General features: G+C 44.9%; 1 protein-coding gene and 1 long non-coding RNA gene across 12 annotated transcripts in view; both read left to right on the top strand.

The window, feature by feature from the left end:
- Gm36219 overlaps nt 1–2,794 on the top strand; it is a 6,805-nt gene extending 4,011 nt beyond the window's left edge. The window contains exons 5-6 of the long non-coding RNA XR_383598.2: nt 16–245; nt 2,664–2,794. This is a non-coding gene — a long non-coding RNA (predicted gene, 36219). The remainder of the gene's footprint in view (nt 1–15; nt 246–2,663) is intronic.
- Nucleotides 2,795–48,457: 45,663 nt separating this feature from the next.
- Cby2 (chibby family member 2) lies at nt 48,458–58,801 on the top strand. 11 transcript variants are annotated; one of them, XM_030247978.1, is made up of 5 exons: nt 48,458–48,650; nt 48,959–49,222; nt 50,406–50,495; nt 50,650–50,799; nt 57,400–58,753. In XM_030247978.1, exon 5 carries the CDS (start codon nt 57,478–57,480, stop codon nt 58,582–58,584), a length of 1,107 nt encoding a protein of 368 aa, XP_030103838.1. In that variant the 5' UTR covers nt 48,458–48,650; nt 48,959–49,222; nt 50,406–50,495; nt 50,650–50,799; nt 57,400–57,477; the 3' UTR covers nt 58,585–58,753. The 11 variants fall into 11 exon arrangements, with proteins under 11 accessions (XP_030103838.1, XP_030103837.1, XP_011243469.1 ...); XM_030247977.1 differs by lacking the exon at nt 50,406–50,495 and having other exon boundaries at nt 48,959–49,039; XM_011245167.1 differs by lacking the exon at nt 50,406–50,495.
- The last annotated feature ends 12,560 nt before the right edge of the window (nt 58,802–71,361 follow it).

Raw genomic sequence — 71,361 nt, 5'->3', positions numbered from 1 at the left:
CTGTATAAACTGCAGGTTTCTGTGACGCCTAAGCAGTCACTAGGACTGTGTGTTCCTGGCTAATAGTGCCTCCTGGTGGCCTGGGCTAGACTCCTGGGAAGAGCTGAGAACAACAACAACACAAAAGAAACTGCTGGGAAAGTAAGGGGCACAGACCCACCGGGAAACCAGTAAACAGAGAACAGTCGGTGGCCGTTTCTGCCCCTCTCCGAGGCAATGAGGAGACCCAGGCGAGGCTCATAAAGGTATTGCTGGGCAGGAGAGTGGAGAACTGATCTGGCTGCTTTGGGTATGCTTTGGGTATCAAGCAGACTCAAGGGCAGTGCCAAGGGCTGGCCTGTGAGAATGGGTATAGCTGCCCCTCCCTGCCCGCACCATCATCTCCAATGCCCTTACATGAATCTAAGTAAAAAAGTGTGCTGTATTGTGTACACACAGCTTCAAGGAAAGTTTCCAAGTCTGTCATTTCAAGCAGTGCCCTTAGCTTCAGAGTCCATGTCAGGGTTCCCTTCCTGTCAGCCTGGTGTCTGGAATCTAGGCCATTGTTACTGTACAGTCTTCCACAAGATGGCGCCCACTGGTTTTATGTAGATGGGGTCATTCCTTTGGGGAGATTAAAAAAAAAAGATTTATTTATGTATATGAGTGCTCTATCTGCATGCCAGAAGAGGGCATCAGATCCCAGATTAGATGCTTGTGAGCCACCATGCGGTTGCTAGGAACTGAACTCAGGACCTCTGTGAGAGCATCCAGTGCTTTAATTGCTGAGCCATCATCTCTCCAGCCCCTGTGGGGATTTTCTTAAACACCTACTACATGCCTATATCATATTAGGAGGTGTTGGGAACATAGATGGAGTGAGACAGAAACATTACAGGTTTTAAGTTATTTAGTGACTAGCCTCCAAATACCACTGAATCGGTCATGGATCTGGGTGGGAATTTATCTGTCTCTTTCCTTTGGTAGTAATTATCAGCCCTACCTCTGGACCATCTTGCCCCAGGGAAGAAATGCAACCACAATGCTCACTCTTGGCAAAGGCAAGCCTAGGATCGTAGTGGATGGAGAGAGGCAGAGAGGCAGGCGGAGGTCCTTGTGAGAGTAATTACTGCCTGCCTCTCTGGGTTCAGTAAGGCATACATGCCATTAGGTCCCTGAACAAAGCATCTTTTCAGACATTTCCTACCCCACAAGGCTGCTTCTAGAGATGCCTTGCTCAGCTATCATGGAAGACTATGCTCTCTATTAGAGGCTGATAGGAAAATGGTGATAAGACAAATGTTTTCATAAATCTTGCCATAAGCACCCAATAAAGACATAGTTTACTTTCTTGTGGCCGTCTGCTTGATTTGGCCTTTCTACCTGGGTGCCCAGAAGAAACATCCATCCATGTAGCCTGGACTGTGGGTGGCCCCTCCCCCAAGCTACCCTTCCTCTAGTCTCTGTCATTTGATAAAGAGCTGCGCCATTGCTCCGACCAAGCACCTAGAGATGCTCTCCTGTGTCCCAGGTGAATGCGCTTCTGACTCCTAGGTCCTCTACCCAAACACATATCCAGAGGCTGATCATTCCTTCTGCTTCCTCTTCTCTGGGAGATTTTACAAGGCTCTTAGTTGGTCTTCTAATTCCCTCCCTCCATAGCTCACAAAGAGAGTAATTACTTAAAATATATCAGGTCATGGCTTTCCTCCTCCTTCTTTTTAGAAAGATAAAACTCAAGGCCTCCCTTCCCGTCCTCCCACTACAATCCCACCCGTGTACTATGACTTCCAGAAGGCTTGGCCTCAGTTTCCCAGGCATCTAAGCTGGGACACTGTGTTGACCCCCAAGTGGGGCAGCCTGGGAACTGACCTCACTTCTCTTTCTGTTGTCTGTCCCCTGTCTGCCTCTTTGATTCCCAAAGCAGACTTTCTGTCTTCTCCAGCCGTCAGCTACCAGGTCTCTCATTCGAAGGTTGCTTTTGGCAACAGGAGAACCTACAGCCTAATGGAGGGTCTAGGGACAGCATCTATTGCTTTCCTGTACCTGCCTGACACTTAACACACAGCCAGATGAGCCTAGACTGACAAGACTTTTTCGTAAAGCCTTGCTAGTGACTTCCTTTTACCACTTCTTGCTCCAGGTGACTGCAAATGGACTCAGTGGAATCTGTTTTAACATCTTTCAGAGACAATGGTTTTGAAGGAGCACTTAGCAAATGCTAGGTGTGATTTTTCTTCTTATTCAGAAGGCCCCAGCTTCTTCCTTTAAGGAAGAGGGTACAGGACATGGCTTTAGCCGTTGGTAGTATCCTCATTTCCACCGGCCTTTGTGTCTTGTACTGTGCCTATTTTATTTATTACCTATGTATGTATTTAGCGTGTCATATTCATGTGGAGTCCAGAGGACACCCTTTGGTATTTTTCATATTTTGAGACAAGGACCCTCACTGGCCCTAGACTCGCCAAGACTGGTCGGTCAGCAGGCTTCAGGGATCCATCTCTGCCTCCCAAGCACTAGGATTACCAAGCATGTGCTACCCTGCCTGGCGCCTTTTATGTGGACTCTGGGGATCTTGCTCTAGTCCTCATTCTTGCAAAGCAAGCACTTATTGCCTTAGCTACACTCCAGCCCCCATTACTTCTTGATTCTCATCCTCTGAATTTCTCCATTCTCCTTCCTAGGACAGTTGGCGTTGATGACAGAACCTCAGGACTTCTAAAGGCTGATATGGGTGAAGAGACATCTTGAGCTGCCATCTCTTCCATTATATATTTTGAATGTCTGCTTCTCTTACACTTGGAGATTCTTCAAAAGATTATAAGAACCTCTTTGACCTGGGAAGGCTTCTTTGTATATCTTGGGGGTTCTAGACCCCCACTGGCCATAAGGAATTGTCCTGTAGGGTGGCAGAGGCCAGGGGTGTTTTCCTGACCCAGGACTAGAGGAACAGATGAAGAATCAAGTCAATGTGTTGCTCTCCTGCTTCCACCATGCAGACTACATCTCAACATGTGAAGGAAAAAAAAATTCAGGGAGATATACTGTAGAGCAAAGGGGTGGGCATGGGGGAGGGGAAAGAGGGACCAACAGCTGTAGGTTATATCTGTCTCTTTGGTGGCTGTCTTAGTTAGGGTTTTACTGCTGTGAAGAGACACCATGACCAAGGCAAGTCTTATAAAAAACATTTAATTGGGGCTGGCTTACATTATCTTCAGTCCATTATCATCAAGGTGGGAGCATGGCAGCATCCAGGCTGTCATGGTGCAGGCAGAGCTGAGAGTTCTACGTCTTCATCCAAAGGCTGCTAGTGGAAGACTGACTTCCAGGCAACTGGGGTGAGAGTCTTAAGCCCACACCCACAGTGACACACCTACTCCAACCAGGTCATACCTGTTCCAACAAGGCCACACCTCCAAATGGTGCCACTCCCTGGTCCAAGAATATACAAACCATCACAGTGGCAGAACATATCTAAATTACTGCATCTGGTGGCTGAGATGGATTTTGTTGTTGTTGGATTCTTGTGTTATATTTGGGTTGAAAATTTTTGGCAGGGCAACTGGCTTGTTGTTGTAACACTCATAAGTTATGTCTACGTTTGCAAGGGACCAATCATAATAATGGCCCTTAGGGCCTATGGAGATAGGGCCTAGGCCCAAGCCTCCACCGTGGGGTCATTGATGATATCCCATGAATAGGACAGATTAATGTTAACTTGAGAACATTTTCTCTGGACACTGACTCGTGGGGTGTCCTTGTTCTGTAGCAAGCTTGGCCACTTTCCCAGAGTCTTCTGTTGTCTCCTGGATGGACATCAGATTGGCTGAGGATAATCCTGAAGCACCCCACTGCTGGGTGGCAGTTGATATAAAGTCCTTCTCGTAGCTCCTCTTGGATCCTTTTCAAAGCTCTTCCTGGGAGCCATTGGAAGAAACTCCTTTTCGTGGCACCTGTTTATTACAGGGCTTCTGGCTTTCCACACATGCAGGGATTTGGAGTAGTGAGTTTCATATCTTTGGCCTCAGTAGTACAACCAGTTTGAAAATCATTAAGTTCTTTCCGTGCTGGAGATTGAAGCTAGGACCTTGTCCTTGTTAGGCAAACATTCTGTCACTGAGCTATATCATACGCAACCCTGAGCAATTTTAAAGGACGGTCATCCATGGTTAAACAGAGCAAACATAATGTCTTCCAATGCAAGGCAAAGCTTTGCTCTAATGCAGAGTCAGTGTAAGCTTGCAGTTGTCTCCTGATGCCCCTGGATAGGAGATTTTGAGGGCATGAAAGCTAGCCCTGCAACTATGAGGGCAGGTCTGCTGCAGGGCACTAGCCCTGTCTGAGGGTGGTGCTCTGGAGTACAGATAAATGGAAGGGTCTGTGGAACCTAGACTGGCCATGCTCACCTAGCTCTCCTGTGCAGACAATGAATCTTGGTGTAAGAGCCTCTGGATGTATTATCTCGAGATGCAAGCAGCTTTCATAACCTGTTCAAGGCAATGATGAACTCATCAAAAGGAGAACGTTTCCTGGCTTTGGGAGAGGCGGGCTGTGATTGGGTGCTTGTGCCTCAGTGATTTATAGATCTCTCTCTCTCTCTCTCTCTCTCTCTCTAATGCAGTTGGGATTGGGAGTGAAGGTCAGAGTGGGTATTTTAGTAGATATATTTGAGTGGATTCTAGGTATAAATTATGCAACACTTGAACTTCATCGCAGATACAAATTGAACACCTCCTTGGCGGTGTTGAGGGAGTTGTGACTGATTTGTGGTTGGCTTGTGTATGAGAATTGGTCGCCCTTCCGTTATGAAAGTATTTTTTCACTTTAGGACAACCGTAATTAATTAAGAGTTCATGGTGATGGGGGTCACGAAGGGGAACGCTTGGTGAAATGACCTTTTAAGTGCGTGCCTTCCCACAAGGCCTCCGCGGTAGATTCCTCTCAGAGTTTGAACAGAAATCATCAGAGCCCCTCTGAGTACTTCATGCAACACTTTTACTAGGCCATTAAAGCCATAGCTTGCTTGAGTGGCAGCTGGGATAGTTATCTTTCCGGTGACAAAGAAGAGATGTGTTTCGTTTCAGTTTGAGACTCCTTGTTATCGATTATGGGGGGAGACCTGATTTAACTTCTCTATTTGAAGGTGGTAACACCTCGGCAGCTCAGCTTTTTACCAGCCGTGCTAATTGGATGGAGCGGAGAGGCAGCCAGGAACAACGTTCTTCAGAGCTCACTAATCTGTTAGACCAGTGGTAGGTAGCATGGGCGCCCTGAAGCTTTGACCTGAGCTTTCTCTGAAAGCCCAGAAGCCCCAGGAGCCAAGGCAATTGTTTCCACACCAGGCTTTTACTGCTAAACATAAATCCTGAGAACACTGGTCTCCTGGGCAAACAAAGACTTCATTTTAAAGCCCCCACCCCCAACCCCTTCTCATTGGCAAGATGTCAACTTAAGCCTGTGGAAGATGGGGAAACTTCCACCGAGGACTCTGTGTGGCTGTTTCTGGGCCAAGTCTGCTGGGATAGGGGGCTGTCTCGTTATTGAGAATGTTTGTTTAGGGTCTCAGAGGCAATGTCTGTCCAGTTACATTGTTCCCTTGCATTGTTCTGTCTACACTGGGTACACTAGGACTCAGGAATCCAGCAACATGGTAGACATTTGGGGTTTGCTGTTAAGGACTGGTGTGCTCTAAAACTTATCAATCAGAATCCTGTCTTCGGTGCTCACTATGTTGTTTTTTAAGGGATGCTGTGGGATCTCTCCTTCTCCTCTTCATGGGGGTGGAGGGTATATTCTCTACTTCCCCCTCCCTGCCTGTAACTCACAGCTCACTCTGCCTGTCTCCCTTCTCATCCCTTGATGTCTTTATTCTTCCTTTTCACTCACTAAACTCAGGCAAGATGGGAATGGATGTGAGACACAACAGTAGCTGTCTTCCACTGTCCTAAACACTTTCGGTGCATTTCGTCATTCCCATTTCATGGGCAGAATCGGTCAGCAGCCTCACATTCAACAGGAATTCGGGGACATTTTGAGTGTAATGACTTGGAGAAGCATTTGGTAGAAGCACGGCCAAGGAAAACACTGACATTCTGCAGAGCGTCAAGCTGGGAAGGCCGCCAGACCATGCCACAGGCCGTCTCCAGTACAGGCTGGCTGGGAGGAGGAGGAAGGAGAGCAGTGCTTGTTTCTGAGAGCTTCGTCAGCCGTGGTTCCAAATGAAATGCTTTGCCTCCGTGATCTCGCTTGTTCAGGGAGCTATGGATTTGAACAGACAGGTCTGATGTCACTGTCTCAATGATGCCCTCAAGGGCTGTGCCCTTGCTGGGTGGGTCCCCTGAAAGGTTGGGACTGTCTTTTTGCTGCTCTTATATTGAATGTCTTAATCAGGTCAGGTAGAGAGGATTTGTATCTAAGTCACCTTAGGCTTGACCTCCTGGTCCTCATGTCCCCAGGAACTCACATAGGCAGAGTCCCTTCTGTACTTGGGAACAGTGGCTCCAAAGGCTGTGTGCCAGTGGTGGGGACGAGTGGTAGGGCAGGCACTGTCTGAGCATTTTTCTATGTTCCACTGCTTATTCTGTACGGTACACATGTATGTGCACATGCATGTGTGTGTGCTACATATGCCTGTTGGCAGGTGTGCTGGGGGAGGGTTTGCATGCATGTGGGCCCGAGGTCAATGTCAGGAGTCGTCTCCTGTCATACTTCCAGCTTATTCTCGGAGGCCTCACACCACCTGTCATTTATGTGGCTTCTGGGGACCAGAACTGAAGTCTTCATGCTGGAGAGACAGCTCCTCAACACTGAGCCATCATCCTGGTGCCATCATCCTGGTGCCATCATCCTGGTGCCATCATCCTGGTATCATCATCCTGGTGTCATCATCCTGGTGTCATCATCCTGGTGCCATCATCCTGGTGCCATCATCCTGGTGTCATCATCCTGGTGTCATCATCCTGGTGTCATCATCCTGGTGCCATCATCCTGGTGTCATCATCCTGGTGTCACTCTCCGCCTTGGCCTTTCTGAAGCACTGACTACACTGCAGACTCTCCTCTGTGTGTATTTCCAGTGTTTGCCTTTCTATCTCGGCCAGTGGGGAAAGTTTGTAACTGCTCATGAATGAGGCCTCAGCTCATTCCTGACCACAGGACTTCCCACCAATTTCTGGTTGACAGCAGCTCAGAACTAACCATTAACACACACCTGGGGGAGTTGTGTGAAACTCTATACACAAGTGCACACTCGTGTGCACACACAGACACACACATACACACACACACCGCACATGCACACACACATGCATGCACACGCACGCATGCACACACACTTTATCACTTCATAAAATAATGATCTGATAATATAAAGTTTTATTAGATTGTTATTGGAAGAGGTTTTTTTTTCAAGCTCTATCAGACACACATTTTTATCAGGGTTTTGTGCATTATTAAAAAGAGAATTGAGTACAATAAATTGGCTTCTCCAGTTTCTTCATCTAGGGTCCAGATAACTTAAACTGTCCATGTCCTCAGAGCTAAAATGATGCTTCCCTTCACAGTGTCAGCTTCTCCACCATCAGGAGAATCTGTCTATCTAGAGAGAGGAAGGGAGGGAAAAAGTCTGCATACAAGAGTGTGGGCATTCGTGGGCATGTAGAGGTTGGAGTTTGTACTGGCTGGTTTTGTGTGTCAACTTGACACAGGCTGGAGTTATTACAAAGAAAGGAGCTTCAGTTGGGGAAATGCCTCCATGAGATCCAGCTGTGGGGCACTTTCTTGGTTGGTGATCAAGGGGGAGGGCCCCTTGTGGGTGATGCCATCCCTGGGCTGGTAGTCTTGGGTTCTATAAGAAAGCAACCTGAGCAAGCCAGGGGAAGCAAACCAGTAAGTAACATCCCTCCATGGACTCTTCATCAGCTCCTGCTTCCTGACCTGCTTGAGTTCCAGTCCTGACCTCCATTGGTTATGAACAGCAGTGTGGAAGTGTAAGCTGAATAAACCCTTTCCTCCCCAACTTGCTTCTTGGTCATGATGTTTGTGCAGGAACAGAAACCCTGACTAAGAGTTCAACCTCAAGTGTGTCATTTCTCAGAAGCCATCCACGTTTTAATATGAGAAACTTTTAACATGAAGTTTCCCACTGAGATTTGGAGCTCACTGATTCAGTGAGACTGGCTGGCCAGTGAACGCCAGGAGTCCCTCTTCTGCTCCCTCATGGATGGGGTTACAAGCATGAACCACCACACCTAGCTTTTTACGTTGGTTCCAAGGATGGAATGTGGGCTCTCATACTTAATGGACAAACTTTTTTTTTTTTACTTAGCCAGCAAAATATTTCTTACTTAGGTAGACTCAAAAAATACTTTTTTAAAACAATAATTTCAAATTTGAGTGTTAGTAGCTTGGATGAAGCTCCTGAACATAACAATATTCTTCCAAGAGACTCTTCTAACGAGGAAGGGAATGGTACTGTGTGGGAAAACATGACATTTTAGCTATGACAGTTTAGGTTATCTAGACTCTAGGTGGAGAACCTGGAGATATGCATTGGATAATTGATTTCATTCAATTCTTTTTTTTATCAATGCACAAAATTATGATAAAAATTTATGTCTGATAGAGCTTCCGATAAAAAAAAAACCCTTCCGATAATGATTAAATAAAGCTTCAGGTTATCAGAGCACTGTGTTATGATTTTGTTAGAACTGCCTTTTCTTTCTTTCTGAAATAATGAATAAAATGGCGAGTATTTTGAAATAGAATCCAAGAATCCAAGGAAGTATGCTATGTACATCAGGTGGGAGGAAATCCACTTGCAAGTATATAATGGTTGAGAATATATAATTCATGCCCAGAGAAAATATTTGGAGAAAAGAAAAAGAAAACCAAAATCAAAACTGAAACAAAACAGAAAAGCAAGAAGGAAGGAAAGTGTTTGGTGGTAAGTCTCCAGGGGCAGCTGAGGAGACTCTGTGACAAACACACAGACCCCTCAGACATTTGTCCACACAGGGCTCATTTTCTTTATTTTTTTTCTTATATTTTTTTAACATATTATTCCCCATATATAACATCCCAACCTCAGTTTTCCTTCCCTCCTCACCTCCTCCCTCTCCATCCACTCTTTCTCAGTTTTTCTTCAGAAAAGGGCATGCCTTCCAGGGATACCAACCAAGCATGGTATATCAAGTTGCAATGAGACTAGGCTGACATTCCCTCATATTAGGGCTGGTCAAGGCAACCCAGTAGGAGGAAAAGCAGGCAAAAGATCAGAAATAGCCTCCTGCTCCCACTGTTAGGAATCCCACAAGAACACCAAGCTACAGAACTATAACATATGTGCAGAGGGCCCAGGCCAGACCTGTGCTGTGAGTAGCTACATACAGTCTCTGCACAGGGCTCACTTCTTGCTCTACTAAAATCCCATCACTGGCCAGTGGGAGGGTGCACCACTCCACTCAGGCCATGTTGAGACTGTGTCTTCAGTTCCTAGCATGGTGTTCAAATAAAAGATGGAAGAAGAGAGCCCAGAAGTTAGAAACCATGAAAGGATGGAAAGTCATTCTTGGCCTTTTAGATGCACTAAGAAATACTTGGAATGACTAATGCTGATTAAATTTCATCCCTATGGAAAACACCAAAAAAGAGATGGGTTTTTCACATGCCATTTCAGAGATGTTGACAAAGTGGCTTGGAAGCCAAGAACCATAGAGGACAGAACAGGAAATTCACGAGGAACAGAACCAAGACCTCTGCTAACAGCTTCCCCAACCCCAGCTGAGCCTTACCATCCCTCCTTACAAGGTCAGTATAAGCTCTCTGGACCAGTGGCAGCTGGGGATTCCAGTTGTTTTTCCTAAAGGAGTTTTTACTGGGGCTAGCCTGCCCCTGGATATTTCAGGGTGGATCTGTCTGCTCTCTGTGCCTGATGAGGTCCTTGTACTTTAGCTTCTTAGGTCATTGCCATTTAGAGACACACATGCTCCCTATAGAGAGGGCTGTGCATCACTGGGGGGTTTCTGGGCGTTGAGCTGGGTACAATAGGTTGCGTTTCTTGAAGAGATGTTTAGAGTCACGAGACTAAATGACCACTGAAGGAGCAGGATAGTTCACCAAATCCACTTCTCAAATTTCTTCATCTCTACTTAAGTATGGTAGAGCCACCTGACAGATCTGGCTACTGGGAAATAAGCCACACCATGCTGGGATTGGTTGCCTTCCTTCTCTATCTCCAGTTAGACGTGAAGCCCAGGGAGACCTTGGAAGCCAGGAGTCGACTGGGAAGCCACAAACGCCATTACAAGATGGGGCTGGCTACCACTGGCCACCGCCCATGATTATGGGTAAACAACCAATGTGCGCATGTGCATAAGAGTTTTTTTGCCGAGTCACTGCCTGGCCCGACACATATTAATGAGGTACTGGTAGCATAACCAATCCGGGTGTGAGACACGCCTCTCCTAGGCCTATATAAGCAGCACCAGTTCTGGGCTTGGGGTCTCTTCACCTCTGCAATCAAGCTCTCCCAATAAAAGTGTGCAGAAGGATCCTGTTGTGGCGTCTCACTTGCTGGCGAGTGGGGCGTCCCAGAGTCGACAAGGGAAAACAACTCATAGTACAGTTTCTAAGTGATCTGGTAGAACCTCGTGCCTCACACTGGGTGTGTATGTGGGGAATTGGCTTACATACTCTTACGCTTCTTAGATTTCAAGGTGTAACTGTTACAGAAGTAGGTGTCATCCTATTCAGCTGTGTTAGGAGTGACTGGAGACTGCTCGATTAGGAACGTGTGACAGAAATATCGAATGGTCAATATTGAAACTAAAGCGACATTGAGAGGAAAATTCTAATCATTTCCTGAAAAATAAAGTGCTGAGCACCCTATCAAAATCTGGGTAACTGGAATTGGGATTAGGGGCAGGTGACAGCATTGTGGAATTCCCTGGCCTAGAAGACCCAGTCTTTAGGCAAACACACCGAAGGAGGTGAAAGTTGACAACAGAGGAAAAGACAGACAGGAGGCAAAGGCAGCTAGAGGAGGGTGGTGAAACAATGAGGAGTCTAAGAGCTATCAAGTGGAAGTGTCAAGACATCGTCCACCGGTGTGGAAGTCCCAGCAACTGCAGAACACAGCCCAGGAGAGAGATGCAAGGTAATAATAGTCTAAGCCTTCCATCCTTCAAAAGCAAGCATGTTTTTTGTTTGTAAATTAAAGGAATGAATCATGTTTTTGGCTTTAAGGAAACCCTTATCTTTGGAAGACAATAGAGATTTTAGAGGTCCCATTCCCAGTCATAGTCCAAATAGCATTAACATTTTATTTTTATGTTACAATTTTTATGTGTGTTGTGTGTGTAAGTGTGTGTGTGTGTGTGTGTGTGTGAGAGAGAGAGAGAGAGAGAGAGAGAGAGAGAGAAAGCGAGCAATGTACTTAGTGGTACTTAGTGTACATGTGGAGGAGAGGACATCCCGTGGAGGTTGGTTCTCTTCTTACACCAAGTGGATCCAGGGAATGAGCTTGGGTCCCCACAGGCTTGCAGGAAGTGCCTTCACCTGCTGAGCCAGCCCCTTTGTACCTTTATTATTAAAGAAGATAGATAAAATAAAGAATTTTTCCCCATTAGATTAAGGAATTTTAAAAGTCATTAATAAAAAAATCTAAAATAAGAAATCTGAGACACTTTTGGAGGTGTGAAAGGCTCATAACATTGTTTCTCTGAAAAAAGATAAATAAAAATAAAAACAAATTATTAACAAGCAAGCTGAATAATGTTCAGGAGGGAAAAACGGGGGGGGGAGGGAGTCGAGAGTGAGGGAAGTGGGGAGGGTGAGAAAGAGAGATAGAGGAAGGAAGGGAGAGTACGAAGCCGTGTGCTAGATTAATCACTGAAAAGCTTAACAACTCACTCAAAACAAAACAAAATTTGAGTTACTAAATTGACTGAAGCCATTGGAAGCTTGAATAGACCAAATAATTACTAGGGAAGAAATTGTAAAAGGGAAAAAGTCCAGTAAGTTTTACTGTTGAAATATATCTATCTCCTCCTCCTCCCCCTCCTCCTTCTCCTCCCCCTCCTCCCCCTCCTTCCCCTCCTCTCCCTCCTCTTCCTCTCCTCTTCCTCCCTCTTTTTTTCCTTCTTCTCTTCTTCCTCCTCCTCCTCTTCCTCCTCCTCCTGGCTATTTATAACTGGAACAGGGTCTTAGGCTGGTCTCACGTTAGCTATGTAGCTAGAGATGACCTTGAGCTTTGAATCCTTCTGCTCCTGCTTCCAGAGTGTTGGGATGATCGACACCCCCCCCCCCCGTTGTGTACACATACTCATCATATACAGGCACATACACACATACACACAATTAAGATTAAAATTTAAATATTTTTTTGAAGGACAAGGACAGTATTGACACAATTTATCTCATCAACAAAGAGAAAGCAGTCAGATGAGACAGCGGTGTCCTTCCTCGGACAGAGTCAGCAGCCGTTCTCATGTGCAATGAGTGTGGTTAGTTGAGAAGGTTTGGTAGATACTGTGGGTGAGTCCTGTCTAAGTCCATTACTGAGCCGAAAGAAGTAAAGTACCTGCTTTCTTGAAGATAAGGCTTCAGTGTGACAGTGCTTCCTGAAGCCTGTGGTTGGTTTCTAGTAAAGCTTTGCCCAATCTGATAAGAAGGAATCCTTATAGCTGGGCCATTTCTCTTTCTCTTCTTTCTCTCTTGGATGTGACGGCGGCGTCTGTCTCTGTAGGATTCATTCTGTAACTGCGAGGCAGCAAGCTGGAGGAACAGGGCCAACTCAGTCACAGATATTTCACTTCTGATTTTGTTGAGCTAGCAAATCAACAGCAGTAATTGTCTCTAAATATCTGTTTAGATTCTAGTGGAGTCTCAGTTACTTACATCCAAGCTATGTCAAAATGACGAGGATCAATAATAGAAACAAGCAGCAAATTTTATCCTGAGTAATAAAAAACAATAGATATTTTAATTAAAATCAAGCAAAAGGTGCATAGGCCTACCCCCTCTTACCATTATTATTCCATAGCTTTCTAGAAGGCTGAGGGGCATAGAGCATGATAAACAAAGTAAACAAACCAACCAACCAACCAACCATAGAGATACAAAATAAAGTAGAGCAAGACAGAATTAGCAAAAGCCCATCCGAAGGCATAAAACAAGACTCTGGGATTAACTGCACAGAATGTGGACCAGTATTTTTGTAAGGTAATGAAGTGAGATCAGTTGTAGGGCCAGCTGGGGATTTGGAGATGGGCTATGCTGTCTAAATCAATTCTGTGCTCCTTGGTAGAACATAGGAGCTGGATTCTGAACTTCCCAGTTCTTTGTCCCAGTTTATCAGAGGAGATTAACCTAGGACGATAATGAGGATTTGTCCATCTATCAGCCCGTCCTGCGCAAACCAGCCCCTGTGCAGATTTCAACACCATTGCTGATCAGCTCAGAGCAGAACTTTTTATCAAAATAAGCAACCAACCCATAGAACTGTGTCAATTTTTGCTTACAGTGTGATTTTTCTCAGGTATCTAAGAGTTTTTGGTTAAAAAAGAAAGAAATAAAAGAAAAGAAAAACACTAGAACTATTACCAAATTTGCTGAAGTCTTTGCATATCAGTTAAACACAAACCAATAGCTTGTATTCATTTCAGCAATACTTAGACAGGGCTGAAAATGTTCATTAACCATAGCAGTAAATGCTATTACACATCTGTGAAAATGTTGTGATGGCTATTCTTGGTTGTCAACTTGACTACATCTGGAATTAACTAAAACTCAAAAACTTTGGAGGGCCCACCTGTGAGGGATGTTTGCTTAAATAGAAATGGGAAGATCCGCTTCTAATCTGGATCTTTAAGGTAGGAAGATACACCGCTAATCCAGACCATTAGAGCTGGGAAAACACACCTCTAACTTGGGCCATGCCTTCTGAAGAAAGTCTGTATCAGGACATAGAAGAAGGAAGCATTTGATCTTTGTCTGCTTGCTCTTGCCTTGCTAGCAAGTCCATTCCTTTTCCAGTATTAGAGCCAATTTCTCTGGGACCCCAGCATATACTGAAGACCTGATGAGACATCCAGCCTTGTGGACTGAGTGACTACTGGAGTCTTCAACTGTTTGATTAGCCAGGCACCATTGGATTAGCTGGACCACAGTGTGTAAATCATTCTAATAAATCCCATATATATGCATTCATTCTATACGTTCTGTTACTCTACAGAACCCTAATACAAACCTTTCAATAGAATAAAACCCATACAATGAAAAACATAGAATAAATGAAGAGTGAAATCAAGGTCCTTGAAGGGAAAGCATGACTTCTGCAAATGATCAGTTCCCCCAAGCTAACATTAACTTAAGGAAATTTCAGATAGAAACCTACCAGTGCCGGGTTGGTTATTTCCGTGGTTTTGAATTGGGTAATGTGATCTTAAAAGTTATTTGAGGGAATCATTGTATCTCAGGTTACTGAAAAATATGAGCAACACAGGGAGGGGAACTAGACTTTAGAACACAACTCTAAAGCTACCGTAATCAAACCAGTGAGACCTGAGGATTATAAGGAGAAATAAAGAGGCAGAAGGGATTTTTTTCTTTTTCCAATTTTTTATTAGGTATTTTCTTCATTTACATTTCAAATACTATCCTGAAAGTCCCCTATACCCTCCCCCAACCCCCTCCCCTACCCACCTACTCTCACTTCTCGGCCCTGGTGTTCCCCTGTACTGGGGCATATAAAGTTTGCAAGACCAAGGGGCCTCTCTTCCCAATGATTTCAGCCAACTAGGCCATCTGGCAGAAGGGATTCTACACACTAAGTGGATCCTGGTTTCCTTAAAGAGGCACCTGGGGAATATTTAGTTGATTTTTAATTCCTAACATAGACTAGAATAAAGTTTTGATGAACTAAAATGTTAATAAAGATGAATAAAGTCATAAAAGGAATTTGAGAAACTGCAAATATAGTCTAGGATTTTGGGAGAATTTTCTTAAGACTGAAAAAAATCTAAAACCCATAAAAGGAAAGAGACATGCTTGATATGTAATATAGAGACTGTCTGAAGGGCATTTGACAACGTACGAAAACCCACATCTACAATACTCATCTCATGAGTTTGACCTTGGCACCTAGGCACAAGGAAGAAGAAGAATTAAAGAATAAGAACAGGCAAAAAAAAAAAATGGTAAGAAAATTCTCTTTCACCAGTAAGGAATGGGTGCTACCAGATGAGATGAAATTTAGAGATACAACTTCAAATTACCTTACCATCTATTTTATTGTCAACGTGTATGCATATACGTGATTGTATGTGTCTCTCTCTGTCTGTGTTTGCATGTGCACATGTGGATGCATGTTTGTAGAGATCAAAAAGCAACTTTGATGAGTGAGTTCTCTTCTTCCACTGCGGGTTCTGAGCAGTGAACTCAGGAGCCTGATGGTGATGGGGGCCAGGTCTGTGCATGTGAGAAACAGTAATTTCCAGTTTGAGTCTTTTTTCTTGCATTTACTTCTAAAGGGAGAACAGAGGCTGGAAGATCATGGTCATTGCCTGGTGGTCAGGACATCTAACTTCAGAGAAGTTACCCATCTTATTGCCCCAGCTGACATCTTTGGGTTGATCATCTGCTCTTGTCTTTGACATAGAACACCCACGGTGACAGCTGGGACCTGTGATGAGCTCTTGCTGTCATTAGCCATAGACTGTAGGAGGCCCCATCAGAATCTCTGAGGCCTGTCCTCAGTAGGATGTGAGATTTTCTTCTTGTCTCTGCAGAAAACCACTCTTGATTGGTCATTCTGTTTGTGAGAAGGAAATCATTTGCAAGAAAGACTGCTGAACAGCTTAGCAATTCTAAAAAGCCTGAAAGCTTCTACCAGAAACTCGCGTTGAGTCAGTGAGTGTGGGCAGTGAATGTTAGATAAGCCACAGTAGAATGTTCCAGTAAATCTTTTGGCCCTTTAACATTTAGCACACCCTCCCGTAAAGGCCAATAGAGTCAATCAGAAAGAAATTACTCTCAGCCTCAGACAACTCAGAATTGGGATATATATGATAAGCACAAATGTGTATGTGTGTGTGTGTGTGTACACGGGTGCATATCTTTGCCTTTCTTCTGCACAATGTTTTAGGAGTGTGGTAGGTTTCCATAGAATCAGTATACATACTCACTGATGCTGATTTCAGTCAATCTCTAGTTCACCTATTTATTAAAGTAATTTCATTAGCTGGTTGAATCTTGTGCAGGTTTGATGTAGGTAGCCATAGCTACTGGGAGTGCACATGTACAACAGCCATGAAACCCAGAAAAAGGCAATCTGTGGCACCCCTCTCCTTCTCCCACCTTTTCCATACCAGAATATATTGGAAAAAATAAAAACTAGGAAACAGTAATATCACCAATTGATAACATGCTGTGGTGGCAATGAATTTTGAGGACGTTAATTTTGTTTTTAACAATCAATACGATTCTCAGCAGTGTGGCAAGAATGAGCACAGGGGGCCGGCTAAGGACTAGCCTGTGGCACACAGATAATAGTCCAGTTTTACAGATGTTAGTTAACACAGCCATGGCAGTAGTTTGTGTGTGTGTGTGTGTGTGTGTGTGTGTGTGTGCGTGTGATACTCAGGAACAGTGGTATGAAGCACCCTTCTGCTGAGGCATTGGACACATTGGAACTCCAATTGTCCAATGGCCTCAGCAGAAGGGTGCTCATATTTCTTCGGATCAGTCTGGTTTTGTGTTATCTGCTAACAGGATGTGCCATGCTGGCCTTTCCCATTTGTATGCATACACGTCAAGAGTAAACACCATCAAATCTTAAGAAGAGCATGTGGGGTAAAGTGTTTCCCTTGAAGGCATAAGGACTTGGGTTTGACTCGCAGCATCCACACAAAACAAAATGTAGGCCCATTGGCCCATGTTTCTAACCCAGGCTGCTTTGGCAAGCTCCAGGTCAGGGAGAGATCCTCCTAAGGTGAGTAACCCCCCGAGGAACTGAACTTGAGGGTTTCCTCTGGTCTCTACACACACATATGTGTGCACCTATACACAGATGCACGCACACACACAGAGAAGAGCATGTGCTCCATTTGGTCCCAGACGTGCCATTTACAAACAGCAAAACTGGTTTTGCCCCATAGTCCTTGAGATGGATTTTTCATCCAGAAGTTCTGCTCTCAGTAGGACCCCATAGGCTCTAAGATGATAGAAAGAGATAGTTGTTGTTGTTGTTGTTATTTGTGGAAGTCTTATTATGTAATCCTGCATAGCCTGGATTCCACAGAGATCAACCTGCCTCTGATCTGTCCTCCAAGTGCTGGGATTAAAGGTATGGGCTATTACATCCGTGTCTTTTGTTGTTTGTTTGTTTGTTTGTTTGTTTGTTTGTTTGTTTTTTAATGAGAAACAGTAACACCACAACCAAATAGGCTTTGACACAACAAAACCAAATTCTGAAGTGGGGCTGGGAGAACTTGTGGTAGAGATTTGGGCCAGTTTCCTTCCTCGTGGGCCACACCATCCCGATTCCCTGACAGCAGCAAGCATAGGAGTCCTTCGGCAGGGTAGCCTGGCATGGCAGCCCTGTCAGGGCAGGTGTGACTGACAGGACTGTCTCAGTGGTTATGTGCTTCCACATAATCAAAGGGGAACGCTGACACTGGAATTCAGAGGCAGAAGGACCCGGGAAGTAATCGAGTCCCACCTACCGTAGGATGTGCTGATTGACAGCAGCAGCTGATTTGGAAGAACAATCATTGGCAGCTGACATGGATGTGGAAAGGAGGAGGAGACCATTTGGGACAAGGGCAGTTTTCAAGAGCATCCTGTGATCCCAGCACTCAGGAGATAGAGGCAGAAGGAACAGAGGGGCAAGGTTATCCTGAGATACTCAACGTGTTTGAGAACAGTCCAGGATATATGAGACCCTTGTTTCAAAAACCAAAACAAAAATAAAAGAACAACAATAAAAAACGTTTAAAGACTTAATCATTTCTTATTTGTACTGTTCCTCTCATCCGTTTATCAAGCAGGCCTAACCCTGCTCAGCTTCCCCGATCAGGCACAGTCACTGTAGTACAGCTATGGGATTATCTCTAACAAAGCATAATTTGATTTTTCTTATAGGCAGGTAAGAGTCAGGTTGACATGACTCCTATAGCGGAGTTCACAGGCTTGTAGTCTTAGATCTCTTTCAAAGTATTTGGGATAATGGTGGGGGTGTACCCCTAATTTAAATGATGGCTTGAATTGAGCCTAGTCTTAGAGGAAGGCAGGTGGTGGTTCCTGAGCATAGACCAGGGGACAGAAGCAACCAAGAGCAGCATCTTATTAGGCTCACGCTGGGCATGAGGGACCGTCAATCAACTAGATGCCTCTCGGTTAGCAAGGCTCGTACTCACTTCATGAGGTACTGCCTCTCTCTAGCAGCCCTCCCGCCATTACTCAGTCATACAGCCCTGATCTCGACAGTTCTTCATTAGTCCCCTGAGAAGACTTTTCTCTGGCTCTAACCATATAGCAGGGAACAGGAGTCTGGCTGTTGATTGGGGAGGGAAGACGCATATAATCACTCAGCTTGTATTAGCCCAGAGTGGAGTGACAAGCCTGCAGTTCATGTTCTCACAAAGATGATGAGCTGTCTCAAACCAGCAATTTGGAAAAAAAAAAAATCTACAAGACTCCAAGAGAATTTGTCACTGTCTATTCCCCTCCTCTTTCCTAAGTGTTAATGCAAATTTGCAGTTGAGTTTAAGATATTTTGAAATCGTCTTTTCTGGCATTCATTGATACCCCAGTAGAAGCAAAATGCTAAGTACCATATACATTGCTTATGTAGCCAGATAAGTCTTGAAACAGTGTTCGTGTTATGTATTTTTAAAATTTTTTCTCCCTCCCTCTCTTCCTCCCTCCCTCCCTCCCTCCCTCCCTCCCTCCCTCCCTCCCTCCCTCCCTCCCTCCCTCCCTCCTTCCTTCCTTCCTTTGACTTTGGCTTTGCAGTCTCCCCTGACCGGACTTAGAAACCATCTCACCTCGTTTGGTTCTTGAAGTTTTCAGTAAACCACTGCTGCTGTGTTGACATGGCTAACATTGCCCGTGGTTGTGCTTAGACTTTTTAACAGCTGCAGGCAAATGTGCTTTCTCCGGAAGAGAGTGAATGGCATCTGATTTTAGGATTTGTTCGAATGTTCTTTGATGTCTGGAAAAATTTGAGGAAAGACAATCTAAACCAAGGGGCTGGGCAAAGGCACAGAGGTGTGCGCTCTGAGGAAGTTCTGGGAGATGCTATCAAAAGCCTCTGCACCCCAGATAGGACACCCCCTGAAAACAGGAAAACTATCCCACCCGAAGTAGCTTGGTCAAGCAGAAAGCTTATTGGGGTGACTAACAGAAGTGTGGGTGATGGGTTACAGCACAGCTGCAGCACTGAGCAGCCCACCCCTGCCTGGTGATGATGCTTGGAGCTCACTGCGGAGCTTCGGAGGCTCAGCCAGTCGAAGGGTCTCTTGTCCCAGCAGTTGTTACTGCTAATGTAACCATTGGAAGGGGCCTTGGGAATCTTTTACGTTTCAGCAGCTTCTGCAGACTTCCATTGGTTATCTTTCCAGCCTTAACGAAATGTTTTAATGCTAAGGAAACAGTGACAAAGCAGCATACTTCAAAAATTCAGACACAAACATCTCTTGGATTGCAAAGGACAATGTTTCAGGTCCGGGAGCCTTAGAACCTCCCAGAAGTGGGATTTGTCTGTGAGCATCTGACATCACGTAAAGGAAAGGAGAGGACCCGCTGTAGGACGCAGAGTAAAGGGTAGTGGACTAGTGTGTGAGGGTTTCCATCGCTGAGAAGAGACACCATGACCAAGGCACTTCTTACAAAGGACAACATTTAATCGGGGCTGGCTTACAGCTTCTGAGGTTCAGTCCATCATCATGGCAGGAAGCATGACAGCATCCAGGAAGGCATGGTACTAGAGGAGCTGAGAGTTCTACATCTTCATCCAAAGGAAGCCAGGAACAGACTGTCTTCCAGGCGGCTAGGAGGAGAGTCTCAAAGGCCACGCCACACTGACACACTCCAACAAGGCCACACCTCCTAATAATGCCACTCCCTGGGCCAAACATATTCAACTGGATTTTGTGCCTCTCCTTTAGGTAATTAAGTTCTGAGTAATTCTGAGTATACACAGTTTTCAAAGGGTGATGGGCACATCGTTCACTTTTGCCAGCACAAAGGACAGAATCCCAAGCAAGCACTGCTAACTAGGGAAGGGAGAGTCTCTGTCTTTTTGCAGAACATCTCCGGTATCTGAGGCTTTCGCTGCCTGGTCTGTGTTGCTGTAGTACATTGTCCCCTGGGAATGACACAGCTATGACTGTCTTGAGATTAGAGCAGCTGACTTTCAAGAGGTCAGGTGTTTCTTTACTGGCAGTGGTAATGGTTTGTTCTTCTCAGCCTTCTTCAATCCTTTCTTTTTATGTGTGAGTACTCGTTTGTATGAAGATTTGGTCTTTTCTTGAAACTAAGGCTAGGCATGCCTCCTTAGCAGCAGGAAAAAGCCCGTGTGTGGAATCTATCATCTGCTCCAATCACCTCTGAGAAGCTGGACCGGGCAAGAGGGCAAGGGATTGTACCAGGAAAAGCCTGCAACAGCTCCTTGCTGCTGTTGTCAATAAAGGTAATTATAGTTAAAGAGCCCTGTCCCCCAAGGAGCGCAGACACGTCAGAGACACTGTCCCCCTGACACCCATAATGAGAGTGTGACACAGAAGAACACTCATTGTTTTAAAGATGGAGACCTTCGCCTTGGGAGGCAGAGGCAGCTTGATGCCCAGAGAGCGGGCTTTGCTGTGGATGCTCTCTGATCTTTGATGAGGCATGCTAATCAGCTTTCTCACCAAGGAGATCCACCTTCCTCAATAGGGATTTCCACGCAGAGAGATCTCAGAGACTGGCTATTCCAAAATGAAAAATCATTGATGGAAAAATCATTTATTTAAAGGTGATTTTGTTCTCTACAAACATTGTTCTTTCTCTCTCTGTGTCTCTGTCTCTCTCTCCCTCCCACCCTCTTTCCCTCTCCCTCCCCCCTCTTTCCATCTTTCCTTCTCTCCATCTCTCCCTCCCTTCCTCCCTCCTTCTTTCCCCCTCCCTCCCTCCCTCCCTCCCTCCCTCCCTCCCTTCCTCCCTCCCTCTCTCTCCCTCTCTCTATTTCTCTCTCCCTTCTTCCCCCCTCTATTTATCTCTATCTCATGATTTGCTGTAAAAATCATATCCAAGGAAAGATAGATCATCAAAGGCTAATATTGTGCAATGGCCACGAGACAGGGGACAAACTAAGACAAAGATGGTGGAAACCGTGAGTTGTGAACTCAGTCACAGTAAAGGAGAGCCTTGGGTTCTGTGATTCCTGTTTTATGATGGTGAGCATCTAACAAAATAAAATATAGGAGGCCAAGGGAGTATAGGTGTGTGAGTTCAAGTGAAATAGTGAGACAGCAGCAGACTGATGGCTGATCATGGAGAGTGACTGCTCATTCCTTACATGCCTTCCCTCCTCATCCCTCACTAGTTAGTGGAAGGAGAAACGAGGTTAAAGTCATCAGGGCAGCTTTGCAAGGGGCAGTGAGAGGGGAAAGCTCTGCCAGGCCACTAGATGTCTGGAGGCTGGAGACCACAGAGGGGACATTTTTGTCTCAGCTGACTAGGTGAAAGAGGAGAGTCCTCTGGCTTTGGGCATCCCAGTCTTCTCCTTGACCTACAGATTTATTAGCAGATAGCTCACCTCCTCCTGGGGTGCAACACGCCCCTGGGATCTGATGCAGAAATGCTCTCAGTTGCTGACAATTGTTGTCCTTTTGCTAGTTGGGGGTCTCTCTGAGTAGACATGTTTTCAGGGACTTAGCCTTTCCAGATGTAGAAAATGGCTGGCGGATGCTACCAACTGTCTTACACTTATGTGTTGTCCAGAACAAAGAGCAGACATTCTAGAAGAACCCAGAGATCATAGCCCCTTAAATACTCTGTATGAGCAATGCCCATCTCAGATAAATTTTCCCCCAGTATATTTTCATCTGTAGGAAGTATGTGTATTAGAAATTTTAGCAGCTGCAAGAAAAGGAAAACTCAGCTGATGCTACCTTAATAACAATATCACTCAGGGCATTTGTTGCCTTTTTAGCCATGGATTAAACACAACTTGATTTCAGTAGCTCCTGATATCATATCTGGCCCTTAAAGACCTATGAAAGGAAAGCTAAGCTTTAAAAGCTTTGTCGTTAATTGCTGCCGAGTCAAGTGATTTTTTTTTCCTTCTTAAACACCTTCATGCTGACACATAATTTAGAAAATCAATCTGTGAGATGAGTCAAAATATGGGTCTGAAATACCCCCTGGGAATTCCAGAAGGCCCTAAGAGACACCCTGGCACAGACGAGAGTAGAGGAGCAAAGGGTACTGCTGCAGGCTGCAGGGCAGTTCAAGGGAGCCTGGGGTTTGGTGAGCTGGGGTGTTAGCACAGCTAGGTGCTTCCTGGGGGTGAGGTGGGAGAAAGGCTCTGTCTAGTAGGATTAAGGTGTCCTTCCTTAGCCTACAGCAGTTGGGTTTCCTCCAAGGCTATTTCTATCAAACTGTGTGCAAAGCCAGGACGTTTAATAACTGGAGATAATACTTAATTACCCCTAAGAAGTAACCCGCACTGTGTCAGTAAATATGGCCTTGCAGGTCGGATTCTGACAGCCGTCCACAGGCCTGTGTATTATGGAGTGGGTCCTAAGTGGAGCTCCTGGGTGAAGATGGTGGGATATTTAAGAGGCAGGGCCTAGTGGCGCAGCTTAGGTACTGGAGGTGTGTCCTAAAAGAGGCTTGGTGATGCTGCCTCTCTTCCTGTGTCATCTGCACTGCTTCCTGGTAGCTATGTTTTGACACATGACACACTGCTGTTAGGATGAAACAACCTTTTTGTCCGGCCCAAAAGCAGTGAAGTCAAGATCCCAGACAGACCGAACGTCTAAACCCAGGAGTTGGGACCCCGCTTTCCTGTTTTAAGGTGATTATCTCTGTGGTACTGACATCAAATCTGGTCCTTAACAATATTATCAAAAGCACAGACTGGCCTTGGGTCACCTCATTTCTTTTGGACCTTTTTACCCCTTCTTGGTCCATTTTACTACCTGCTGTCCTCACTTTTACCCAAGTTATATCTTGCTACCAAACCTTTTATATAAATTTCAGACTCTGCCTTTTCTCCCGGAGGGCAATGGCTCTTGGGAAGCCCAAGACCCACTCTTTTATGAATAAATTAAAGCTTCACAAATACTTCACATCCCACTTTAGTTTCTGTGTGTCTGTGATACCGATATTTCAATAATGAAAATAAGGTTTGCATGATGTGAGGACCCGACTCTTCCAAAGCACGGTTGAGAAGGTGTTTATTGTAAGTAAGAGGGAGAGCACAGCCAGGGGCATCTGGAAGAGCCCAGAGCAGGAGAGAAAATAGTGCATTGAACATGGCCAGCAGACTGAATCAAGCCACAAGAAGCAGTGGTGTATGAGAGGCCTCAGGGAGTGGGAGTTGGGGTGTGTGTGTGTGTGGGTGGGGAGAGAGAGAGAGAGAGAGAGAGAGAGAGAGAGAGAGAGAGAGAGAGAGAGAGAGAGAACACGTGCGAGTGAGCACGCACACCCAGAGTGGAGGACCAAGAGAAGAGCCAAGAGAACCCATAGTCAAAGTAATGACAGATTTTTATAGAAATGAGAAGCTGAGGAAAGGGAAGCAAAGCCCCAGGCTGGAGAGGTTTAGGGTGCAGGGCACGCCAGCCAGGATGGCTCTAACACGCACTTGCTGAGAGAGACACCACACATGCTGGTATGTTAACAGGTACCAAGTTAGCCGTTTGTTTCTTTGGGACCTGGGAAGGTTGGAAAATACTTCTGTAGGCCATGAAACTCTGACTCAAGAAAGTAGACTTGGTTTGACCATTTGCTAATATTGGGGATGGGGAGGGAAGCATAAGGACATTGAAGAAGTTAAGTGGGCTGTGGTGGCCTGTCTCACTAACCCATGAGTTGAGAGCAGGGTTGGTTAAACTCAGAATCTGTAGTGGAGTAAGTCATTCTAGCCCAGGAGGGAAAGATTTCAGAGCATCCAAGATTAAGCAAAGGATAGAAGCATGCATTTTACCTCAGCTCTCAGGACAGGGAGGAAGTGGTTCTCTGTGAGTCTGAGGTCTAGCTTTGTCACTTAGTAAGGTCCCAGACCAACTAGGACTACATAGTAAGGCCTTATCTCAAGAAAAAAAAAAAGATGAAAAAGGAGAAGGAAGCAGCAGATGAGGAGAAAGAGGATGATGGTGGTGAAGAAGATGATGATGATGGTGAGAAGGAACAGGAGGAGGAGGAAGGGGAGGAAGGGGAGGTGCTTGCTAGCATTCATTCCCTGTGAGGACCATTTTTCCCCCACTGTTTTTTTGGCCTTTCTTTGGTTGAGCAGGCTGACTGATGACTTCCTGGTATAAAGCGACACGCTGTCATGGGGACCGACCTGATGGAGGCACAAATTGCTGCATGCGGTCTCCCTTGCAGAGCGGTCCCTACTCCTCTTGCCTCTCTGGAGAAAAATGCGAAGCTGCCTTTCTCTAGCCTTGTCATTTTCCGTCTAGGCGAGTCTCTTATTTATTCTCAGAACAAGCTTTTTGGAGCAACCGACCTTGTATTTAACATCAGCCAGAGACGTATTGACAATTAGAAAGTCTCAACAAATCTCGTAGATAAATACCCAACTCGTGTAAACCCTACCAGGGCACTCAAGCAACCCAGCATTCTTCCAGGTATTAAATTAGCACTAGCTTTTAGGAATCGAATGGAGACATATACAGGAAATTACCAAGCCATAACTCTAATTTCCCTACCTGGTAAATTGCTAAAACAATCAATAGCACCGACAGTCTGGAAGCCACCTTGGGAAGCTCGAGTGATGTATGTGCTGTGGTCCTGTGACGGAGGGGATGGGCAAATGGAGACCCTTCTCAAGGGGGGCGTTGGGGGCTGCCATGGTAACCACAGCAGTGTATCCGTGCCCCCCCCCCCTTTCCCATCCCTGTCTCTAGCCAGCATGTTTGGAATGTATTGGTCTGGTTGGAACCAGAGAAGGGCAGTATTCACAGAGGGATTGTATGAGGTCTCTCTCTGGTGGGCCATGTGGTCACAAGTCCATATGTGTTCAGGCACATGGATTTTTCAGTGATAACGGTGGCCAGTTGACAGAGTCTCTGCTGGGCAGACAAGCATAACACTTCATTCAAGAGTGAATCACGTTCACTAATTACCTTATTCTTAGTTCCTCTCTGGTCACTCATCTTTTCATTGTCCCAAGTTTACAGTGCGACTTTAGTATTACTAAACATGAAAGGCTCAGGTTTGCATAATTAATTACACTGAACTTGCTTTATGCTACCTAATCTGTAACAGCTGGTGTGGCACCCGTCGTGGTCAGTTATTCTAGGATAGTGGTGGACAGATGGTCATACCCCATGGCCTATGTGTTCATGTAGATCAAACAATTTGGAGAGATCTTTCCTTCTCCTGCCCTTTTAAAAGTTCTCAGAATCACACGGAGGTTGCCCTTTATGGGCAGGTGGGTTGCACACGGTCACGTTCATATTCTGTGTCGAATGCCTGTGGTTAAAGGTAACAGCTGAGTGACAGTTGGAGATTCCTTTGGGCGCGCTGTCCAGAAGGATCTGTGGAATAGTGTTGCCATCACTGTATCCCAAGCCAGAAAACCTGCCTACAAACTTCTGAATTTCCAAGTCTATTTGACCTTGGACAGATCCCGTCTTTTTGATCCCGGTTTCTAAGTCTGCTAAGTAGAGGTAACCCTTCCTTTCATTGTGTGGGGCTGGAGATGTAGCTCAGTTGGTAGAGTTCTCCCTAGCATGCTCAGGGCCCTGGATTTGGTTCTCAGCATTGAAAAGAAAAGTTTTTTTTTTTTTTTTTTTTTTTTTTTTTGTCATGTGAAAGATGTTGGCATGTTATCGGAGTTCAATAGATACCAAGTGTTTTGGTTTAAATTTCATCTTTTGAACACTTGTTCCCTATCTCGGTAATGCTCTTATTTTAGGGGACTCTGGGACCTGTAAGAAGTAGGACCAGCTGGTAGAAGTGGCACAGTGTGAGCCTCTGAAGATTCTCTTCAGAGCCCCGATTTCTGCCTCACTCCCTGCTCTGCTACGATGTGAGACCACCCCACACTCCTGCTACTATCAATTGAGCTGCTCCTTCATGCCTTGGAGATGGACTGAAATCCCCTCAAGTTATAAGCCCAAAGGAAGTTTTCCTCCCTTAGTCGTTTCTGTCAGGTATTGTGTGAGGCTAAGTAACAAATGCATGTCGTCTGCTTTCCAGGGTGACCTATTGCAGGCTGAGACCAGGGAGGCCAAGTCTTGCGAAGTGTATGATGCTCAGGGACTCACTCAGGGATTCACGGGAGGGAGAGGTGTGTGTCCTGTCTCAAGTGGACTGCCGAGTCGCTCTGCTGAGAGAAGCCTCATCTTCAGCTCCTCATTTCTCTCTGTAGAGGTGGCGCTGGGTGGAGTGTGCCATTTCCATGGGCATACTTTGGCTGGAACTCAAGTCTCATAGCCTCAGCCTAGTTCACAGGGACGGGAGAATGTAGTCCCTGGCCAGTCAGTTACTACCCAGCTATGCCCTCAAGCTATGGAGGGACAATAATGCACACTCATACTGATGGCCTGTGCTGGCTAGTCTTATGCCAACTTGACACAAGCTATGGTTATTTGAAAGTAGGGAACTGCAATGGAGAAAATGCCCCCGTAAGATCCAGCTGAAAGGCATTTTCTTAATTAGTGATTAAAGAGGGGAGGGTCCAGCCCTTTGTGAGTGGGGCAACCTTGGGGCTGGTGGTCTCAGATTCTATAAGAAAGCAGGCTGAGCAAGCCATGAAGAGTAAGGTAGTAAGCAACACTCTTCCCTGGCCTCTGCATCAGCTCTGGCCTCTAGGTTCCTACCCTCTTTGTGTTCCTGTCCTGACTTCCCTCAATAATGGACTGTTACCTGGAAGTGTAAGCCAAATAAACCCTTTCCTCCCCAGGTTGGTTTGGTCATGTTTTTCATCACAACAACTGTCATACTAATTAGGACAATACCTATGACATAGAGGAAAGTGCAGAAGATTCCTGGCAGAAGAAAAAGGCTATGGACAGGTAATAGGAATTAAGGAAAAAGAATGGTTAACAAACCCAATTTTCTTGTTATTATAAAAAGAGGAGAAATGTCCTTCTTCAGCACCTGACCTCTTAGCCCCTGGTGTGTGAGTGCTTTTAAAGTCCACTCTCTGACAGAAACTTAAGTGCCTCTTGACAACCATTTGATTTCTCATTTGTTGTAGGCGACATTCCATCACAAGAGGGACACAAATATTGGCTACAGTGGGGTATATCAATAGAAAGGAGTTTTTGCTCTGATAGGATTTGTAAGGTAGGCATATTTTCATTTCCATTCATCATGCTAAGAAATTGATAAGAGACATTTAAAAGCTCTGGCTCAAGGCCACATGGAAGATTAATAGCCTACTGGTAAACAGGACCCAGGAGTTCAGCCACAACCAATCCATTTACTGTATAGATCAGCGCACACTTCCCAATTCCAGTGTCCGCAGTCAAATGCAGCCTTTCTGTTACCATGGCCACTTATCTGTTGCCTTCTCTGTTGCTATGATAAAGCAGTGACCAAAAACAACTTGAGAAGGAAAGGTCTTATTTCAGCTTATAGTTCACAGTCCAACATTAAGGGAAGCTGAGGGCAGGAACTCCAGGCAGGAATCTGGAGGCAGAGAGACGGAAGCAGAGACCACAGAGGGATGCTGGGTCCTGGCTTGCTCAGCCTCTTTTCTTCTACTCCTCAGATCCACTTGCCTAGAGATGGCACTGCCCAGAGTGGGTTGGGTTCTCCTACATGCCTACGTGTACCAGCAGCATGAAAACATCCCACAGACCTGCTCACGGAAGAGTCGGATGGAGGCAATTCTCAGTTAAGGCTCTCCCTTCCAAGGTGACTCTAGTTTGTGTCAAGTTAACAAAAAATCTAGCCAGCACAACACTGTACAAGAAAATAAGTAAATGCCTTCTATATCACCACCTACTCCCTCTCAAATATTGTGGTGTGTGTGTGTGTGTGTGTGTGTGTGTGTGTGTGTGTGTGAGAGAGAGAGAGAGAGAGAGAGAGAGAGAGAGAGAACACGTGTGCACATGCATGTGGAGGCCAGCATACAACCTTGGGTGTCACTCTTCTGTTCACCTTATTTTGAAACCAGGTCTCTCCTTGGCCTGGAATTCCTCCCAGAAATCTACCCAGTATCTATTTCCCCAACAGCGGTGTTCTAAGTGCATACCATCACGCCCTGCTTTTTCATGTGGGATCTGGGAATCAGATTAAGATCCTTCTGCCTACAGTGCAAGTACTTTACCGCCTGAGCCATCTTTTCAGTCTCTCCCCTTTAACGTTTTGTTAATCCTGGGTGTATTAACTATGAAAGTGCTTTTGCAGAAAGCAGCGTGACTTTTAGATGTGCGGTGTAATTGGACATTGTGAGATCTTTCTATTTTATTGCTTAAAAAAATTTTCACAGTTGCTAGACCCAGAGCTTGCTGTCATAGGTAAATGTCAGGTGTGGACTGGATATTTCTTGTGCTGCTTCTTGGAGTCTCAGTGTGTGTAAAAATATGCATCCCTAAACCCAATGCTTCTCTTCGTGTCCTCTCTGTGGTAAGTTGAGTTAAAATGAAATTTTCCTTAATGATGTAGGGGAAAGTAGTTTCACAGAATCAATTTCAATTTTAAGAGTACCTTGAGGATTCCTGGGAGTTTGTGAGTTTTACAGTATTGGATTAATAGGCATGCCTGATGCTACGATTCTAGAGCACATACTGTCAGGGGTATTTGTCCCCCTTCTTGGTTTCACTTCAAGGATCATAATGGGAGGAATGATCTTTAAATGAAACCTCCAAATGACATGATTGCCGCCGAGCAGTCCTCTTGCTAATACAGTCTGGCTTAGCCACCGGAGCTGTGGCAGGGCACCGGGTTGAGAGTCTGGCTGTGTGTGAAGGGTTTCCAAGGAATTAGGCCTTTCTTGGGGAGTGATTACTTGCATTTTTGCAAGGACAATAATGATCAATGTTTAAATCTTGTTCTGATGCTCAGCTGTCCTCAGGATGAATCCTCAAGAGCACGGTTCTTTCTTTGATAAATGCCTTCTCAGTGAGGATACTGTAATTGTTCCAAATGCAATCACTTTTTACAGGGTTCTTAAGTGATTGGGTCTCATTGGGCTTGATTCAGTGCTGTGAATGGTTCCGTGACCTCCTTTGAATCTTCAAGGTCATTTGGAGGTCTTATAAAATTGGGTGATCCTATATTGGTTGCTCATGGAAAGCATTTAAGGTAAGTTAAAAAAATAAAATAAAAACAAAACAAAAACAAAACAAAACAAAACAAAAAACCCACAACTTTTTTTTTGTTGTTGTTTTTGTTTTTAGTTTTTTATTGATTCTTTCTAAGTTTCAAATCATGCAGCCCAGGTCCAGTCATCCTCCTGACCCCTTATATCTTCCCCGCACCCTTGAAATCTCTCCCCAAAGTAAGACACACAAGCAAACAACAATAGCAACAACACCAGCAACAACAAAACACAAAGCATGGAAAACATTTCATTGTGGAAGCTGTAGTGTGTCAGTGTGTCCCACAGTGGATCCCTCTGTCCACACATCTTCACGTACAGCTCATTGCAATGAGTCTGGTTAGATCTCTAGCTTCTGTGACAACATCACTATTAGATCCTCATCAGGGCTCCTCCCAGTTATTCTGTTGTTGCCCTGTGTCATGGAGATCCTGCAGCTTTGGAAGAGTAGGACCGGCCCTTTCACAGGTCCCAACCATTTGCAGATTATGTACATTTGGGGATAGGCCAATTCAGAGCCTTGGATCTTATATGCACCAGCAGGATGAGTTCTCAGTCACTGCTCTGGCTAGGTCATCTAATGCCACTATCTGCAAGAGGCAGGGTCAGCTTTCCTGCATCTCATGCCCTCGGGGCTGGCGTGCCCTCCCCCATTGCCTCCAGAGCTAGCTCCAAGGTGCTGCCCAGTCAAGGTTTGGGGCCCACTCTCCCAAGTGCTGCAGCCTGTGAGGGGCTGGGCCAGCTCTCCTGCTCTCACACTCTCAGGGCTGGCTTACCTGTGCCTTTCCCATCAGTGAGAGCTCCACTGTGCTGCCCAGACAGGTGCAGGGCCCTCTCTCCCAAGTGCTATAGTCAGTGAAGGGACAGGACCCTTCACCTGCTCTCATGACTTCAGAACCAATTCTTCCAAATGCCACAGGTGGTGGTGGGGGGTTGGGAGAGGGCATCTCCCTACACCCAAGCCATTTCAATGCAGACAGGGCTAACTCTCCTGAGCTCTCACATTTGGGGCTGGCTCATCTGTAACCCCTTGACCAGGGAGGGCCAGTCCTACTGTGCTGCTTAGGTGAGGTACAGGGACAGCTCTCTGGAGTGCTGCAACCAGCAAGTGGAAGGAACAGCTCTCCTGACTGCTTCTGGGCCAATTAGGCATCTCCTGAACATCCATATGGCCCCCGGTGTCTGCTCCCACCAGGGACATCCCCATGTTCTTTAGTGGTGATATGAACCAGGAACGTCAACACTAACCCCTGCCACTGCATAGCCATGGACTCAGACATGGCCCACAGTGGCAGTTCAGGGTGGGACCTCATCAATGCCCCAGGTGGCCAGGTTGGCCACTCATAACAGGCCAGTCTCCAGTTCCATCTCTCTTCATGATGCTTAAGCGACTACACTTCTCTTTCCCTCCCACCTGTCCACCACATACTCACTTTTGTGTTGGCTCCCGCTGCAGCTGTTAGGGCCCTACGTGACATCTTCCATCCAAGCTGTGAGGCATTATGGCAAGTGGGTGTCTATGGCCCACCTGTACCATGTGCACTTGCGGGCAGGCCTGTGAGTGACATGGTGTCCATAGATCTCTGTCTGTCTTTCTCTTCCTGTGGTGCAACTGCCTGGATTAGATTTTTATGAGTTCTAGGCATAAGACTGCTTTGACCACCAAGCCAGGTATCAAGCTAGGATCCTCCTGGGGTGTGGATGCTGCCATGCTTTCTGCCATGATGATAATGAATGAACCTCTGAAACTGTAAGCCAGCCCCAATTAAATGGCTTCCACTTGCTTGCTCTCTGGCTTCTTGAGTTTGATCAGAGGGAATAGTAGATAGGCAATCAGAGGGCAAGAAGAGAATGCAGACAGACACACTGTCACCTCCTTCCCTGCTGTGGCCTCTCTGCAGACTGGCTATGCCTCAAAGATGACAGTCTTTCCTACTATCTTCCTCTAGGTTCTGAGAACCATTTCTGTCCTCCATTTTTTTTTTTTTTTTTTGTCTGTTAGTAACGGAGCTTGGCTGCTCCATCCCTTTCCCTTCACTCTTCCTACTCTTCTGCCAGGATTAACTAATTGTAGATTCCTCTTAATTGGACTAGCTATTTGTTTTCTTCTTGGACTCTCAAAAGATCTAGGAACTACGAGAGAATTTGACCCTCCAAGTCAGCCCTAGGGCTTTATTTCCTGCATCTATAAAGCCACGTCACAGGCTCCAGATGGCTGACTGCAGCAACCTCTTGGGATCAGCAGGAGGCACAGTGAGAACGGATGTAGGTTATATGAGGAGGGGATGCACCGTGCGACTTCCCAAAGCCGCGGCTCTAGGAATCCAAAGCCAGAGTGTAGCCACCTAGAACATATAGCAGTGTGGTGCTTAGCCCTTAGAATCAGGGAGGAGGCAGCTACTGAGGCCAGAAGAGTTTGGTAGTCATGGACCTCCAGAGGAGAAGCGACCAAATGTGTTAATGCAGTGTTATTACTATGAATCCGAAAGTCCTACTTTTCAGGAAATCATCACTCAGATTCAAGGAACTAGAGTCAATTTAATTTGAGGTGAGTTTTTGGGCAATATGCTTCAAGGGATTGAGCACTGGCTGTTCCATCCAAGGGGTCATCAGGTGTGTATGTATGTGCATACATAGTTGATATTGAGAGTCTTCCTTGATCGCACTACACCTATATTGAAAGAGGGTCTCTCTGCCTAACCTGGAGATAGCTAGTTGTGGTTATTCTAGGTAACCAGCTTACCCTGGGATTCTCTGTGTCCTAAGTGCTGGGGTTATGGGGTCCAACAAGCCTACTCAGCTTTCATGTGGGTTTTGGAATTTGAACTCTGGACCTTGCATAGCAAGCATTTTATCCACTGAACCAGCTTCCAAGTTCTTGGTCAATGTAAAAACCTCCCACAAAACTCAATACCAATTGCTTCAGAGAAGAAAATCAGCACGGTTTTAATTTTTAAATAGCCTCCAGGCAAGTCTTCAATTTTAACAACTTTGGCTTTGAATGTTTCATGTTTAAGCTTAGGATGTTGAGTTGATCGTCCCTTGTTCTGTGGCTCTGGGTATGTGGGAACTGCGGCGTTGGTTCAGAAGCTGGGATCTACTCCTATTCTGACTTATGGAAGCCTCGTGTATTGCTTCCTTCAGCAGTGATAGGGCTTCATCAAAGCAATTTGTGAGCAGAGTCTCTCAGATAATGTGCAAAGCACTCCACTGAGTGTGGGAAGAGAACAGCATGGGAAATTCCTATTGATTTTTTTTTCATTTTTATAAACATGCATGGGTATTCTGTCCATACGCATGTCTGTGTACCATGTGTGCACCTTATGCCATCCAAAGCCAGAAGAGAGCATCAGATCCCCTGGAACTGAAGTTAAGCATGGTTGTGAGCCATCATGTGGGTGCTGGGAACTGAACTAAGGTCCTCTGAAAAAGCAGCCAGTGCTCTTAAGTAGTGAGGTCTCTTTCCAGTCCTAATTCCCATAGATTTAAAAAATTAGAATGAAACTGAACTCTGTGAACCCAAAAATTAAGGACAGACACTGGCATCTTTGAGTGGCCTGAGGAGCGTTCCTGCTTGGAGGGGCGTGTCCTCCTGAGAAGCAGATTCTGCAAGGGTTGAGCAGGATTTCTTTCCCTTTGCATGTGTTGTGTCGATGGTGGCAGTGCATCTCTCCTAGATACAGTAGATTTAGGAACTAAACTACTTATTCCAAAATGGACATGTGGTTTAAGACCTCTGAGAAGCGATGGGTGGGTAGAATGTACTAACAAGGAGAGTTCAATGGCCAGGGGAGAAGGCCACAGTGGCAGTGTCTCTTCTAGAACATTCTCTTTTACAATGAGGTTACAAGGAATTGTACAAAAACAGATGTATCCTCAAATTTCCCTCACTAATGGTGTTGTCTTAAGATACTGGTTAATAAGAATTTGAAGACATCACAATTTTTAAAGATACTATAAAGAGGTAGACTGTACTTTTCAACCATCTAAATTATGTCTAACGCGGTACTTTAAAATGTTAATAAATGCAATGGGAAGTGGTGTGTAAAGTCTCTTTTGAGTTTGTTACTTAGTAAGGTGGAAGAGTAACGTTTGTCACTGCTCTTGCCAAGACAATAAATACATATAAAACGACGAATGGGAAAAATCTAGTGGCAAGGCTTCTAATCCATTTACACACTAGCGAGTCCTAAATTGAAACTTCTATTCCATATACCTTTCTGTAATTCCAGACTCTTACAGGGGACTTTTCTCTGGGCCCTTATTCTTGCTCCTATCTACAGTCTTTCGATGTCCTAACTGAATTCTACCTCTCCATTCCTGGCCCACCTTCCTCTCCCTCCCTGCCCTTACGCCACTCCAAGAATGTGACCTTTCTCAAGTGCTTACATTAGAGCTGTGTAGCACCCTATCTCCCGTCTAGCCTACCCGATAGCTAAACCTCCTGTAAGTCCCATTGGTTCTGCATCAAAATGTATCCAGAGTCTGATTATCAGGTCTTTTACCTTTATTATGTGCATCCATCTCTGATCTAGACTATTGAAATCGGTCCTTTGCTCTTGCCTTACCATTTTGCTGCCTATTCTCCACTGGGGCCAGAGAAATCTTTTCATGTCTATGTGAAGTCATGCATGTCTAATGCACACCTTCTAAGGACTTCCCATTGCCACTCAGAATAAAAGCCACATCCCTCAAAGTCCCCTGTCAACTCCTTAGACTGCCTTTTACCCTCTGCCCTCTGACTCTTCCACATCCCTAACTCTTCCTCTGCCTCCAGGTACTCTAGCTTCTGTGGTCAAGTCAATTCTTTAAGGCTTCTACTTCAGAACCTTATCCCTGCTGCCCTTTCTGCTGTCATTCTTTCCTCAAAGGTCCAGACAGTCTTACCCACATCCTCACAGAGGCCTCTTCACTGCCTATAACAGCTGGCCCATGTCTACCTCAACAAGCAGCCGAATTTGTCTATGAGTATCCATTCCTGGCATATAAAGTTGGTCGTCCATCTACACTGGTTCCATATTCATGGGTTCAAGAGAGGCACACAGAGCAAAATATTTGGAAAAATTGAGTCAGTGATGAACATGTACAGAACTTATTTTGTCATCCCTTAAACAATATAATCTAATCACTATTTTCCTTGTTTGGGGGATATTATAAATAATCCAAAGATGATTAAACCATAAAGGATGTGGGTAGGTTAACTCAACCGCTGTGTCATTTTGTGTCCATTTTTTATTTCATAAGCTGCTATTTTTATATGGAAGACTTGATTAAGCATGCAGGTATTTGTATCCCGGAAGTGATCCCCAGCAGATTTGGCAGGATAATTTGTATCTGAATTCTAAAACTTGTTTATTATTGGCCTTTGCTTATAGGAGTGTAGCTTTATACAAATTTAATTTTGTTCATTACTTCCTCAGAGAGCAGTTGGCTCACTCATAGTACTCAATAAGTCGTTCCTGAATGATTAAATGAAGTGAATCCTTATCCTTAGCTGCAAAGGTTGCTGATGGATGCCAAGAAAACTTGGAAGAAATGAGTGATAGAAATAAACCAGGAACCACTTTGAGGCTAGCACATGCAAAGTGCTGTTCTTTTGTGAATGATCTATAGAAAGCATGCCAGGAGAAATATGTTCTTGACCGTAAATAACGTCTCTACTGGAGATGATCTGCTGAAGGAACAGCAGTTGAAGATAACTTTGATTGGGTGGCTGCTCTGGGGGCAATGAAAAGAGGATGCTGGAGGTCTATCGTCTTAGCTAGGGTTTTACTGCTGTGAACAGACACCATGACCATGGCAACTCTTATAAGGACTACATTTAATTGGAGCTGGCTTATACAGGTTCAGAGGTTCAGTCCATTATCATCAAGGTGGGAGCATGGCAGAGTCCAGGTAGATTTGAGGTTGGAGGAGCTGAAAGTTCTATATTTTCAACCAAAGGCAGACAGAGAAGACTGGCTTCCAGGCAGCTAGGACAAAGGCCTTAAAGCCTATGCCCACAGTGACACACTTCCTCAACAAGGCCACACCTCCTAATAGTGCCACTCCCTGGGCCAAACATATCACACCTATGGGGGTAGTGTCAGGAAGTTTATTTGCCATGCCTTTGTTTATTCAAAGTCACAGAGATTTATCTCTGGCCAAGCTGTTGCCACAGAGCAGTTGAGGCAGAAACGTGCAACACACCATAGTGTGGCGTGAATGGAATGGACCTGCTTTTAAAAAGTGACAGGGTTGTATGAAATTTGAGCATCTCTTTTGTATCATTACAGGGAATGATCTGGAAGTCTCTGGTGCCACTGAAGATTTTGCAGCCTTCTCTTTTTGCCACAGACCAAGCATACCATTTTCTGGCCTTTGTGGTGACAAGTGGCTGTGTACCAGGTGTTATCTCGAGCCATTTGTAAAGAAAGAAAATGAAGTTCCCACACTCCTTCCTCCCTTTCTTGGTAGAGATGTCAGTTTAACAATGAATCGTGAGCTAAGAGTTTTTGTTTTGTTTTGTGTTTTGTTTTTGTTTTTAATATGTTTTTGAATGAAACATATCCAATGAAGAGGGCAATCTGAAAATTGTGGTGAAATATATCTCCATCAATCTAAGCATGCATTGCACTAGGTATATATGGAACAGCTATGTCTGATATGGAAGAACATGTCATGACATTCTGTCGAAAGAAATTTTTTTTTAAAGAACAGTTTTAGATGGGTCTTAATTTGGGTCAAAAATCTTCTATTAAACATTTTTTAAATTGAGTTTTATATATATATATGTAAGTGTACTGTTTGTTTGTTTGTTTTGTTTTGTTTTGTTTTGTTTTGTTTTGTTTTGTTTTGTTTTGTATCAACTTGACACAAGCTGGGGTTATCCCAGAGAAAGGAGCCTCCATTGAGGAAATGCCTCAATGAGATCCAGCTGTGGGGCATTTTCTCAATTAGTGATCAAGGGTGAGAGGGCCCCTTGTGGGTGGTGCCATCCCTGAGCTGGTAGTCCTGGGTTCTATAAGAAATCAAGTTGAGAGAGGCAGGGGAAGCAAGCCACTGAGAAACATCCCTCATGGCTTCTGCATCAGCTCCTGCCTCCTGCTTCCTGCCCTGTGTGAGTTCCAGTCCTGACCTCTTTTGGTGATGAACCAGCAGTGTGGAAGTGTAAGCTAAATAAACCCTTTCCTCCCCAACTGCTTCTTGATCATGATGTTTTGTGCCGGAATAGAAACCCTGACTAAGACAGTAAGCTTCCTCCTTTAAAAGCATAGACCAGTAATTTTTAGTTATTCCTAGAGTAGCAATCCACTATTATTATTTAATTTCAACAGTTTTACCTTTCTAACTGGGGAGAATAACCAACCTACAGAATGAGAAGTACAAATTCTGCGGGGTAAACTTTGCCAGAATTTTTTTCATCCCTTGAGCATGACATTGAATATTGAATTTTACGATTTAGACGGTGCAATCAATAATACACTTTTCCACTTAGATCTACAGATCTTTATGAGATAGCCTCTTCAGGGATGGCACACACTTAACTCAAAACTCCAACTAAACTGAACTTAGAATCTTATGCTTGTCTCATTAAGAAGAACGAGAAGCACATTTAATTATACTGTGATCTCAACTGATAAATTTCTATGGATAATTTACCTTTTTAAATGAAAACATAGGATTCTTTGGCATTATTGATGACTAAGATAAAATGGTATTATTTAAAGTTGTATTTTACATTTATGCATTTATTTGTCTGGGGTGGTTTATGCCATGGCACAGCAAATGTATATGTGTGTGTGGAGGTCAAAGGACAGCTTACAGGAGTCCTGTTTTTCTCTCCTTCCACCATGTGGTTAAACTTAGATACCCAGGCTTGGCTATGCAGCAGGCAACTTTACCCTCTGATCCATCTTAATCACCCCAAATCATATTACTTTAAAGCAGTTATTTCAATGATGTACCCAGTGGTGACATGTCCCTGTGGTTTTAATACTTCAGAGGCTGAGACAGGATGACAGGAACTTCAAGGCTGGCCTGAGTTACATACGGACATAATACCATAGCAAAACCCCATTTCCAAAATATTTTTTGAAAACTAAAGGAAAACATTTCCAAAAAACCCATCCCTCCTCTTAAAGTCTAGTTATGTTGGTCTTGTTTATTTAATGGGCCACCAAGACCTTAGCATAACTGATGCCATGTTAGAGGCACCATTCTGACCTTAAAACACAATCCATAGGCCCTGACACCTGCCAAAGCAGAAACAAAGAAGCAATCCAACTGGTCTATATTTCCAGGATTCAGGAAAGTCCCTGTGGTGGTTCTCATGGGCTCATATATTTGAATGCATAGTCACTAGTGAGTGGTACTATTTGAATGGATTAGAAGGATTAAGAGGTGTACCCTTGTTGGAAAAAGTGTATTACTGTGGGTGGGCATTAAGGTTTCAAAGCCCAGTGTGTGGGTCAGGATATAGCTCTCAGGTACTACTCCATCACCACATCTGCCATGCCTGCAGCCATGACGATAATGGACTAAACTTCTGAAAATGTAAAGAAGACCCCAGTTAAATGCTTCCTTTTATGAGTTGTCTTGGTCATGGTGTCCTTTTAGAACAATAGAACAGACTAGAACAGTCCCTAAATGCATTAACTTTGGGGTTTTGGCTTTTGTAATTTTGGTTTTTTGTTTGTTTGTTTTTGTTACCCGAAGTAACTCAACAAGAATATGGTTTTTGTGCAAAAAACCCTCCAAAACAAACAACCAAACAACAAACAAACACCCCTGAGGATTTCGAGGCTGCATGATTTGGAGTCCTCTGTGCAGGTGCTGACCATCAATAAAGACTTTCTTTTTTTGCTATAAGAGTGTTGGTATGTGTTCTCTGATAGACTAAACTTGTAACATTCTGGAGGCACCAGCAGATTCCCAAAGACGGAGACACCAGGGTTCATGGACCAACCCTGGAGCAAAGACAGTTTCTACTGGGTATGAACCTTTAGATGTTCCAGGGCTTCCTCAGAGGCTCCTGATACCTTTAGCCTGAGTGGAAGATTATAGAAAGTCACCTGCAAATGTTTAATCCAGAGGTGAGTGTTTATGACACTGCACTGGCTGGTTTTGTGTGCCAATTTGACCCAGGCTGGAGTTATCACAGAGAAAAGAGCTTCAGGTGAGAATTGTCTCCATGAGATTCAGCTGTAAGGCATGTTTTTCAATTAATGATCAAGGGTGGGAGGACCCATTGTGGGTGGTGCCATCCCTGGGCTGGTAGTCGTGGGTTCTATAAGAAAGCAAGCTGAGCAAGCCAGGGGAAGCAAGCCAGTAAGTAACATCCCTCCGTGGCCTCTGCATCAGCTCCTGCTTCCTGACCTGCTTGAGTTCTAGTCCTGACCTCCTTTGGTAATCAACAGCAATGTGGAAACTGTAAGCTGAATAAACCCTTTCCTCTTCAACTTGCTTTTTGATCATGATGTTTTGTGCAGGAATAGAAACCCTGACTAAGACAGGCATCTTCTAGATAGGACAGTTAGGAAAGGCTGGGTACAGCCTGGATCTTGCTGCCCAGGATTCAGGTAAGCTATCACCAGATCCCCTGGTTTAAGTCTGTGTGGTGGCCAACCCTATTGCCTGTCTCTGTTGCTCTCTGTCTGTTTTTGTCAGTTTTGTTGGCTAAGAAAAAGGGGGGGGGCTGTGATGGAGCAGGAATGAACAGTCCCAAGACACCACTATGTGCATGTATGAAACTGTAGTCAGAGATAATTTTGAACTGCCATGTGCATTTGCTAGAAATCAATTCTGGATCCTTTGGAAGAGCAGCCCATGTGTTTAACCACTGAGCTATCTCTCTATCCCCTCTATTGACCGCCTTTTGGATCAGGTCCTTCCTCTTGGATCAGTGAAGAGATTAATCAGTTTCAGGAAAGAGTTAGAGTTTCTGCCCTCTTGGGGAAAGTTATGTGATGTCTTCAGGTTTGGATGTCACATGCAGTGATATTAAGCACATTTCTCCATTACTCTTTGGGTGACTTCTGGGATGTAAGAGTGCCCCTTACTTTATAGTGCCTCTGATGCTCTCCCTTTGGGACCTCAGTTTCCCACCAGCCTTGGCTGTACCACCTTGGACAAGAGCATGGAGGAACAGTCAAAGAGAGTGCCAAAGGCCTTCAGGAAGAGCAGAAGGCAAGAGTAAGCCAGAAAGAAGAGGAAGAGGAGAAGGGTGAGAAGGAGGAGGAGGAGGAAGAGGAGGAGGAAGGTGAGGAGGACCAGGAGAGAGGAGCTGGTGAGAATGAAAGAAGGGAATGGAAAGGATAAAGAAGGCAAAGAAGAAGGCTTGGGTGGAGTCCTGCCTTGAAGAAAGCTGCTTAAGAGGAGGGCAAAGGAGACCTCAAGTGGTAATAGGCAGAAAATGGAGCATTGAGATGAGCCACCTCTAACCAATGGGATTCAGGCGGGAAGACTGTGGAAGCATTTGGAAGTTTGGGCTGGAAGTGCTCAGAGTTTAATGTGCTGGTGTGGGAACTTGTGAGATGAGAATATTGAAGTGAAAGCAGATGATGGAGGCCTGGGTTGTGAAGTTTCATAGGGAAATAAAGACTTTATCTGGACCATTTATGTGATATTTTGGATTAAAAATTTATGGAGATGAACCCTTTGCTTTACTGAGATTATTGATACTGGTTGACTGGGACTGATTAATCAGCTGTAGTGACTGAGGGGTCAAGATCATTAGGATGAGATCTTTTGAGTTGTAGTTCCACAGGGTAGCACACAGTATCTGTGGTGATGCTGGTGGTGGGACACACCTCTATCTGGCAACCAAACTTGGCAATGTCTAATTGTCTCCCATATGGTACTAGTTTTAGCTGCATGGACACTGTAGGGTGAATGGGTCATGACGAGAAGCTGTGGCTTGGCATGTGTGGCAGAGTTGGAGTTCCCAAAGAGGACACTGGTGAAGGTGTGGCCTCAGTTGTAGGGGAGATCCCAGAGTATTAGGAATCATGAGATGACCACCAAGGACAGTGACTTGTGTGGAGTGGAGATATCTTGAGCCTGAGAGACAGGTTACCTGTGCTGCAGATGGCTGATCCAGAGAGGTAAGAGTGCCCAAGGCTTCCAGGACAGCCAGGACTATACAGAGAAACCCTGTCTCGAAAAAACCAAAAAAAAAAAAAAAAAAAAAAAGAGTGCCCAAGGCTTTTGGGTCTTAAATGATAATAGGTCCTAGACATTGGATACTGAGCCATTTACTCTGTTGGATTTTGGGTTTGCTTTTATTTTTATATGATTCTGGCTGTGTCCTTGTTCTTCCCTCTTGGAATTAAAATAACAACAATAACTTGTTTTTTATTTTATGGGAGCCCCGGTTAAGATCTTAGCTAGTTTAAAGAAATATTGAATTTCTAAGTGATGCATTTTTCGTAAGACTATGAGACTTTAAACATTAAACAGTTTACACTGTGATAATAACATGAGGTTTGGGGAATAGAGGAAAAGTTTAAAATGTTTTAATGCTTTAATAGTGATGCCCATTTGTGTCTGGTTGACAAGGATTATCGTAGTTACTACTGTAGTGCTGTGAAGAGACACCATGATCAAGGCAACTCTTATAAAAGAAAGCATTTAATTGGGGCTGATTTATAGTTTCAGAGGTTCAGTCCATTATCATCACAATGGGGAGCAGGTTGGCATGGCACTGGAGCAGTAGCTAAGAACTTTATAACCTGATCCACAGGTAGCAGGCACACACACACAGAGACACACAGACACAGACACAGAGACACAGACACAGACACAGACACACACACACACACACACACACACAGGGTGGTCTGGTTTGGGCTTTTGAAACTGTAAAGCCATCCCCAGGAACATACCTCTTCCAACAAGGCCACACCTCCTAATCCTTCCAAATCAACTGTGAACTAAGCAAGCAAATACATGAGCCTATGGGGGAAGGGGGCATCCAAACCACCATGGAGCCAATCGTGCTCCTCCCTCCCTCCCTCCCTCCCTCCCTCCCTCCCTCCCTCCCTCCCTCCATCTCTTCTTCTTTAAAAAAAAAATCAATTCTCTACAAAGTATAATTACTGGGGAAGGGAACGTTAAGCCATGGCCTCTATCAGATTGTTCTGTGTGCTTTCTGTGGGGTATTTTCTTGACTGGTAAGGGAGAGCCCAGGCCACTGTGGGAGATGCCACTCTTAGGCAGGCAATCCTGGGTTGTATAAGGAAGCAAGCTAAGAAAAGCCATGGGAAGTGAGCAACACTCTTCTACAATCCCTGACTCCATTTCTGCCTGAGTTACTGTCCCGACTTCCTGAACAATTCACTGTGATCAGGAGGCGTAGACCAAATAACCCCTTTCCTCCCAAGTTGATTTTGGTCATAGTGTTTATCACAGAAACAGCAAACCAGGACCATGGTACACCCACTGTATAAGTAATGGTATACCTACCATGTTTTCTATGCCTTTCTCCATAGGGGGAAGACACGAGAGGTCAAAGCATAAACCCGATGTCACCTCTGGCTACTGGGTCAGAGCCTCAGTTTGTGTGACTTTCTGGAGGAACAGCCTTCTTGCTATTGGACTATCCCCGTATCAGACAGGCCTTCAGTCAGCCACGGGCCTTCAGTCAGCCACGGGCCTTCAGTCAGCCACGGGCCTTCAGTCAGCCATGGGCCTTCAGTCAGCCACGGGCCTTCAGTCAGCCACGGGCCTTCCAACCCTGAGGAGTCTCAGGTGCATGTTTACCTTTTACCTCTATTCAGCTTGTTTAGATCAGAAACCCACAAGGCTGTGCTCTGTGTAGTGCCTACTGACCGCGATGCTTGTGGAAGATGGGTGATTGATGGTTATGTTAATCAGAGTAATAGGCATTTGGCACACAATCCCACGTCATGGGCAACTGTAAATGCAGTGACTGGGATGGGCCAGGTTAGATGTTTCTTTAAAAATAAAAGTGAAAAATCAAGCCATCAAGTGAGCATACAAGGAGGCCCTCACACAGGCTGTGGAAACAACGCTTTGTTGACAGTTTACAACAGAAGCACCAATTGTATGTCGGCCGGTAACATTTGAGTCAAAGGGATAGAAGCACATTTTGTATAAGGGGGCCCCTTCCAGGCTTAGTTCATTGGTAACATTAATTCTTCCTGGTGACAAAACACTGTCCACATCCAGTGGTGTGCAGATGCATCTCTTGGGTATGTGCATGAGGGGAAATGGAATTATGTTTTTCAGGCAGTACAGGAATCACCCACTTGAAACTGCAAGTATTGGTGAGAGTGGGGAAAGGTTACATAATGGAGGGGCCATGCAAAACAGTGAAGAGGTGCCCCCCAAATTAAAAATGGAATTACCGTGTCATTGAGCAATTCTACGTCTGGACATGTATCCAAATAATTCAGAGCAGACTCTTAGAGAGATGTTTGTACACTCAAGTTCCCGGCATTATTTCCAGTAGCCAAGGGACAGATGCTACCCAAAAAATATCTGCTTATCATGAAAAGGTGATCCAGCTTTTTTTTAAAATATTTTTTATTATGTATTTTCCTCAATTACATTTCCAATGCTATCCCAAAAGCCTCCCCCCCCCCCCACTTCCCAACCCACCCATTCCCATTTTTTGGCCCTGGCGTTCCCCTGTACTGGGGCATATAAAGTTTGCGTGTCCAATGGACCTCTCCTTCCAGTGATGGCCGACTAGGCCATCTTTTGATACATATGCAGCTAGAGTCCAGAGCTCCGGGGTACTGGTTAGTTCATAATGTTGCACCTACAGGGTTGCAGATCTCTGTAGCTCCTTGGATACTTTCTCTAGCTCCTCCATTGGGGGCCCTGTGATCCATCCAATAGCTGACTGTGAGAATCCACTTATGTGTTTGCTAGGCAAACACAAGAGACAGCTATATCAGGGTCCTTGCAGCAAACACTTGCTAGTGTATGCAATGGTGTCATCGTTTGGAGGCTAATTATGGGATGGATCCCCGGGTATGGCAGTCTCTAGATGGTCCATCCTTTTGTCTCAGCTCCAAACTTTGTCTCTGTAACTCCTTCCATGGGTGATTGTTTCCAATTCTAAGAAGTGGCAAGGTGTCCACACTTTGGTCTTCGGTCTTCTCCAGTTTCATGTGTTTTGCAAATTGTATCTTATATCTCGCTATACTAAGTTTCTGGGCTAATATCCACTTATCAGTGAGTACATATCATTTGAGTTCTTTTGTGATTGTGTTACCTCACTCAGGATGATGCCCTCCAGGTCCAATCATTTGCCTAGGAATTTCATAAATTCATTCTTTTTAATAGCTGAGTAGTACTCCATTGTGTAAATGTACCACATTTTTTGTATCCATTCCTCTGTTGAGGGGCATCTGGGTTCTTTCCAGCTTCTGGCTATTATAAATAAGGCTGCTATGAACATAGTGGAGCATGTGTTCTTCTTACCGGTTGGAACATCTTCTGGATATATACCCAGGAGAGGTATTGCTGGATCCTCCGGTAGTACTATGTCCAATTTTCTGAGGAACTGCCAGACTGATTTCCAGAGTGGTTGTACAAGCTTGCAATCCCACCAACAAGATCCAGCTTTTAAAAGAAGGAAATCTTGACATTTGTCTCAAGTTGGGTAAACTTTGTCATGAAAGGACCAATACTCTGTAATATCACTCTATAAGATATCTAATTGTGCTGGATAATTTATTGAGATTTTTTGTTTGTTTTTCTATTTGATGCAAGCTAGTTATCTAAGAAAACAGAAACACAATTGAGGCAGGCCCCTGGGAGAGCTGCGGGGCTGAGTGGTTATTGATGGGTGACAGCCCAGATCACTGCAGATGGGGCCATCCCTGGCTTGGTGATCATGGATGCTATAAGAAAGCAGGCTGAGCAAGCTATGAAAACAAGCCAGTAAGCAGCACCCCTCCATGGCCCCTGCCTTCTTGCCCTGGCTTCCTTCAGAGATAAAGGCTTCACCTGGAAGAGTAAGGTGGAGTTAACCCTTTCCTCCCCAAGTTGCTTTTGGTCACAGTGTTTTATTGTAGCAGTTGAAACCCTAACTAAGACATTAATGTAGTTGAAATCATAGAATCGGGAAATGGGGAATGTGCTTACTAAGCACTGAAAGGAATGGGAGGGGGGAGAACTAGTGGTTAATAGAAGCCATAGTTTTCTCAGATGAGAGACTTCTTGACTGTTCTTACATAACAATGTGAATATACTCAAAACTATTGGACTATATGCTTTAAAATGGCAATGGCAGCAAAGCCAGCAGTGTGGTTCATAACCACAATTTTAAAATTACATAAGCAAGCCTAGTGGCTCAGTGGGTTTGCAACCATGAGGAACTGAATTTGATCTTCCAACACATGTTAAAAAAAATCCTTTGTGATTGGGTTACCTCACTCAGGTTGATGCCCTCCAGGTCCATCCATTTGCCTAGGTATTTCATAAAATTCATTCTTTTTAATAGCTGAGTAATATTCCATTGTGTAAATGTACCACATTTTCTGTATCCATTCCTCTGTTGAGGGACATCTGGGTTCTTTCCAGCTTCTGGCTATTATAAATAAGGCTGCTATGAACATAGTGGAGCATGTGTCCTTCTTACCAGTTGAAACATCTTCTGGATGTATGCCCAGGAGAGGTATTGCGGGATCCTCTGGTTGTACTATGTCCAATTTTTCTGAGGAACCACCAGACTGATTTCCAGAGTGGTTGTACAAGCTTGCAATCCTACCAACAATGGAGGAGTGTTCCTCTTTCTCCACATCCTTGCCAGCATCTGCTGTCACCTGAATTTTTGATCTTAGCCATTCTGACTGGTGTGAGGTGGAATCTCAGGGTTGTTTTGATTTGCATTTCCCTGATGATTAAGGATGCTGAACATTTTTTCAGGTGCTTCTCAGCCATTCGGTATTCCTCAGGTGAGAATTCTTTGTTTAGCTCTGAGCCCCATTTTTAAATGGGGTTATTTGATTTCCTGGAGTCCACCTTCTTGAGTTCTTTATATATATATTGGATATTAGTCCCCTACCTGATTTAGGATTGGTAAAGATTCTTTCCCAATCTGTTGGTGGCCTTTTTGTCTTATTGACAGTGTCTTTTGCCTTACAGAAGCTTTGCAATTTTATGAGGTCCCATTTGTTGATTCTCGATCTTACAGCACAAGCCGTTGCTGTTCTATTCAGGAATTTTTCCCCTGTGCCAATATCTTCGAGGCTTTCCCCCACTTTCTCCTCTATAAGTTTCAATGTCTCTGGTTTTATGTGGAGTTCCTTGATCCACTTAGATTTGATCTTAGTACAAGGAGATAGGAATGGATCAATTCGCATTCTTCTATATGATAACCGCCAGTTGTGCCAGCACCATTTGTTGAAAATGCTGTCTTTTTTCCACTGGATGGTTATAGCTCCCTTGTCAAAGATCAAGTGACCATAGGTGTGTGGGTTCATTTCTGGGTCTTCAATTCTATTCCATTGGTCTACTTGTCTGTCAGTATACCAGTACCATGCAGTTTTTATCACAATTGCTCTGTAGTACAGCTTTAGGTCAGGCATGGTGATTCCACCAGAGGTTCTTTTAACATTGAGAAGAGTTTTTGCCATCCTAGGTTTTTTGTTATTCCAGATGAATTTGCAAATTGCCCTTTCTAATTCGTTGAAGAATTGAGTTGGAATTTTGATGGGGATTGCATTGAATCTGTAGATTGCTTTTGGCAAGATAGACATTTTTACTATATTGATCCTGCCAATCCATGAGCATGGGAGATCTTTCCATCTTCTAAGATCTTCTTTAATTTCTTTCTTCAGAGACTTGTTGTACTCACTGATAAGTGGATATTAGCCTAGAAACAGAATACCCAAGATATAAGATACAATTTGAGAAACACATGAAACTCAAGAAGAACGAAGATCAAAGTATGGACACTTTGCCCCTTCTTAGAATTGGGAACAATGGAAAGAGTTACAGAGACAAAGTTTGGAGCTGAGACAAAAGGATGGATCATCTAGAGACTGCCATACCGGGGATCCATCCCATAATCAGCCTCCAAACGCTGACACCATTGCATACACCAGCAAGATTTTGCTGAAAGGACCCTGATACAGCTGTCTCTTGTGAGGCTTTGCTGGGGCCTGGCAAACACATAAGTGGATGCTCACAGTTAGCTATTGGATGGAACACAGGGCCCCCAATGGAGGAGCTAGAGAAAGTACCCAAGGAACTAAAGGGAACTGCAACCCTATAGGTGGAACAACAATATGAACTAACCAGTACACCTGGAGCTCGTGCCTCTAGCTGCCTATGTATCAGAAGATGACCTAATCGGCCATCATTGGGAAGAGAGGCCCCTTGGTCTTGCAAACTTTATCTGCCTCAGTACAGGGGAACGCCAGGGCCAAGAAGTGGGAGTGGGTGGGTAGGAGAGTGGGGGGGGGTATGGGGGACTTTTGGCATAGCATTTGAAATGTAAATGAAGAAAATACCTAATTAAAAAAATCCTAAAAATCCTGGTGTGACTCCCTCTTGTCAGTATGACCTCCCTTGTAGGGCAGTGCTGACAAGGTGAACACAGGTGAACCCTGGGGCTCGAGGGCAGTCATCCTCACCTGATTGTCAAGTTCCAGGCCAATGTCTTAAAATACAAGAGGGATGACAGCTGAGGAATGACATCCAAGGTTGTCTTCTGGCCTCTGCATGCACCAGCACACAACACACATGCACACACACACACACACACACACACACACACACACACACCAGTTTTAAAAATGCCCTTGAAGTTTCTCTGTAGACGCTACATCTTTGGCAGTGAACCTGGCCTCTGACTTTTCTCTGGGTGGATCTTGTGCTTTTGTATATTTGAATTTTCTTATACCAAGATTTGCTTGTAGTTTGGGTATTGGAGACTCAAGTGACCAGTTTCAGGATCTCTGGATCTTCTGACCATGGGTCACCACTCTCTCCTACCCCAAGGGGCAAAATGACACAGAACTAAGATTCACATGGTAGCTCTCTAATGGCTCTGGAGATGATGGGTCTGACAGAACTAAAGATGGAAGGACTAGGTGTTGTAGCCTTAATGCAATGTCTACATGTGATATAAATTGTGTAATTAATTGTATTTTTCTATCAGAACAAGGCTTCTAAAACCCTTAGATTTCCTGACAGGCTCTCCTTTGGAGCACATATCAGCTTATGCTACCTAGTGGAATGATGGCTTTAGGAGGGTGGGGATAGTTGCCAGAGGAAACCATTTGGGGTTTAGAAGGTTGGAATTTTCAGCAAATGTCTACCTCCGGTGGAAGTAGGAAGGGATTGGTGTTTAGTTAAATGATCAAAGGCCAATGATTTCGTTAAATTTGCCCACATAATGATCTCCCACAACGTCCTGTAAGCAACAGAATTCAGACATTGGCGCTGAGGATGCTGGGAGGCAGGTGAGTGTAGAGAAGGCCTGAAGTTTATGACACTACCCTCCCATCCCATCCTCTGCTGCCACCTTAGGTCCCTACTGAGCTGCTTGCTTCTTAATAAAGTTGTGATCCTAACTAAAAGCATTTTCCTGAGTTCTGAGAGACAACTATGGAATTCAAGGGACAGGTCAGTGTAGCCCCTGATTCACAGCTGATCTGAGATCAAGTATAGGTGGCCTTGACTTGAGATTGGTCCCTCAGGTGAAAGCCATACTACAGGGCTGAACCCCTAACTTCTGGGACCTGCACAGTAATGCCATGTAGCTAGTGTCAGAGTGGAACTGAACTGAAGAGCCCCACAGTAGCAGCCAAACCCTCCCCAGGTCTGAAAAGTTACTGTTTCTCCCTTCCCAAGTAATGCAGTTGAAGTAGATGACAGCTCTGGAGGGAGGCTGGGGTGGGAGGGGTAGGGGTAGGGGTGGGGGTCAGGGTCGGGGTTCAAACCAGCCTGGCAGTGAGGCGTGAGCAGCAGCCAGGGGGTGACCAAATAAGTGTGACTGTTGGGGCCATTGTGTGTCACACTGACTCTGGCTAGCCACGTGGGCACAGCCAGCAGCAACCAATCCTTCCTGCTTACAGAAGACTGCTTCTCACCTGAGCTGCTTAGAGAAAAACCATGAGCTCTGAAAACCACCATATTGTTCTGTGATGTCACCTCTGGAATGTTCTGAGTGTTTTGGTGACCAGCTTTTGCATAAGACCTATACCTGGCATCTCACATTGGTATGGCTACTTTCTTGACATAGAAATAATAGTTTAAAGCCAGGAAGACCTGCAGCCCTCTCTGTTTCAGAGACTTTAAGTGGGGTTTTTATGTTAGTTAATTCCTCTATTGACTTCTGTTTCGGTGATCAGTAAGATTTCTTTCTGGTCAGGTACCATTCACACACACCTTTACATGGAGATTATTATAAGGTATATAATTAATTTGTAAGGAGGCATAAGTGTAGTAGTTATGTATTTTAGGTGAGCCACTGAGGCTCCGAGGCTGGGTGGAGAAGGAGAAATCTATTTTTTTTTCTTTTTCACAGCACTCGAGGCCAAATTTTACAAGAAAGAGAGATACCAGATCTGAGAGCCTAGAAATTCCAGTCAATGTGATTCTACCTCAGGTAGGGACAGTCACAGAAGGATGTAACTTACCAGTTCTAGCTACAATAACCCTGTTTCCAGACCTTATAGAGTGAACAAGGAAGTCAGCTGATCCAGTTCTTGTCACGTTGGGTTTTCCCTGGTTGTGTGGAGGAAGGATACATGGTCTCTCTGGACCTTAGGAGCCTCTGGCTTTCAATGAGGTAGGCTGGGTTAGATGATCAATCCACCCCCCCTTCAGTGCTAGGCTTTCAAGGTTTGATGATACTGTAAGAAAAACTCTAACTTTATCAAAGGAGACCCTTCATTATGTGCTGGTGTATAACTACTCTGGATATCTGTGGAGATCTAGAGTTGAGCTTGAACTAGAATTGAAATCTTGAAGAGCTGACACCCCAGCACGTGTCCCATTTACAGCTGCCTAAGGAATTAAGCCCTGCTATGGACTGAAGATAGGTACTAAGGGATGGACATTCAGTTGTTCTTTTAGAGACCAGTGAGTGGTTAAACCCCTTGCAGCTTGCATGCAACAATTTCTTTGGTGGGATGCCTTTGTTGATTTGACTGTTTCTTCTGCTGCTATGTCACAAAGGGGTGGCCTTGCTTTCTCCAGAGCCCCCCCCCCCCAAAGAGCTCACTGGAAGACCAGGGTCATGCAGCCAGAGGGGGTGAAATGTAGGATGGAGGGACCCAAGGCACAGGTAACTTATCTAAAATTTTATCCAGGGAGGTGTGTACAAAAGAGGGTGGTTCTCTCATTGGAGTTCTGTATGAGTGTAACTGTAACAAGCTCAGCAAACATAGTCAGGCAAGGAAAACAGCCTGGATACATGTTTTCCTTACAGCACACAGTGAGCAGCCACTTTCCTGTCTCCTTTAGCTCAGGAAAGCTGAGCCAGAATACTAGGGAACTATGTTCTGACCATCTTCTGGAAGAACAAAGGACCTTGCTAGGTCTGATTCTTAATATGTAAAACTGTGTGTGAGAATGGGTATGGTTCTTCTGGTTCTTTACCAGCCCAGATATTAGGGGCAGATGGGAGATGATAGCCTAGATGTGGGAGTGGGGAAGAGGTTGGGAATAGGATCTGAAAGTAGTTGTAATCTCCCTGTGTGGCCACATACCCGGCAAGAAGTAAGTTAAGAGAAGGAATGATTATTTTGGCCCTTGGTTCAGGGGATGAGTCTATGATGAATGGGAATCTATGGTGGGGCCAGTGCCTCACATCATGGCAGATCAACTTGTTTTATTCAGTCCAGGATCTGCCCCACTCCCACCCCCTTTTGATAAAGTCCACACAGATCTATACGAGGGTATGTGTTGTTAATGCCCTAGGTGTTTCTTAATCCAATGAAGCTGACACAAAGTTCTCATTATTGTCATAGGGTGGAAAGATTAGAAAGCTCCATCCATCTACCCTTGGCACAGATTTCCATCCCCAGCTCTCAGAATCAGCTTAGCAGTGGAGGAGAAAGGTGATTTGAGGAGACTTGGGTTGGTTCTGGTCCCTCTGACCTCCAGCCCCACTTCCTGGGCTTTAGGACCTGGTGCAGCTTCTTGGATTTTGGATGGTAAAAGATGTGGGATGAAGGGGTCACTGCTGACTGGAGATTTGTTTCTCATGACCAGATGTGGCCTTGAGGATGCCAGCCAGGTGTAGTCAACAGTCTTCAATAGGTCCAACTAAGCAGTCGACTGATGTTGAAAAGCAGGAAGAGATTTACTCAGTGCTGCAACACTTGAAGGAGGAACAAAGAGGTCTAATGATTCGTTCCCCAGGTCCGTCTTGGACATGAAGTTTGGGTTTCAATAGAGGGCCAGAGGTACTCATCACAAAGTAGCCTTGGTTGGGGTGTGGTCCAGCCCAGCATCACTATCTCAGCCGCAGGCTCTCCTGCAGCATGGTCTGACAAGTTATAAGGGCTGTGTGAAATCCTTTTCTGAGAGACAATCTTCCCCTCGCTCTTGATGGCATTGGCCTTCAGCCTTTACCTTCTCCAAACATAAGACTATTGGAGAAATATCTTGGGATCTATTGTTTCAATAATCTGATAGATAGAAGGAAAGACATAAGTATCATTTTTGGAATATATTCATGACCACCAGGATGGTTACAGGCCCACCTGCAATGGGGACACAAGCCAGGCAACCTGCCAGGATACTCTCGACTGGTCCTCCTGGGTTAGGAAGTAGTCATGGATAACTAGATGATGTAACCTGACTTACCTCCCAGGCCTGTGAGGAAGACCTCTCTGCTCACTCTACCTTCCCAAACAAGATAGTTGGGGGGGGTGAGGGGGGAGGACTCCTATGAGCAACAAGGTGAGGGAGGATATTGATGGAGTGCTCTTGGCATCATGTGGTGGCCACAGGGCCACACAAGTGTAAGGCAGAGATTTCACAGCTGTGGGAATTGGGAGGTTCTATAGTGAGGACAGAACTTCAATTTAATCCAGGTCAGTGCCCAGCCTATCATCCTGTTTACTGGGGTCAGGTGATGTCTTAGCTCTAATTGTTCTCTTGCTTCTAGAAGATAGTGTCTCCCCTTCCCTCCCCTGGATTGCTAACCCTCAAGCTTTGCGCCCCATGAGGCTTCGTTCTGAGTTGAGCTCATTCTATTTGGAAGAGAATTATAACAGTACCTCTGGCTCCCAGCTTCCAGCCCTGGTGGGTGGCTGGCATTCTCAATTACACCGTAAACGTTATGATTCACTAGTTGTCACCCTTAGGTTTTCTCGGATCTTATTGATTCCCCACTTTTTCCCTCCTCACACTGAACACGAGTGTTTTCACATCTATTTTCCTCTAGCACACCGACTTGCAAATGACAGTGTTATTTCCTGTCTGAGAAACTGATCTCCCAACTCCTCTCCCAGCTCCTCCTCTATAGAGACTCTCTCCCCTGTGAGCAATCTGTGAGTTTCATTAAGTCATCATTATTGCTAGGTCATCAATGAAAGATCTACATCTTGGTCACAATGACCTCTGATAATACTTCCTGGTGCCCACTCTATTTCCCCTTGCCTTTTTCCTCCTTCCCTTTTGTCAATGCCAACGGGAATAGTGCAAGGGCAAGATTTTAGCTTCTATCAAACGATGAGTTGACTTCATCTGACATTTTTTAGTCTCTTTGCTATTGGCATTAAAATCCTATCAAAACCAATCACATTTACCTTGTGGATTATCTTTTCATCTGTTAGCATTTATTAAAACAAACATTGTATTTAAGCATACCACTAGAGAGGTGAGTTATTTGTTTATTTTTTAATTGACAGTGGAACTCAGCTGTGAAGTTAGCACTGTGGTTTCTCCGTCTAGGACCCCGGTGCCCTTCAGTTTCATGTGCATTAAAAGTACCTCAGCTGGCTGAACATTCCCTTCCAGTCAACCCTCAATAGTGTTGGCAAAGCAGGTGCTTTAAAAGCTTGGTCAACCAGCTTGGACTTTCTGGGAGCATGCGCACATCTCTTCTGGGTGGTAGTAGCTACGTCTTACAAGTAGGGGAGAGAAGTTCAGTGCTGTTTCCTCCGTTTTCATTTACTGTAACAAAATGCCCAAGACCAGGCACTTCACAAAGCACAGAGGCTGGGTGTTTAAGAGCAAGGCACTATAGTAGCACCTGGTCATCTTTTGGCAGGCTCCTCCTTGTGTCAGAACACAGTGGAGGGCATCTCTGATGAGATACAGCAAGCAAAGCACAGAAAGCTCGCTTTATAACATGCTCCTGCAACGGCCCCTTGACCCATGAATGTGTCCGGCCATTCCCTCATGGTCCAATCCACCTTGTAAAGGTCTCACTTCTCAAACACCATTACCATGTGACTTTGGGGATTAAGTTCCCAGCAGATGAAATGTAGAGGACACATTCAAACCACAGCAGTGTCAGCTAAGTTTGGCTGCTCATTGTCCAGACCCATTCCCAAACTCTTTAGGTAGAAGGCCACCCCACCCCCATCTGGGCAGATTTCACACCAAGAGTTCCAGTCTTTAGAAATCATATAGCAGCAGTTAGAGTCTGGTTGTGTCTTTTCCCATTGCCTTCTGGTCCTTTTTTTTTTTTCCTAGTCGGCTACTCTGCTGCTTCTCAGGATCCCTGGGAACAGTATGGCACACACTTATTGGTGATTTAAAGCATCTTCATTAGAAAGGAAATATCAGGAGGGGCTCAGGAAGGAGTCCAATCCATAGGCAGGGTTTCAGGCATCTGCAAGGGCCTTGTTTGTACTCAGGGCTCTTCCTGGATCCTCAGCACCAACACATTGTTAGGTCACAGCTATGACTACCCTATTTGTTTCTTGCTTCTGAAGACAGTCTCTCCACCACCTCTCAAACACATAACGGAGATGTGTTGCACCTCCTAGCCACATGTCCCTCCCCTCCTACAACGTGGCTCCCATTCTGCCATGAAGGAGACAACTTTGTTCTTTTCACCTATTGGTCTCGATCACATGTCCCAAAAACCAAGAAGAGACTTCCCTTTGTTGGCTAAAACTCCTAGGCTCAGTAGACCCTCTCCACAATGTGTCAAGCACAGATAGACTTCTTGTCAGGACCTAGGACATCATATTCGTTCAGCCAATAGAAGGAATCTGGGAACATCACTGACCCAGGCTTAACTCCCCTACTGTGAAAGACAGGAGGGCTGTGAGCACTGGGTAAAGGGGGCTCAGGGTCTTGAATCTGTACGTACTTGCTCAGCTTTGTTGCTTGGATTTTGGCAGAGCGTTTTGTAAAGCAATATAGTCAGTATTTCATGGTGGTTTAGAACAGGAATTGTTGAATAGTGCCAGCAGGACTCTCTGGTCTTTGTGATGGCTTGTCTACTGCTTGTCCTCTTAGGAACCCAGGAAGTAGGCAGAGCAGCCATGTTTAGGCTCCTTTTAGAGGTGATGGAGAAACAAGAACTTGTCTGTAGGACTCAATCATGGGAGTTTTGAGATCAGAGCTCTTGGGGCTTGGGACCTCTGCTCTGGGTTCTAGGTTCAAGATGATGACATGGCTGTTGCCCTGGGTTTTATTTCTGTTACTATGATAAAATGCCCCCATACAAACAGCTTAGGGGAGAAAGGGCTTCTCTGATTTACAATTACAGGTCACAGCTTGTCACTGTGAGGACAGCAAGGCATGAATGTGAGACACCTAGTCACATCCAGAGTCAAGGGCAAAGGGAGACTAATTGCACACATACTTCTAATTTTTAGCTTGCTTTCTATACAGTACAAGACCCAAACCTAGGGTATAGGACTACCCAGGGTGGACTGGGTCTTCCTACATCCATCAATCCAATTAAGAAAATCCCTCACAGGTGTACCACAGGACAACTCAACCCAGACAATTCCTCACTGAGCTCCTCAGGATTCTGGGCTGTATCAAGTTGATGATTAAACCTGCCCATCGTGGATGCTTAGGATGCTGTGTGTGGGAGGCACCCTTTAAAGGAGTGGGGTTTGTTTGTTTGTTTTTTGATTTTTGGAGAGAGGAAAGGAGACTTCTCAGGGAACAGAACCCATGTATAAACACTAACTCTATCTATCTATCTATCTATCTATCTATCTATCTATCTATCTATAATCTATTTATCTAATCTATCTATCCATCCATCTATCTGTAATCTATTTATCTATCCTATCTATCTATCTATCTATCTATCTATCTATCTATCTATCTATCTATTTATCCATCCTATCTATCTATCTATCTATCTATCTATCATCTATAATCTATTTATCTATCTAATCTATCTATCCATCCATCTATCTATAATCTATTTATCTATCCTATCCTATCTATCTATCTATCTATCTATCTATCTATCTATCCTATCTATCTATCTATCTATCTATCTATCATCTATTTATCTATCCAATCTATCTATCTATCCATCTATCTATAATCTATTTATCTATCTTATCTATCTATCTATCTATCTATCTATCTATCCATTCATCCATCATCTATCTATATATCTATATATCTGTAGAATCTATCTACTTACTTATCTATATATATCATATACAGCTCATGATAATTTTACACACTACTTTATGTACTTGAGTCATCACATGAAGGCAAGTGTGGAATTTCTCACTTTTTTTTTTAATTAGGTATTTTCCTCGTTTACATTTTCAATGCTATCCCAAAGGTCCCCCAAACCCACCCCCCCCAATCCCCTACCCACCCACTGCCCCTTTTTGGCCCTGGTGTTCCCCTGTACTGGGGCATATAAAGTTTGCAAGTCCAATGGGCCTCTCTTTGCAGTGATGACCGACTAGGCCATCTTTTGATACATATGCAGCTAAAGACAAGAGCTCCCGGGTACTGGTTAGTTCATATTGTTGTTCCACCTATAGGGTTGCAGTTCCCTTTAGCTCCTCTAGCTCCTCCATAAGGGGCCGTGTGACCCATCCAATAGCTGACTGTGATCATCCACTTTTGTGTTTGCTAGGCCCCGGCATAGTCTCACAAGAGAGAGCTATATCTGGGTCCTTTCAGCAAAATCTTGCTAGTGTATGCAATGGTGTCAGCATTTGGAAGCTGATTATGGGATGGATCCCTGCATATGGCAATCATTAGATGTTCCATCCTTTCGTCACAGCTCCAAATTTTGTCTCTGTAACTCCTTCTATGGGTGTTTTGTTCCCATTTCTAAGAAAGGGTAGAGTGTCCACACTTTGGTCTTCGTTCTTCTTGAATTTTATGCGTTTGGCAAGTTGTATCTTATATCTTGGGTATCCTAAGTTTCTGGGCTAATATCCACTTATCAGTGAGTACATATTGTGCGAGTTCCTTTGTGATTGGGTTACTTCACTCAGGATGATGCCCTCCAGGTCCATCCATTTGCCTAGGAATTTCATAAATTCATTTTTTAATAGCTGAGTAGTATTCCATTGTGTAAATGTACCACATTTTCTGTATCCATTCCTCTGTTGAGGGGCATCTGGGTTCTTTCCAGCTTCTGGCTATTATAAATAAGGCTGCTATGAACATAGTGGAGCATGTGTTCTTCTTACCGGTTGGGACATCTTCTGGATATATGCCCAGGAGAGGTATTTCGGGATCCTCCGGTAGTACTATGTCCAATTTTCTGAGGAACTGCCAGACTGATTTCCAGAGTGGTTGTACAAGCTTGCAATCCCACCAACAATGGAGGAGTGTTCCCCTTTCTCCACATCCTCGCCAGCATCTGCTGTCACCTGAGTTTTTGATCTTAGCCATTCTGAAGTGGAATCTCAGTGTTGTTTTGATTTGCATTTCCCTGATGATTTCTCACTTTTTTGGATGCTTCAGAAAAACTTCAGATTTTGGAGCACTTTGGAAATGAAAAATCTTCTGATTAGGAATGTCAGGCTGAAATAGTATTTCATTTGCCGGCGTCGTGAGGATTAAATGAATTATACAGGTAAAATGCAGCCACGGAGCCAGCTGGCCATCCTGCCAACAACTGTAACATCAGCCCCAAGGAATCTGACACTTTCTTCAAGGTGGTGCAGTTTCCCCAAGTTAAAATTGTAGAAACTGGGATTCACACAACTTGCCCAGATTCACATAACTGATAAGTAGTTAAGAAAAGAAAGAAGAAGAAGAAAAAAGGTTGATTCTAAAATAAGTACCTTTCATTTCTGCCATGTGTTTGGATCTTATTATCTGTGTCTTTTCCTTTTTTGAGTTTTATGTTCCTACCTGCACTGTCTCTGAGGTAGCTGAGATTATAGGCCTGCACAGTATGTAGTTAATTATTTATAGATTTTATAGTTATGGATGTATAGGACTTTGACTATACCAGCATTAGTGCTCATAGAATATTTATGGTCTTTCTTGGATCTACAGAGATGTTTGTATATGGGTATACAGCCAAGAACTGGGGGTAAGGTGCCCCTTGTTTGAACGTCCATCCTGGAAAAGTGTCTTGTTTTCAGTTTATATGCCAGTATGATTTTGAATCTTTGTACTTCTTGTTGGCTTCACTGCTTACAGTGACATCTAAACATATGGCTAAAGACTCTTAATTACCACGGGTCCGTGTTGTGCCCCCACGGAGCAAGCTTGTTAGATAAGCTCTGCTCACGGTAGAGGATTCACACACTGTCAATCTGCATATCCATGAGGGCGTCTATAAACAGAAGCAGTGTCTTCTATTTTAGCAGTCCACGGAAATTTGATGACTCGAGCCTTATAGGAACCTGGCTCAGTTTTCCCCCCTAGGAACCATGGTTCAGTATTCATTAATTCAGAAGGATGCTACCCAGGATTACAAAGGCTGGTTATACGTCCTCATTAAGATCCCTGGAGGTCACGTGAAGGCATCTCTGGACCTCTTAGTTCACCAGCACTCTTTTCAACAGTTCCTCCGTTAACAGCTTCCCTGCTTTTCTCCCACAGAGGGGCACCGAGCCCTTCCTGAGGCTCCACAACCTGTACAGTACTCCTCGCTGCTCCAGGCAGGCTGCCTTACCTCGGATGAGCCGCAGGGTAGCCAGCCAGCACTCCTACCCACTCAACCGCTTCTCTTCTATGCCTTTTGACCCCATGGAGCGCCCCACCTCCCAGGCCGACCTGGAACTAGACTACAACCCTCCCCGGGTGCAGCTCAGCGATGAGATGTTTGTCTTCCAGGATGGGCGCTGGGTGAATGAGAGCTGCCGCCTACAACCACCTTACTTCTCTCCCCCCTCCTCCTTCCACCATAAGCTGCACCACAGGAGGCTGGCCAAGGAGTACCAGCTGCAGGAAGAGAACAAGTCTCTTCGGGATGAGAACCGGGCCCTACGGGATGAGAACAAGGCCCTCCGCAAGGAGAACAAGATCTTACAGGTCTTTTGGGAAGAGCACAAGGTCACTTTAGGCCACGAGGAGAGTCAGACCTCCTCATTGTTGCACAAGGACACAACCTCCCAGGAAGTGGTGAAGAGAGACAACACCACTTTGCCTGCCCAGCGTAGCAAAGAGAGCACCCTACAGCTCATTCGAGAGGAGAACCGGGCCCTGCAGCAGTTGCTGGAGCAGAGGCAGGCCTACTGGGCCCAGGCAGAAGAGAATGCAGCTTCCACTGAGGAAGGCAAGTCCACCTCCTCACCCAAGGAGGAGTCCCATAACTCAGGGCTTCTGCCAGATCAGAGCACAAACCACTCCTCCCCCTTTGAGGACCCCAAAGTGCCCCCCACAACACAGGAGGACTCGAAGACACTGCGTGCCCTGAGGGAGATGGTTAACAACTTGTCTGGGGCATCTGGGGAAGAGGATGGCAAAGTAGGCCCTAACCTACCTGACAGCGCTCAACCCCTGCAGCTGCTGAGAGAGATGAACCAGGCGCTGCAGGCCCTGCAGGAGGAGAACCGGCTGCTGCAGGAGGAGAACAGGGCTCTGCACATCTTGCGAGAGGAGCACCGCGTCTTCCAGGAGGAGAACAAGGCCCTGTGGGAGAACAATAAGTTGAAGCTGCAGCAGCGGCTGGTCATCGACACGGTGACTGAGGTCACAGCCCGGATGGAGATGCTTATCGAAGAGCTGTATGCCTTCATGCCAGCCAAGAACAACAAAGATCCCAAAAAGCCCAGCAGGGTCTGAGGCCTTGGCAGCAGACATAGACACCAAGACCAGACCAGAGAGAACCCTCAACCTTCCTTTGTCTTCCTTACTCTGCCCAGAAGCACGTGCCCGTGGGACAACGGAGAAAGGGCCATCCTACACCTGACACACAATAAAGACAGAGGAGGCTGGGGCCAGCCAACACCAGCGTGGAATTATGGCTTCTTCTCCCCCTTCCTTCTTACTCTTTAACGTCTTACTGCCTCCCCTTCTGTTCCTTTGCCTTGCCTCTCTCGTCTTTATCAACCATCTCCTTATCTGGTTCCCTGTCCTTATTTTTCAACCCCTGTACCTTTTCTCCCCTTCTATAGCCTTAGCAGGGTATGATGGTGCATTTTTGCACTCTCTCGGGGCTCAGGAAGCTGAGGCAAGAGGATTGTGAACTTAAGGTTCACCTAGGCTACATAGTAAAAAAAAAAAAGGCTTTATAAAATGCAAGGGGTTGGGAAATGGGCCACAGGACTCGGCACGACAGACGGACTTTTTAGAGTGAAATTGAGCCGAAAGTCAGAGTTCCTGCAGACCTCTGCCATAGTCATCAATATCCCCTACCAAAATCTATAAAAATTGATGAGTCCACATGGACTCATTAGCACACAAAGTCCCTAGTTAGGATCCTCTGGCTACATTCCTTAGACAATGAGCCTGGCCTGTCTTTGTATGTTGATTGTGACACTTAGGGTCCTTAGAACCCTGTGTGATGGGCACTATCATCTCTAACAGACAGGGGAACAGGAATTCCAAGCCATTTACTGATTGACAGGTAGAAAAGGCCAGATGGGGACGTTAAGGACAGTCTGACCAGGTTAGGCTCTTTCCATGAGGTTCAACTGCCAGCTTCCCAGTCTCTAAAAGCTAAAAGTAGTTTTGGTATCTGTTGTCCAGATTTAAGAACTGGACAAGGCTTACCCCAAAAGCAGCATCAGAAATCCCAGAGGAGCAGTTTAGTCTCATCTGTTAGTGGCATGCCTGTTCTGCGCACAGGGTAGACAGTGACGGATGTACAGGAGGACACACAGGGTAGACAGTGACGGATGTACAGGAGGACACACAGGGTAGACAGTGATGGATGTACAGGAGGAGGCTGACAATTTGTTTTACCTATGTCACCAGAATCTGAAAAATGGAACTGGTTGTTGATGGGCCTCTGGGCCTTAGTAGTTTTTCCTCCTCTATTTGTTAAATTAATTTATCATTCAAGGTATCATAAAATATCACACCTGTTTAAGTCAGTATAATAACCCCAGGGTGTAGGGGGGGCTTACTTTCGTCTTTTGATGAAACCAAATTGATTGTGTTCTTCTAGACAACAGGAAGACAAAAGGCACACTCCCTTAAGGTTTGTGTTTCCAGGATTTAGCTTGGATTAATCTCTATAACAGCAGTTAGTTGTCTCATGAGCTGAGAGTGCTCAGAGAACTTAATACTATTTAGCCATGTCAACGTTCTCTGTGGGTCAGAATCTAAATGGATGAAAAAAAAATGAGTCAGAGAAGCCATAGGATGCCATTTTTATGGAGTGGGGGAGATTTATTTTAGAACATGGCTTCATCGTACAGTGCAGTATAATCTGTCAACAATTGCTAGCACTCTGGTGGGATCTAGATTCTGCTGGAACAGTGTGAGTGCTCACGTTTATAGGAAGGTTTCCCCTAGACATCCCAGCTCTAGATCCGCCTCTAGTCTAATGTTAGGCTCTTATCAGATAGTTGGAGCTTTCTCTTTTCAACGTAGATCTTAGAGCTGAGCCCCAAAGGTTTGCATTTAGAGAGTGAAACATTCCACATTTCCTGGTGTTGCCCTCTTAATTAAGGTCGGAGTCGACCGTTGTCCGTATGGCCATCTGGAACTCGGGCTATGTGGTGCATCCCCTTCATTAGCAGGGCTTCCTCTTCTCTGATCCTGTCTGGGGACTTCAACACCCTCCTGCCCCCAGACATCTCTACCTGGAGAATGTCATGTATCCTTAGTTAGATTACAGATTCAACATCCTTTCCCCCAATAAGAACCCGTTCAGCCAGCACCTAAGATTCCTGCAATGCTTCCCTATGCTAATGAGGCAACACAGTACTGTAAGCCTTCAGCCCATCCTGGATAGTCTGACCTCCATCCCCCAAATTAAATAAGCCTTGAATCACCCCAAGTAAAGTTGATCTGCCTTCCTGAAACTGGTCCGGGTGTTGCCATTTACCATACAAGCTCATAGGGCTTCCTCCCCGACTCTACCCCCCATCCATCTTCTCTGCTCCATTTTCCCTCATGGACGGATGTTGGCTGACAATCCCCGGGGGCAGAGAGGGTCACATTGGTCTATCACTTGGCCATTGGCTTGTCTTGTTTTTCTGGGTTGCTACAGTCAACTACTATTCTTTGCCTTGGCTGGATCCTCTCCATAGGATTAGCTAGCTAAAAGTTGAAGGTCAGCATCAATAGAGAGAGAGAACACAGTCTGAAATAGCTAAGTAACAAACTGCAGCTCCAGGATTCATGGGAGACGGGGAGAGACTGATGGGATAAATGTCTGATGGAAGAAGCTGGGTGACCTCTAAGCCCTTCTCAGTGAACAGTTTATTGCCTTCAGCTTTGAGTTTCTGACTCATCATTCGGGAAGGGACTTAACTACGAAGCAGAGTCATTTCACGCATTGCTGAGAGTTGCTGTGGAGATGGGTTTTCTTCACATTCAAAATTTGGAGCCTCTCAATCTGTCGCTGTGTTTTACAGTGAGCTGAAAGTTTGTACTTGTAGCTTACTGACACTCCATGCGCATGCAAGTCCTTGTCCAGTCTGAACTCTAACCAGTTCCTTTCCCATTCGGTCACTCAAAATCCTTTGCAACCAGGAACCAAGTTAGGGGCAGGTGGCATCATTCTTTGTGCTGTCAAGACAAGTGTTGGTTTAACTTATGCTGCTTCCCCTGTAAGCCTGTCTTTACTTGCAGACAGCTCAGTCCATTTGGAAATTCTTCCCTTAGGAGCATGATGTCCAAATCATGTGTTAAGAAAGGCATCACTTGCTACCCAGGGACTGTCTCCTGAGCTGCAAGAGAGCTTCGTGGTGATCAGTTACATTCTAGGGGTCTGTTTGGGTAGTTCTCACCTTTACCATCTCTTCTTCTCATTCATACAGTTAACCTGATAACCATCTCTCCTAAGTATTTATAGACAGCCTTAGAACCCTTCCACTTATCTATGTGCACTGGTCAAATCCAGTTCTGACCAATGTAGTCTGCTGGGTGACAGCTGTTGCTGGACTCAAATCATCCCCGTGGAGGTGTGGGCTACCCCCACCCCACCCCCAATGTTCTGGGTACACACACACACACACACACACACACACACACGGCCTTATATTTTAATATGCCTTAAACAGCTCAATGGTTGAGCCACTTCCAAACATCCACGTGGCTTAACACACTCCCCTCTGACATTCCTGAGTTATTACTAAAACCTATATTCCATCTTGGCTTCCCCAGACCCAGACCTGTAGCCCTCTCAGGTTGTGTTCCCTAGCTCTTACGTGATGGCTGTTTTCTCTGTCTGGCGCATCTCAGAGGGCTTCTACTCTGTTCCTACTTACTTCCAAGTAAGGAATTGGGCCAGAGCAAGAGGAAAGGTTAGAATCCTGTGCCCCATGGATAGTGGCCTTTTAGGTTATTAGTATAGTGGGAACTTTGGTTTGTGCATGCTCTATCTCAGCTCGACTTCAGTGGCAGCAGTGTTTTCTATTTTCTTCTCTGACAACTGGTTTCTCTCCTATTCTAATCCTCATAACGACTTCCTCATCTGCAAAGTGAAGACAACGTTATAGCCCTCTCATATCGGTTACTTATACCGTAATCTATTCTGAACTGGGCACCTTGCCATACCCATCCAGTTAGCTTTCAGGTCTGGAGTTTGGCAAGTCAGACTGAGTTTACTCTGGAAGCTGTAGTCTTAGCTGGGTTCCCTAATGTCCGAAATCAGCAGGTAGGGCACTAGTTGGCTCATTCTAGAACCTGGCTGACTGTTGGGGAATACCTGGTTGTTTCTCATATGTTCTCTCTTCCTCCAGCAGCTTACTCCAGGCATAGGCAAAAGAGACAACAGCTTGTAAGCACCCCCAAAACCTAGGCTTAAAATGGGTCTCTACCAGTGACCACATTTTTACAGGCAAGAGAAGTCAAGAAGTCAGCTGAAATGGAAGAGATATAAACTACAGTCTACATCTGGAGGGCAGGAGCTGTAAAGTACACACAGTGGCACCATTGACTTGGATGTGTGGCTCCAACATGCTACCTTTCTGGTTGTTGAGAGTCTGTCATACCGGGTTGTCACACAGAAAACTAAATTAGCTGCCTCCTCCCCTCCCCTCCTCTTTCTTCCTCGAAATGTGTCTCTGCGATCGCAGGCTCTGTCATTTATAGGACTTTAAGGAAGAAGAAAGGAATATTTCAAGTGCCCCCAGGGAGCTTTATTTGCTTGTCTGGATTAGGAAGTCTTTAATTTTTTTTTTAAGGTCAATGGACTGATGAATGGGGAAAGATTTTAATCTTTAGACAGAATAGATTTCTGTCTTCATTCAATATGAGTCAGAACCCAGGCAATTGCCCTACAGTCTGTTTCTTCCTTTATTTCCTATGACCATGCAACCATCAAATCTGGCCACTTCTACTTCCCCTGTATCCTTTGTGTCTGTAAGAGACAGGGTTTCCTGTGAGCCCCAGCAAAACATCATTGGACATAACTCACTCTCCAAAGAACCCAGAAGTTTCCACTTGACCATGGGGAGCAGGCCAGTAAGCAACATTCCTTTAGGTCTTCTGCCTCAGTTCCTGAACTGACTTTACCTTAGTGAGTGAGCGTTTCCTGAAAGTACCAGATGAAATAGACCCTTTCCTCTATAAGTTACTTTTGGTCATTGTCTGTACCATAGGAATAGAAAGCCCTAACTAAGACTCCAGGTAAGCACCCTATAAAGTCACCCCCTCCCTGACCCCTCCCTGCTTCCCGAATGTGTGCTTTTCTCTTTCTCTGTCAGATCACTGATCCAGTTAGGGCCTCATCTACTCCTGCCTGTATGATGATGGTCAAATCCTGTTAATCTTTTTTTTTTTTTTTTTTTTTTTTTTTACCCCTGTTCCAGGTGAGCAATTTAAAATGCAGTCCTGGCTATGCCCCAACCTTTCTTTGGTGACTTTAATAGCTCGTTATTTCTTTTAGTGAGCTTTCTCACTAGTACATCGGGTTCAATTACAGTGTAGGCATATTGATTTCTTTAGCTCAAAGAGCGGCCATGCTGTGAGCAGTCTCACTGATTCATTCCTGCCCTCCCTACCCGCCCCCCCCACTTCACATGGGCATCATTTATTACAGGCACCGTGATGCGGGAAAGATGAATAGAAGAGAACCCAAAATGCTCAGACCACTCTCTTCTTACCAGGCCCTTCATTTGCTGTCTTGCCTCATGCAGCACAAATACAGCCCTGGATACCATTCTCCACCCTTGTAGTTCTCTGCATCTAAAATGTTCTTTGGGCTTGTTTATGTGTTTGGATTCTTAATTACCTTTCAAAACTCCATTGGGAATCATTTATTTCAGAGAACTAGCCTAGAAGCTCAAGGTCAGGCTAAGGATGACTGGTTTGTTCTTTCCCCTCTTCTCTGGGAGTAGAGCAAGAGATTAGGGGTAAGGTTAGGGGTTAGGGTCAGTGTTAAGGTTTAGAGGGTAGGGGTTAGATTTAGGGTTAGGTCCTGTCACCTTGGCCCTCACTATAGAACTAAGAAGCAGTCTTTTGTGTGTCTCTCTCTCCTTCAAGCCTAAGAGTTCCTTGAAGACAAACCTAGTTATCTTCTACCCAATACTATGCTAAGCCCATGCAGGATACTCATTAAATTAGGAACATTTGGAGGTCGGGTACGATGTTCACTTGTGTGTTGGCAGAGCTAAAAACTCGAGGCTCTGTCCTACCGTCTCATTTAAATTTCATCAGTTAAATTGATAAGATTTTAAGTTCCGTGCATCAAAACACTGAAGTGAGTGTCATGAAGAAGAGAGATTGGAAACGTTCTCTACTTCTCAGCCATCCTCAGTGTTTTGAACAGCAGCGGATGTGAAGAGGCATGGTCCCCCAGTCAGAGAGACAGGCAAGTGCAGATTGCAGGGGTAGAATGGGTGCTCATACCGGGGTGCCTCTCTCTCTCCCCTCATATCCTTGAGAACATTGTTTTAGCTGTTAGAATCTGTAGACTATTAGTTGGTAGCAAATACCCATCTCTAAGATCATGTGTGTACAACGAGGCTGGTACAGAATCAATTATTAGAAAACAAGTCTATTGGTTGTAACATACAACAGTCAATTTATGAAAACTTCACATTTTGTTATTGGATACCCCACTCCCACACCATCCCCATGTACAGAAAGCTGGAGAACATGGCACTTTTAGAAATCTAATTTGTGGGCGAATGGAGTGCGGTGAGGTCATTCCGGTGGGCGTGGGGGGAAGGGAGGGGTTGCCAGGCATCTCTGAACAAGAACGCTGGTGGACCAGTCCCAGACACTCATCTCCCCGGCCCTGCGCTGCCAGCGAGCCCCCGAATACCTGGTGATGGTTTTGTACTGGACTGTGCTAATCAGTCACCATCACAGTTTGGGAATTATGTTTATTGAAAGAGAAGATTTTTGGAGACTGGAGTCTGAGGGTTGGCTCTGGAATACTTCACCTGTAGAATGAGATCCCGTTGTTCTTCATGCACACCCCATTCCACCCTCGAAGTCTTAGGTCACTTCCATTGCCCGGGAAGCTGAAGTTTGTCCCTTGCTTAGCTCTGGGTCAGATCCGGTCACCATGGCCTCTTTGGATCTTGTGCTGAATTCATGTGCTTCCCATGCTTAGTGTATAATAAGTTCGTGTGTTCTTCTTCCCTAATGCATTTATCACCACCCAGACTCAAGAGGAAAAAGTGAATATAAAATTACCCTACTTTACACCGGTTCCTCTTGGATAACCCAATAAATGTTTTGAATCTTAAAAAAGTAAAAGTAAAAAGTATCACCATAAATAAAACAGAAATCTAATTTGTTGGAGTTCAATGACTACAGAAGCCTTTACCCAGGATGCTGAGCTTGGAGAGGTACTCAGAGACATCCTACATCAGTGCCCTAAACACCACACCAGCAACATTATCACTTCATCCCCACTGAGGAAGGAACGTGGGTACATTCAGGTACTGGAGTGAAAAGATGCTGGAACAACTGTGTGGGTGATTTTCTGACTAAGTGGTTTCTGGTAGAGAAGAATAATTTCTACAGGATGTACAAAACACAGCATGGTGAGGTAGAGCCAGAAAGTGTCTGTGTACTGTCTGTGTCTTAGGATTTTAACTGCTGTGAACAGACACCGTGACCAAGGCAACTTTTGTAAGGACAACATTTACTTGGGGCCTGGGGCTGGCTTACAGGTTCAGAGGTTCAGTTGATTATCATTAAGGCAGGAACATGGCAGCATCCAGGCAGGCATGGTTCAGGAGGAGCTGAGAGTTCTACATTTTCATCTGAAGGATGCTGGGAGAAGACTGACTTCCAGGCAGCTAGGATGAGGGTCTTAAAGCCCACACCCACAGTGGCATACCTACTCCAACAGGGCCACACTTTCTAATATTGCCACTCCCTGGGCTGAGTATATACAAACCATCACAGTCTGCTAGGTACTACCATTCTTACAACGAGTATTGAGTCATCCACTGACGAAGAGCCAGAGGAGCAGGAGTTACAGATACTGGGAATCTGCCATCTGCAAGCTGGAGAATCAAGAAAAATGGCTGTATGTCCTGGCTAGGGTTTCTCTTGCAATGAAAAGACACCATGACCACAGCAACTCTTAAAAAGGAAAACATTTAATTGGGGCTGGCTTACAGGTTCAGAGCTTCCATCCATTATCATCATGGTGGGAAGCATGGTAGTGTCCAGGCAGACATGGTGCTGGAGAAGGAGCTGAGAGTTCTACATCTGGGTCAGCAGGCAGAGGGAAGGAGAGAGAGAGAGAGAGAGAGAGAGAGAGAGAGAGAGAGAGAGAGAGAGAGAGAGAGAGAGACATTGGACCTGACTTGAACGTTGAAACCTCAAGCCCACCCCTAATGACATACTTCTTCCAACAGGCCACATCAATCCAACAAGGCCACGTGCCCTGATCCTTTCAAATAATGCCACTCCTTTGAGCGTGTGTGTGTGTGGGGGGGGGGATTTCATTCAAACCCCCACACCATATAATACACTTTCTGTTTGAAGGCCTGAGAAGTGGCCAAGAGGAAGAGAGAGACAGGAAAAAAAAATACATGTCCAAGCTCAGTCAGAAGATAGTCACCCTCCTCTACCTCTGGATTCTGCTCTGTCTGCCCTGTGAAGACTGGATAGCACTTGTTTAGGCTGATCTCTTATAGGCACACCAAGAAGAATGTTTTACCAGCTCCTGAAAATTCCATGACCCAGTCAATTTGACATATAAAATTAACAATCACACAGTATAGTGTAGGGGATGATAGAACCATTATGACTTAGCTCATTTGTCTGATTTCAGGACTCCAGCGATTTGCTGATATTCCAACTAATTATTCTCCATTATTAATGAACATCCATACACGAAATGGATCAAAACCCTGATATGCTGCAATGAAGCAGGGAAGGGGAGGATGGAGGGTGTCTTAGTCAGGGTTTTACTGATGTGAACAGACACCAAGACCAAGGCAACTCTCATAAAGACAACATTTTAATTGGGGCTGGCTTACAGGTTCAGAGGTTCAGTCCATTATCATCAAGGTGGGATCATGGCAGCATTCAGATAGGCATGGTGCAGGAGGAGCTGAGAGTTCTACATCTCCATCTGAAGGCTGCTAGGAGAATATTGACTCCAGGCAGCTAGGACAAGGGTCTTAAAGTCCATGCCCACAATGACACACTTACTCCAGCAGGACTGCACCTCTTAATAGTGCCACTCCCAGGACTAAGCATATACAAACCATCACAGCAGGAAATGGTAAAATAAAATTAGATGTGATAAAAGAAAAGAAAAAACTGTGGGAAGAATCCTTCTAAACCTTACAGCAATCCTAAATATTACCCAACATATTAAATTTCTTTTTCTCTATGAATGTGTGCCAGGGGGAGACTGCCCAGTGACCTTAGCTGACATCTTTCAATACAGAAATGGTTTTGTTGGTAAGTATGCACATACTTATCTATCATTCCTTATACAGAGCTAGGATACAACTCAACTATCTATCCATATACATTTATGTAGTACATATACACATATATTTACATGAGAAAAACGAAAATATTGTCTTTGGACTATCCAAAAGAGAGAGAGAGAAAACAATCTGCTTAAAGTATACTTCATGGCAAAGGCATGCAATGAGATGCGTGCCAGGGAGTCTGCGCTTATGTAATTAGTCATTTACCATGCCTTTACCATGTCCAGGATTTATGTGTATTGACAAGAGGTTTACATTCTAATAGGACAGATAGCGATAGACAAGTAGGTGCATGAGCAAAATGACCTCAGGTAAGTCACAGGAAGAGGGAATGATCTGTGAGAGAGCCAGCAGCAAGTGTGTCAGCATCATCAGGAGGGGACTCTAAGGCTTGTTAGTTAAGACGTGAGATGCTGTCATGATCTGTTCAGGTGGCTATGAAGAATAATTCAGACCGATAGCTTGTAAATGACACAAACTCTTGCTCAATGTTCTGGAGGCTGGGAAGCCTACTAGATACCAGCAGACTCATTATCCAGGGAAGCTTAGCTTTCTGCTTTGAAGATGATAACTTCCTATTGCACCATCTGGTACCAGAAGGGACAAGGCTTCCTTCAACCTCTTTTAAAAAGGGAATGAATCACTTAATCATGACTAAGACTTGTGTGTGTGTGTGTGTGTGTGTGTGTGTGTGTGTGTGTGTGTGTGTGTGTAGAGTGTGACTGTTGCTTCCATTTGCAGAGATCTCTGGTATCCTTCTCAATCACACTCTACCTTATTTTTTGACTGAGTCTTTCAATGAAGTGCAGGCTCATTAATTTGGTAGAATGGCTGGCCAGCAAGCCCCGGGGATCTTTCTGTCTCCATTTCCCTAGCCCTGGCTGGGATTACAGGCATGCACTTCTGTGCCCAGCTTTTTATGTGAGGACTGGGGTCCAAACTCAGGTTCTCATGATTGCATGGCAAGTGCATTGTCAACTGAGCCATCCTTCAGCCCCTGGCTCCTTAATGCTATCACACTGGTATTGGAGTCCAGTATGTGAATTGGGGGTACCCACTCAGACCAGTGCCGCTGCCCAATTCTGTGTTTTCTTCGGGATTGATAAATGTGACAAGAGAAAGAGACGGCAATGTGCTCTGTTCTCCCAAGGTCTCCAGCTTTTAGTAGCGTGTGCCCATGGCTTTGAAAGAGCTTCCCAGTTCTCCCTCCCATCCACTGGGATGGAAAGACCAGAGAGAGCTAGAGTGGGGTGTGGCATCTTTCTTATTAGCCTTTGCTAAAACTCCCAGCAGGCTATGGTTTAATAAAACCATTTCTTTGGATGAATAATAGAATGGCTGGATATGATGGCCCTCATCTGTAGTCCTAGCACTAAGGATGCTAAGCAGTACAATCATGAGTGTGCAGGTATTCTGAGCTACATAGTGGGCTATGGACCAGCTGGGGCTATATTGTAAGACTCTTGCGTTTAAAAACCTGACAAAGTAACAACAGCATCAACACCAACAAAATACTATCATATTTCAAAATGGTCCAGTGCCAGGGGCTTTTCTCTGTGTGAGCCTGGACAGGTTTTTGAAGATAAAACTTCAACAGCATGAAGATAGGATGTGCTTATGACTGCTCCCCCCCCACCCCGAAACTTTTTTCTGTTTTAAAGATTGGGTTATTTTTAATTTTATATGATTATCTGGTGCCTGTGGAAGTCAAATGAGGGCAATGGATTCCCTGGAACTGGAGTTCTGAGTTGCCACGTATGTGCTGGAACCACACCCTGGTTCTTTGCAAGAGCAGCAGGCACTCTCAGTCACTGAGCCATCTCTCTCACCCTGAGCCCCCATCCACTTCCCAGAGGTTTTCAAGTCTCAGAAGTGTCTAACAAAGTCCCAGTGATTCATCAGGTATGATCTAGATTTTTGTCTGGAGCCTTCAGATTCTGAGGACGTTTTGGTTTGGTGCTTTGTGACTTTGCTCTGTCTCCCTTTGGTTTCTGATGCAGAGGTTTTCTATGACCGGGTGACTTCAACTTTGTGAATCTAAAAAGGATAGTTGATTTTCAGGTTTAAAGCCCACCTCCCATGAGAAGAGAAATGACTTCTGAGAACTTTACATATTGAATTTGAAACTAGAAGTAGAATCCCTCTGGGCTCCTATGTGACATTTGTCTGAGGTATGAATGAAGAGAAAGAGTTGTCATACAAAGAGTATGGGAGAGTTTTCCAGGCAGGAAAATAGTACATTCAAAGGCCCTGGGGTAGCTGGAGCTGAGTGTTAAGAAGGTAAGAGGACATGGGCTGCAAACCAGGACATATACATCCATAGGCTAGAGGTTGGAGGGCCAGCAGGGCCCACGGGAGTGGAAAGCCTTACACTCTAAATGGGAACTGCTTACTCCTCTTGGGATTGTAAATGACAAAGATCCAGTGGCAAGCTCCTCATCTCTACACAGTGTCACAGAGATAGAAACAGTATGGTAGTGAGTCCCATGTTCTTTCTCTGTGTCTCCTATCTCCAATTCAGATGATACAGACAACAGAAGGGTGGAGCACATTAGTGTTTGCTGATATGATTCATCTAGTACATGGACTTGTGCAGAAACTCTCATTCCGGAGTGATAGTATTACTTGTAATCTTGACTGACTCTGGAATTGGCTGGGAGATTGGCCTCTGGCATGCCTGTGGGAGATTATCTAGATTGTGTTCATTTTGGTAAGAAGGCTCACCTTGCTGTGGGTTGAGTCCCTGGCTGGGAGTCTGGGCTGTGTAAGTAGAGACAAAGCAGAGAAGTAGCATGCTCCCCTTCTTCTCTATCTGGAACGCAGCTGTGCTGAGACAAGGTGTTTCATGCCTCTGCCACCTTGGCCTCCGTGCGATGGACTGCTCTCTTGAACTGTGAGGCAGAGTGAACCTTTCTCCCTTAAGCTTCTCTTGTCTGAGTATTTAATCACAGCAACAGGAGAAGAAACTAAGACACCAAAGAAGGCAAATTATGTGCTCTGTCATGACCATCTGTGATGGTCCTGAGCTGAACCCCTGAAGGCCAGGCCCCGAACCTCACCTGCTCACTATTTTACAGATGCCACAAGCACACTGTGGCCCGGGCTCCTCCTAGCAAACACTGGTGGCTGTCAAGATAGTTTTCCCTGCTCTGTGGGCCTGCTGGATGGAAAGAGATGAAATAAGACATGGAGATAGGGTCAACTGTGAATTGTGTCCACAGCTATACATATATATATATATATATATATATATATATATATATATATATATATATATAGTGTGTATGTATATATGTATACATATACATACACACACATATATACCTACACATACACACGTATATGTGTGTGCATACACACACACACACACACACACACACACACACACACAAACACACAGACATGTATATGAGAAAGCTGCTGTGTTAACTACTGGGTTTTGCTTTCATTCTGAAGAAAGCCTTAACAGCATGCAGGGCTCTGGTGACCCATGTTGCTCCTGCCTACTATTTCAGCTGAACAGTTCTGA

Source organism: Mus musculus, chromosome 14, assembly GCF_000001635.26.
Source record: "Mus musculus strain C57BL/6J chromosome 14, GRCm38.p6 C57BL/6J".
Lineage (NCBI taxonomy): Eukaryota > Metazoa > Chordata > Mammalia > Rodentia > Muridae > Mus > Mus musculus.
Note: the sequence above shows the minus strand (reverse complement) of the source record. Positions and strands in the feature narration are given on the sequence as shown.

Coding starts and splice junctions, on each gene's coding strand:
- Cby2 (NM_001164139.1), top strand. CDS start 48,576: ATGTCACCTCTGGAATGTTCTGAGTGTTTTGGTGACCAGCTTTTGCAT. Junction 48,651..48,958: donor ATACCTGGCATCTCACATTG/GTATGGCTACTT, acceptor TCTTTTTCACAG/CACTCGAGGCCAAATTTTAC. Junction 49,040..57,399: donor TCAATGTGATTCTACCTCAG/GTAGGGACAGTC, acceptor TTTCTCCCACAG/AGGGGCACCGAGCCCTTCCT.